The following is a 52,306-nucleotide window of genomic DNA, read 5'->3' as shown; positions in this document are numbered from 1 at the left end:
AAAAAGGATCGGTATGGTCAATCTGTAGGTCAAGTCTTATCAACAAATAGGTAGCACTGGCCAATAATAATACTGTGAGGGACATTTTAGTTGCAAATAGCACACGTACTTCTGTAATGGTCCTGATCTTCGTAAGATAATCTTTATGTTGAGTAAGATGTCTTAAACTTGTCACGGAGCTTCACCTTTTTGTTGTGTGACGCTAAAGTCGTCAAGACGATGTTTGGAAATTCGTTGAAATTTAAGTGTGGGGAGAATGTCTTCTTTCAAAAGTTGTGAGCCAACATTGCTGCAGACAACTCTTGAGAAAACATTTTAAAAGTTGTTATCCAACATTGCTGCAGACAACTCTTGAGAAAACATTTTAAAAGTTGTGAGCCAACATTGCTGCAGACAACTCTCGAGAAAACATTTTTAAAAGTTGTGAGCCAACATTGCTGCAGACAACTCTCGAGAAAACATTTTTAAAAGTTGTGAGCCAACATTGCTGCAGACAACTCTTGAGAAAACATTTTAAAAGTTGTGATCCAACATTGCTGCAGACAACTCTTGAGAAAACATTTTAAAAGTTGTGATCCAACATTGCTGCAGACAACTCTTGAGATAACATTTTAAAAGTTGTGAGCCAACATTGCTGCAGACAACTCTTGAGAAAACATTTTAAAAGTTGTGATCCAACATTGCTGCAGACAACTCTTGAGAAAACATTTTAAAAGTTGTGATCCAACATTGCTGCAAACAACTCTTGAGATAACATTTTAAAAGTTGTGATCCAACATTGCTGCAGACAACTCTTGAGAAAACATTTTAAAAGTTGTGATCCAACATTGCTGCAGACAACTCTTGAGAAAACATTTTAAAAGTTGTGATCCAACATTGCTGCAGACAACTCTTGAGATAACATTTTAAAAGTTGTGAGCCAACATTGCTGCAGACAACTCTTGAGAAAACATTTTAAAAGTTGTGATCCAACATTGCTGCAGACAACTCTTGAGAAAACATTTTTAAAAGTTGTGATCCAACATTGCTGCAGACAACTCTCGAGAAAACATTTTAAAAGTTGCTACTTGCAAGATGAAACAACGTCTTTATTTGAAATACTTTTGATTGATCCGAGATTGGGTGTCGGAGAAATAACGTGTTCAAACTTTTAGACACACAGAGGGAGTTGTTATCAACTTTGTAATGAAAACCCGAAATGAAACACAAAAGCTGGGTTACTGATCGGGAATATATGTTCTCATTGCATAGTATGTAGGTTCTTGGTTTGAAAAGGGCATGTGTCATATTCCTTCTGTATGCACCGCTAGACACACACTGTTGACACACAGGATCTGGGTCACATGACGTGGACGCATTTTAGGAGCATTTTAATTCTTTCTGCCATTGATTTCTCCTATTCTCTATTTTTAAAGATTAGATACATTTATACTGAACTCGAGAATGCTTGGAATCTACAGCAAAAGGTTGGCACTATGGTGTCTTGTGTTGATACACACTGGCTCAACAAAGTTAAGTATGTAAAGAATTAGTATTAATAATTATATTTTAGTACGTTTAATATATGTAGTAATTCACTTTCTTACTGTTACTATTATTATATTATTATTATTATTATTACTTATTACATTCTTCATATTCATAGGCATTCAATGAGCTAAGCTTAAAGAGCTAAGACTAACAGAGAGTCGGGCCTAACGGATGTAAAATTGAAGGTTAACCCAAGGAATTCTCTCATTTATTCCATGTGGAAGAAGTCCTTTCTTTTTCTTTTAGTTAGATGACCAAATGGCTAGAACATTGTTGCAATACTAATACAGAAATGGAACACTGCCTATTAATCTTGCTTATTTTTTTAAATGTATAAATTATGTGTATTGCGTACATACAGAATCCATTCTTCCTATAAAATATAATTTAAATTTAAAGATATTTCGTCACATGTCAGTAGCTCGCATAACAGAAAACACAACACATATATATATATATATATATATATATATATAAGTAAGGAAATAACAAAACCTTTTGCATAATCTTATGAAAAATATACAAAATAATACCCCCCCCCCAATCTTATTATTGTTTCTCTCTCCCTTTATTTTTACATTTGATAAATACTCTTAAAAAATAGTGCAAATAAGTTATTTTTAGGAACAATAAAATAAAAAAAAACAAAAACGGTTCGCTTTCGAAATTGTATAAGTTGTAAAATATCCTGAAGTGAGATTTTCAAATAGCTTTTTCTAGTTTTGAAATTGGACCAACTGACCAACTAAAAATAAGATTATGACCTATGGCTAAGCATAGGGCGAGCGAGATTAACGAACCTAATTGTCTGCTGAACAGAATAGTTTCACTAAAAGGTTCTTTAAAGCAGACTAATGTTTATTTTGTAATTAAATATTTCATTTTCCTCTCTTAAATAGTTTTTTTAAATAACTTCTATACAAAAAAGTTTTTGTTTATATTTCAGACTCACCAAACTCTTTATAAAAGTCTGATAGGATTGCCTTGAATAAGTTAGAGCGTCGCGAATTGCTATTTCACTGCGCGTTTTACACTGACTTGTATACTAACTGTCTTATCTTATAAAATACAGACGTTACTTTAAAAGAGAAGATGATTACTATGCGCTAATATTTTAAACGTTGTTTTCAGTACGCCATTTCACCGATGGGAGGGGTGGTGGTCTCGGCCCACAGTTTGAGAACTGCTGGATTAACAAGATGTTATTCTTTACGTTCTAGTTACGTCAACAACACTGCTGTTCAATCCTTTCAATAAAATGTGAGTCAGGTCAATCACCGATAACGATGAAAAAAGATCTCTTAGTAATTCTACATTTGGCTCCTTGCTGCTGAAATAAATAGCATCAAAAAAAGAAAGTACAATTATTCATGCATAATAAAGTTTACAAACAACTAACAAAAGTAATATTTAAATAACTGTAAATCTTATTCGCAGGTTGTGGCTATACTGTCCGTTGACTTGTTTATTTTCATGCAATCACATGTACAAAAAACTTTCCGAGATATAATTAAAACTCTTCAACGTAAAATTCGAGATGCGTTGATCTTTGTGTACATTGATTGTAGACAACATCACACACCATTAAAATCTCCTGCACACTTTTGATAAATGGCTGGCCTTCCTTATTCCTGTGAAATCACCAGACATCGCAGGGCTACAACCTCTCAACCCAACTCTTTGCAGATTTCTTCATGTCATTCCAGTATCCCCAGCCGTGCTGATGACCGACCTCTTGCTTGGCCTGCCCACCTTTCTCTTTCCTTGCTGATTCCAATCAAATGCCTGCTTTGCCTTGGATCTTGGTGTTCGCAGGCTTTGCCCTCTATCCAGCTTCTATTTCCTATGGGTAAAAATTTAATGTATAAATAAAATAACGTAGGCTCCATGACAGACATAAACACAAAGAGTTAAAAGGACAAAGTAATCGAATAAAGTTTTGAACAGATAGATCGTAATGTTCTTCTTGAATGTAGTGAAGCATGTTGTTTGTACAAGATCAATGGGGAGCGAGCCCTAAACCTTTGGACCTGGGGATGAAAAGCACACGAACCGTAACTTTTGAGGGAGAAACATGGCACAACGAGAAGCATTGGCTCCATGGAGCGTATGGCTAACCGATAACCTTAATTTCTAGTTCTACTTAACCATATTTGTTTATTAAGCTTCTGTTTTATTCACGTATTCCTAACATTCAATGCACAATGTTACTAAACTATTCCCTCATAGCTACCTGTTCTACCTATACCTGGCGATGCAAGGATGGTGACTGCATACCTCTGAGTGACCGGTGTGACGGTTTTAAAGATTGCAAGGATCACAGTGATGAAGCCGGTTGTGGTGAGTGAAATAATAGATAGACTGGACTTCACTAAGCTGGAGTGGACGAGACTAGGCTGGACAAGTTAGACTACACTACACTATATATGATTATACTAGACTAGACTAGACAGATATAGACACTCTATCTTTTTTTTAAACTAGAAAATACTGCATTCCTCATAATCTTCGGATTAGACTAGACTAGACAAGATTAGACTTGACTAGACTACAGTGCATTCAAACCTAAGTAAAACGTTAAGCATACTGAATATATCTAAAAATATTTTCTCTTAAAAAAAAAAGAATTCTCAAGCCAAGCTAACTATTACTTGGTATCAAAACATCGTCAGGGCTTGGGTTAACAATCAATCTGTTTGTAAATATACAATAACGAAAAATAATATTTTATATCTGTATTGTATTTTTGTTCGGTATTGTTGGAATTGTATTTCAGTACATTTGTTATCCTATATATTTATAATGTGAATATGACTGGTGTACTCTATCTCTCTCTGGATATATATATCTTGTGTCCTTTCACTTTTCACTAGTTTACAAACTCTCACGTGACTAAAAGAATTAAATCCTTGATACTCTCTAATCAACACAGAACCTACAACTCTTCTTTCCAGTTGTCGACTGCTCTGGTCTCTATTTCTATATTCTTTTACTTTCCAGTTGTCGACTGCTCTGGTCTCTATTTCTATATTCTTTTACTTTCCAGTTGTCGACTGCTCTGGTCTCTATTTATATATTCTTTCACTTCCTAGTTAGTTGCTCTTCCAGTACGTTTAGGTGTGCTAATGGCAGGTGTATATTGAACAAGTACAGGTGTGATGGCGGAAGTAATTGTGGCGACCAAAGTGACGAGGTTAATTGCAGTAAGTATGACGTCTAAGCTAACATTAAATTTGATTTAAGTAATAGGTCCGAGTGTCAATCGAAAACTAATTTTAATATAATATCAAATACATTTGTATACATCATAGACGTCTTATTTATTTATTCTGCTTTAAAATTATACATTGCTACTTTAAATTACTGCTAAGATTTTTTAAAAATATAGTTGTTTAGAAGTACTAATTGTCTGATTTGGCGTAAATATAATTTATATCGTGTGACTTCTTCTCTTACAGCTAAGTGTTCTGAACTGGCCTGGACTTGTAGGAGTGGTCAATGTATTGGCACCAACTGGAGATGTAACGGTTACATCGACTGCTTGGATGGAAGCGATGAAGAATATTGCTGTAAGTGTTAACAAAACATTTGGTTGGTCATTAGTTCAATAAATTTGGTTGGTCTCTACGTCAGGTCATTAGTTCAATAAATTTGGTTGGTCTCTACGTCAGGTCATTAGTTCAATAAATTTGGTTGGTCTCTATGTCAGGTCATTAGTTCAATAAATTTGGTTGGTCTCTACGTCAGGTCATTAGTTCAATAAATTTGGTTGGTCTTTACGTCAGGTCATTAGTTCAATAAATTTGGTTGGTCTCCACATCAGGTCATTAGTTCAATAAATTTGGTTGGTCTCTACGTCAGGTCATTAGTTCCATCAATTTGATTGGTCTCTACATCAGGTCATTAGTTCAATAAATTTGGTTGGTCTCTGCGTCAGGTCATTAGTTCAATAAATTTTGTTGGTCTCTATGTCAGGTCATTAGTTCAATAAATTCGGTTGGTCTACACATCCGGTCATTGGTTCAATAAATTTGGTTGGTCTCTGCGTCAGGTCATTAGTTCCATCAATTTGGTTGGTCTATACATCAGGTCATTAGTTCAATAAATTTGGTTGGTCTCTGCGTCAGGTCATTAGTTCAATAAATTTGGCTGGTCTCTACGTCAGGTCATTAGTTCAAAAAATTTAGTTGGTCTCTACATCAGGTCATTAGTTCAATAAATTTGGTTGGTCTCTACATCAGGTCATTAGTTCAATAAATTTGGTTGGTCTCTACGCCAGGTCATTAGTTCAATAAATTTGGTTGGTCTCTACATCAGGTCATTAGTTCAATAAATTTGGTTGGTCTCTACATCAGGTCATTAGTTCAATAAATTTGGTTGGTCTCTACATCAGGTCATTAGTTCAATAAATTTGGTTGGTCTCTACATCAGGTCATTAGTTCCATCAATTTGGTTGGTCTCTACATCAGGTCATTAGTTCAATACATTTGGTTGGTCTCTACGTCATGTCATTAGTTCAATAAATTTGGTTGGTCTCTATGTCAGGTCATTAGTTCAATAAATTTGTTTGGTCTCTACATCAGGTCATTAGATTTGTTTGGTCTCTGCGTCAGGTCAATAGTTCAATAAATTTGGTTGGTGGTCATTTGTTCATTGACTTTAGTTTTGTTTCCTGATGGCATCTATCAAATCGCTTAGTTCATTGAAGCATCTTTTTATTGCAAAGATTTTATAAAATCACTGTATCTGTCTGTCGAAAGGTTTGTACACGTTATTTCTCCCACACCCAAGATTGTATTAAGTCGAAATTTTGCATAATTATTTCATTTGCCTGACAAAACAAGAATGTTTGGTATTTTGAACAAGAGAACCCATACAACATCCTAAACACCATCCTGAACCAAACTCACCAACCACTAGCCAGATCCACTCCTGTTAAACCTAAATCTACTAAAATTAATACAACAGCCTCACTAAACAAACCTACTAAAGAAGTAATACCAAAATACCTTAAAACCTTAGTTATAAATTTTCAAAGCATTAGGAACAAAATAGCAAACTAAGAAATTTTATTAGAATGTGAGAAACCAGACATAATTGCAGGAACAGAAACTTGGCTACATCCTGAAATTTATAATGCAGAAATTTTCAATAGTAATTATGAAATTTTTAGAAAAGATAGGGCTGATAATCATGGAGGAGTTCTTTTAGCAATAAAAAACACTCTTATAGCAGAAGAAATTACCTTACCTAACTCAAAAAATGTAGAATCAACATTTTGTAAAATTAATACCACCTCAACATCCCTAATAATAGGCAGCATTTACAGACCACCAAATTCTAGTTTAGAATACATGCAGGAACTATGTAATCAGATTACTACACTTAAAGAGACAAATAAAAATGCAGTTTTTTGGATTATGGGTGATTTCAACCTACCTGATATAAATTGGAAAACACTAACCATAGATAAACACCAAAACTTTGAGAACATAAATGAGCTTTTCATAGAAATTTTACACAACCTAAGTTTAGATCAAATCATTAAAAAGCCAACTAGATTAAACAACACATTAGATCTCTTCTTAACCAACAGACCTGGATTAGTAGTTGATTATGAAATTATCCCTGGTCTATCAGACCATGAGATCATAAAAATACACAGTCAGATAAAAGTAGTAGCCAATACAAAACCCAAAAGAAAAATCTTACTCTGGAATAAATGTAACCTGACACAACTACACCAAGCTGCACTAAACTTTCAACAAACATTCTTATTAGAAAAAGGCATTAACCAACCAGTCGATGACCTCTGGAATTTCATTAAAAACCATCTTAAAAGCATTATAGAAAATCATATACCAACTAAATACACATCAAACAAAATAGATAAATGCTGGTTTAATAATAGACTAAAGAAGCTTTGTAAACAGAAGGTAAACCTATATAAAAAATTTAAAGAAACTAATGCAGAAAGAGTTTACAAAAAGTATATAAAAATTAAACACTTAACCCAAAAAGTAAGCAGACAGCTGCAGAGTGAATACATAAACAATGTAATATCTAAAGATAACAACAAAAACCTATGGTCATACATTAAGTCTAAGAAAATGGAAACAACAGGCATAGCGCCATTAAAAGATGAACATAACATAATACATAATGATAATGAAACTAAAGCAAACATCCTAAACAAATACTTTGCATCAGCATTCTCAGCCCCAGGAGACAAAGACATATTACTGAATTTGAACCAAGTAAACAACATAGAAGATATAGTAGTACAAGAAAATGGAATTCAAAAACTATTAGCCAACACCAAACCAAATAAAGCTTCTGGACCTGATGGTATTCCAGCTAGATTACTCAAAGAACTAAGCAATGAGCTAGCCCCAGTGTTCAAAATACTCTTTCAGGCTTCACTTAACCAGGGCAGAGTACCAAAGGACTGGAAAGAAGCTAATGTCACCCCCCTATTTAAAAAAGGAGAAAAATCTGACCCAGGAAACTACAGACCAGTATCACTTACCAGCATCACATGTAAAATCCTAGAACACATAATATGTAGCAACATCATAAACCACTTAGACAAACATAATGTCCTCACACCATACCAACATGGCTTTAGGAAATATAGATCATGTGAAACACAACTAATAGGACTAATTGATGATTTTTCAAAAGGTTTAGATAATAGTGAACAAATAGATGCTATCTTACTAGATTTTTCTAAGGCTTTTGACAAAGTACACCACCATAGTTTGCTTAAAAAATTAAAATATTTCGGCATTAATGGTTCACTGCATCAGTGGATTAAAGATTTTCTGATAGGGAGAGAACAAACTGTAATAATAAATGGCTCTAAATCAACACCGATAACAGTAAACTCAGGTGTACCACAAGGAACAGTATTGGGTCCACTACTATTTTTAATTTACATAAATGATTTACCAAATTGCATATAATCTTCAAATACAAAAACAAAATTTAATAAAATACTCTGAAAGACACAAAGATAAAGGCACATTCCTCGTCCCATATGCTAGGACAAATTTGTACAAACACTCCTTCTTCCCTAGTGCTATTAGAGCATGGAATGGGTTGCCTGAGCTAGCCAGGAAAACCAGTGACTTGGCTGAATTTAAGTCATTGGTTAATATGCATGACTAAATGCATGACGCGTTGGACGTAATCATCTTCTTTTTTGAAGTAACGTCTGTATTATATAAGATAAGATAAGATAAGAAAGAAATCTTACTTGACAAATGTGGTGGTATAAGTTGAATTAGTTCCCTTGAGGACTAATCTTGAGTGAACATTTCTTTCTTACATTTAAAAAACGATCATGTAGACATTCACCAAGATCCCCCCCCCCCCATTTTCTTTCCCCCCCCCCACCACCCCCCCACCCTTTCCCAACTGGTCCAGACAAGTGTCAGGATCACAGCGAATTGGGAAAGCTAAACAAAAACAATTGATACAAATATTTCTAATCTCAGAGATTTATTATGTCTATGTACAGAGGATACTAACATGACTGATCCAAACCAACTGATACAATAATTCACGTAATATAAGATTTGTTTGTTTTTTATAAAGTATTTTTTATTATTTATTTCTTTTACATTAAAAACTCGAGAAAAAAAACCCAGAAACTAAAGAGATCCTTGAATCATACTTTGAAACAAATACAGAAACACAAGCTAGAAATAAACTACTCAGAAATACACAAAAAGTACACAGAGTTCTAGCGTAAAATAAAATGAGTGTCTGCATCAATGTTGATTGGTATAAATAAAATACTTGTATAGTTAGCAAATAAGAAAAATAAAAAAAAAAAACAACCCTTTATTTTGTTTACAGCTTCCTGCAAGCCTGCAGCCTGGTTATGTAACAATGGGAAATGTATCAAGCATCAATACAGATGTAATGGAGACAACGATTGTGGTGATAAAGATGAAAGCGATGAAATAAACTGCAGTAAGATATGAGTTACATCCCTTGAAGTTATGACTTACATCTCTTGACGATATGACTTACATCTCTTGAAGATATGACTTACATCTTTTGACGATATGACTTACATCTCTTGACGATATGACTTACATCCCTTGAAGTTATGACTTACATCTCTTGACGATATGACTTACATCTCTTGACGATATGACTTACATCTCTTGACGACATGACTTACATCTCTTGACGATATGACTTACATCTCTTGACGATATGACTTACATCTCTTGACGATATTACTTACATGTCTTGACGATATTACTTACATGTCTTGACGATATGACCTACATCTCTTTAAGATATGACTTACATCTCTTGAAGATATGACTTACATCTCTTGAAGATATGACTTACATCTCTTGACGATATGACTTAAACCTCTTGAAGATATGACTTACATGTCTTGACGATATGACTTACATCTCTTGAAGATATGACTTACATGTCTTGACGATATGACTTACATGTCTTGACGATATGACTTACATCTCTTGAAGATATGACTTACATCTCTTGAAGATATGACTTACATGTCTTGACGATATGACTTGCATCTCTTGACGATACTACTGTGAAGAGCTTTCAGTTACTTTATTTTATTCTCTCTTCCATTGCCTGTCATTATCTGCCGTCCTACTTATTTGGTGAGTCACTCTATTTGGTCTATAATGCGCTAATTTTTTGCAATTCTAATTCAGAATTTTTTTTTTAAACTTTACAGTCCTTTAAAATTGTTCATTGGTAAATATGAGTTTGTTGTAGGGGAAGGGAATTGAAAAAAAACACACATTACTTTGTTAATATTTTTTAGTTTGCATTTATATTTTAGAATTATCTGAAGTTTATTATTTCTAGTTGGCCTATAGACTAATATTAATTTATGTACACTGTTAGCAGTTTTGAATAAAAGAACAGTTTCACATACAGTCCAAATATATATAACAAACTTCAGCAATATTTTTCAGTTTTCAAAATCTTCTGAGACCTTTTTCTCTAGAAAGTTAACGCACAATAAAGGATGTAACAAATTGCAATTTTCCCTGAATACTCTTCTAATTGATACTAATTATTAATTACTAATTTTATTCAAACATTTCTCAACTGATATCCATAACATGCTGGAAATTTCCACTCTCAGAGCCTCTTGGTGTATACAGCTATGATATCTTAAAACTACTCAGAAGAGGACAATCGGAATTTTTTAAAAGCAAGATGACAGTTCCAGTAGCTCTGCCAGTCATTGAGGGTTTTATGTTAGGAATTCTAAAAATAAATTTGAATGATATTCTAGAATGACTTTGATTACTGAAATATGTCTAAACATCTGGTTCTTACTTAGATTGACGGTTACGGCCAATAAGTTCTTGAAAACTGTTGAAATTATCATCGATTCCTCTAATTAAATAAAAAAGCTTAACTAGGTAACATCAAACATGTCGGCAGATTTGTCAAATGACTTACGAAAAGAGATTATTAATTAATTCACCAAAAAATCTTGCGTTTAGTTAAATTAAGTTATTGGAAAGTGTCTGCTTAACTGTTACTTAGAACGAACATGTTTTCTTAAAGACAGCATGAGACAATGCTTTGGGTAGTATTATATATATATATATATTGTTCTAAAGGTCTTGTTCTTCTGTTCTCCAGATGATTGTCAGCCAGGAGTGTGGCGGTGCATGACCAAGAAATGCATCAACAATGACGACAGGTGTAACGGGGACGACGACTGTGGTGATGATAGTGATGAACAGAACTGCAGTAAGTCACACACGTTCTTGTTGTAAAACTATTTCTATAATCCTCAACACAAATATTTGTTCATAGTTTTGAAAGAGTGTCACACGTTACATGCATACATCCATACAATACAGCAATCTAAATGAAAGGAAATGGTGAAGAATATATGTTGAGACCACGCACCCCTTGGTGGCCAATGCAGTTGGTATTACTGTCAAAAAAAGTTTTTTATCTTGAAGGTCGAGTAAATAGATGACAAGAGATTCATGGCTAGTTTCCTGGTCAAAATTAGCCCCTTTATATATGAGAGTAAAGAGTAATATCTATATATTCATCATTTCCTCGCATTGAAACATCATATATAAGAAACACAAAATAATGCTGCCATGCTAGACGTTTTCTAATCAAACAAGTGACTTGGCAGAAATTTATTCATTGGTTGATATGCATGACTAGATGCATGACGCGTAGGACGTAATCATCTTCTTTTTTGAAGTAACGTATGTATCATACAGGATAAGATCCAGATTGAGTGACGAAACCAAACCTATAAATGATTTAATTAGGCAATTCCTTTACGCTAACGATGCAGCTATTGTTGCTGAATATGAATCTGTAACCCAGCTTCAGTTACTAATTGCCAGATAGCTGCATGCCAGAAGTTTGGCTTTAAAAATTTATCGAAGCAAAACCAAAATACTAGTTTGAAACACAAGCACCACGCTACACGTGACCATTTATGAAAAACTTCTAGAAATAGTTGACCATTCGAGTTCATTTGAGTTACCTTTGTTCCATCACAAGACTACTGAACATCATTATCAAAGGCACAATACTTGGAACAATACTTTGCTGACTATCAATAACAAAGCCCTAGTTTACTGGACCTGTTTGATGAGCACTCTGCTATGTGGTAGTGAAACATGGTCAACCTATTCTTGGTAAAAAAGAAGCTTAATATCTTCCAGCTCCGATGTTGAAGGCAGATTCTTAAAATAAGTGTTAATACAAAATAACCCTCGAGGAAGCCCTTCAAAGAACAGGGTTTCAGTACATCCGCACTGTTATCAACGGTAGATGCCTTGTCTGGCTTAGACATGTTCACATAATGCTCAAGGTTGACGCCCAAAAGATATAATGTATGATTATCTAATACAAGGCAGTATAGCTACAGGTCTTCCATTCCTAAGATATTATGGTGTATGCAAGCACGACATGAAGCCCTTGATAGATCCACATGTAGGGCAAGAATAAAGGAAAGATACTTGTTCGCATATAGCGAACTCACTAGACGTAGGAATTCTGAACACCCTGGTGATTACAAATACCCAACCCGTGATCGCAGTTGTGTATCTAGAATTAGCCTCTTTAGTCACATGAAAAGTTGCAAAGGAAATAGATCACTTTAATAATGCTTGTCGTCGAGTCCGAAGATAAGTGAGGAATGCAGTATTTCCCGTGGCTACGCAGCCCCTGCTTTGACATACATATTTTGTCACATCCAGGGCAAGTATAACCATTGTTAGCCGGTAGTCGAATTAGATTTTCTTTTCGCCGTCTGCGTCTGTCCTCGGCAGCGAATTTTCTTTGGAGATCACTTTATGAGACGCACGATGTGAAATAAATTAAAATGTTGAAAATAACTTACAAGATCGTAACAGAGCAAACATTATAACATTGTGCTGTTGAAATCATTATAGTAGAACTTACTGATAATTTCATATAGATGTCATTTAGAGGAGTCAACTAGAAATGAATAAACACTTGTCTAAGAAATTTAAATTTCATTGTATTCTTGTAATGCCACTACTGACTAAATTTTACCATTAGTAGATAAAAGGACAATATTAAAAAGATTAAACTCATGTTTTGGCTTGCAATAACTTATTTGTACAAGTAACAAATCTCGTGAAACAAATACTGAGTGACTCTCTGACACTAAGCTCACTTTTTTCTCCCATTGAACACAGCGGTCTGTCAAGCGGGCTCGTGGCAATGTGACAACAGAAAATGCATCAAGAGTCGACACAAATGTGATGGTGATGACGATTGTGGAGATGAAAGTGATGAGCGGTATTGTGGTGAGGATGTTTTATATTTAATACAGCGGGCCTCAGTGTCACTGATGTCATCCACGTTTAATTCTGTTTGGGTTTTATTTTCATTTGACAACAGAGACTTGTAAAAGTACATCGTGGCTATGTAACACAGGTCTTAGATGCATCAACCACAATAAAAAATGTGACGGCTACAAGGACTGTCCAGATAACAGCGATGAAAACTGTAGTAAGTTTATTTGATTTCATATTTACTCTGAGCATTCTTCTGTTCAATTTCTTTCCCATACCAGAGCTGGACTTGTATATTTACCAAACTGTCCACACATTAGTGTATTCTAATATTTCTTTGTAATGGTCCTGATCTTTTAATATCACAATAAGCTAAATATGTACACAATTTTGTCATTCCCTGCAAAACGTATAAAATATAACAATCTCACTACATTTTTTTATTTTAATTCAGCTGTCTGCAATGCAGGAGTAGACCGCTGTGAGGATGGAACCTGTTTATCTAGAAACTTAAGATGCAATGGAGTAAAAGATTGTCTGGACAACAGTGACGAGGTGAACTGTGGTCAGTCATGGATGTATCTTCCAACTATATTTTTTGCCACTTTCTGGTCCTCTTCTTGGGGCTGTTGGCTAGAAATAAAGTCGACTTAACCAACAATTGAAATGCATGAATTAAGACGTTGTCTTCGATTAATGGATTAATGCTGAGTACAATAATTCAAGCGACCACGCAGAACTAGTAGCGACCAGTTGTCACGTCTGGTACAGATAAAGCTGTTGTCCGTGCATATTTTAGGCAAGGGATTTCTTTGGGTCTCAAATGTATATCTCAGGACCTTTGTGATAGCTTTCCAGTTATATCTTTCATGGACAATATGCCGCCAGTTGCTATATAGCGCTTTCGGCTGTGTGTGTGTGTGTGTGTGGGGGGGGGGGGTACTGGACTTCTTTTAAGTCGCCCTCCTTAAAGCTCGTCAAAAAGATCGACTTTGGCATGCAATCATACCCCATTCGGAACAGATGTCAGAGTAACCGTAAATGTCGATAAGTAAAAGATAACTCTTGACAGCCCACACCGGTGTCCTGCGGAACATGTTTCTTGTAAGGTAGTCTAGTCTAACATATCAAGAGCAGATTTGTATAGTGTTTTTTTTTATCATAGACAACTACATTTGATCAGTTTGCAAACGTTGTCACAGCATGCTTCTTATTTCTCACTTGGTCTGCATCCGTTTGTTCACAGCCTTATTTCAGAATGTCTATGACACAGAGCAGCGTGGCTTCACTTTGTATTCTTGCCATTTAGAGAGAAACAGCCAAAAGTTTTGAATTAGATGCAATGGTTACTGACTTTGTTAGCAAATAATGGTAGAATATTTATTGTTAAACAATGAACGTAGAATTTTGTTTCAGAACACCTCCATTTTTTCTTTTTGACTCCCGATAACCAAATAGAGCCCCCTTATTTTGCCCAGAGCCCCCCTACCACTCCTTTGGCTCCCAGCGCCCACTATTTTCATGACATCGCCCGTCCCGCGGGGGCGTTATCACTCCCGTTGAAGGTTTAAAGCAAAAGTATCTATAAGTTATGCTTTTTTTCTCTAGTAAACTTACCATCAATCAGCAGCTAACTTCTTTCTTTAAATTAAAACTTTTATTTTATATTCAGAATTTTTCAAGGTCTTGAATTCTATGATAAATGTCTGTACTAGCATCATTGTTTAACATCTAACACCTAATAGTTGTCTATTAAAAATATTAAATAGAATAGATTGAGCATCCGCGTTTGTTCAGCTGATAATTTTTTAAGGTTTAAATAAATAGGCGATACAAACAATAATCTTTATACTCGTGAAAATTGTTTAATCTGTTTCTTTCAATTTAATTGTTTTGATTGTGTAATAGCAGACGACACAAATCACATCCAGTATTTCCTGGGAGCTGCTGGTCTGTTACTACTGCTAGTGATTATCGTTACCTTGGGAATACTATGTAGAAATCGCAGAAAAGGTGAATTATTAGTACTTGTTAGTAAAAAACAACAACATTGAATAATATATTAAAATACTTAACAATAAAAATCAGTGTTGTCCTTATGTGTTTATAAAGATAGACTATACGACTACAAAATGCATTTCACATTGATGTCTGATGTCTTTGAATGATAATTCTTTTCTAATTGATTTGCTTGACTTTTTTTTAGCTGCCCCCGAAAGGGGAAATGACGCTATTAGTTTTGTGTGGAATGTCTGTACGTCCGTCCATCCCGTTTAGATCTCGCAAACTATAAAAGGTAGTGCAACTCCGACATCATAATATTTAAACCATTCAAAGTTCTGATGCAACGGCTACTTTTTTCTTTTCTAAAAGTGCAAAATCTAATTTTTGTATTCACTTATGCAAGCAGTTTTTCATAAAAATACACAACTTTTACAACTTTACCTTTACCTATCCCTTAGTCTGTTGGACCGTTGGGGCACCTGACATGATGTGTCGACCTTCTTTCTCCATTCTTCCCTTTTTTTTGCCTTGTTTAGGACCTCTCTCAATGGCAGGCCTGTCCATTCTTTAATGTTGTCCTCCCATCGCTTTTTCTGTCAGCCTCTTCCTCTTGCCCTGTTCCCTGAAGGGAGGTCTTTGCGAGCCCCGTAGATCTTGTAATGTGGCCAAAGGTTTTAAGCTTTTAACAACTATATACTATTAATTCTGTATAACATTAAATGCTCTTTAATAGAGAATGTACCTATCTACAATATTTTTTTACACATTTATGGTAATGGTTTTAGATTTTTTGTCAATTTTGTTTTACATTTCTTTTTTGTAAGTTAAATAAGTTCCGTCATACTAACTACTAAATTTAAACACAAAAAAATGTTTACTTTTTTTTAAAGAGAAAATATCTATTTAGTATGCATATAAGTTATAATTTATAACAACAATTAATAAGTAGTTTTTCATATTATCGCGTGAACTGCAGTGCCACTCTATGATGACAACACACTTAACTAAAGGAAATATTTTTTTTTACGGAAATGTTTTTTTCTTGAGGATTTGAATAAGAGATTGACCCTTTACAAAACAATTAGATCAATTAGATATTCATTATAAGACATCAGTTAGGTCAGGTTCACATCTAAATTCACATTCACTTTCACCTATCATTTGGTCTGCTGGACCACTGGGGCACAACACAAGATCTGCCAACCTTCTTTCTCCATTCTTCTCTGTCATTCGTCTTTGATAGAATTTCATTCTGATATTCTTTCTGAAAATATTGAAACCTGCCTTTTACCTGCCTGGGTGGACCACTTCGGAGGCCGATTTTGAGTTTGTAAACTGTCTTTGTAACTGTGTTTTATAATGATGTGATTGTTTTAAGATAATTTTTGAAGGACGTTATATAGGTTCTTGAATGTGTATAAATGTTAGGACTGATTGGTAAGTATCAAAACTATTTACGATTGCTCAATGAAGATGCGTGTATTCTGAAATTATATTTAAAAAAAAAACGGAATGCGTTTTATCTATTTGAAGCTTTGGTCATGTTTTTTTTTTTTTTTTAAATTTTCCTAATATTTGTAATTATAGAACTTTTTCTATGTCTATTAATTAGGTACCGGATACAAATACGCAGCAATGTGAGTATTCAATCACAGGCTCAATAAATTGACAGTATCTCTCTGCTCTCTCTCTCTCTTTTTCTATTCCATTGTGCGTCCCTTACAGTTTCTCTCTTTCTCTATTACTCTCATTCTGTCTTTCTCTCTCTCTTTCTTCTGTCTCTCTTTCTCTTTATCCTTCTCGTTCTCGCCCATAATCTCTCTTATTCTCTTTCTTTTTAAATCTTTCTCTCCATTTTCCTATTTTTCTCTTCCTCGCTCTTTCCCTCTCTCAATTTCTCTGTCTGTCTTTCTCTCTGGCTCTATTTCTGTATCTGTTTCTATCTATTTCTCTGTCTGTCTTTCTCTCTGGCTCTATTTCTGTACCTCTTTCTATCCATTTCTCTGTCTTTCTCTCTGGCTCTATTTCTGTATCTGTTTCTATCTATTTCTCTGTCTGTCTTTCTCTCTGGCTCTATTTCTCTGTCTGTCTTTCTCTCTGGCTCTATTTCTGTATCTGTTTCTATCTATTTCTCTGTCTGTCTTTCTCTCTGGCTCTATTTCTGTATCTGTTTCTATCTATTTCTCTGTCTGTCTTTCTCTCTGGCTCTATTTCTGTATCTGTTTCTATCTATTTCTCTGTCTGTCTTTCTCTCTGGCTCTATTTCTGTATCTGTTTCTATCTATTTCTCTGTCTGTCTTTCTCTCTCTCTGGCTCTATTTCTGTATCTGTTTCTATCACTGGCGGATCCAGAACTTTGGAGTGGGGGGGGGAGCGATTTTTTTCCAAATCTAACCCTAACGCCCAGTAAACCCTAACCCTATGCATAAACGTGCGTACAGCATATATATATATATATATATATATATATATATATATATATATTCGATATATGAGAATAAAATAAGACTGTTTCTCAATCTCCGACGCCCTAAAGCGTTTTCTTGCATTTTTCTCTGCAGAAACGCATCCTCCTGACATCTACAGCTCATTATTTACAAAGTTACAAAACTTACATATGTGTTTATATGTCATCGATTACTTCCCTAGAACCGGTCTATGAGGAAATTGATTATAACCAAGAAACAGTTCCAAAAGAATCTGTCAATGAGGCAGGAATACAGAACGAAAGTCATATACACAGTAATGAACATAACATCTTCATTATCTTGATATGTATAAGGCCACTAACTCCATCTTTTATTATCCTTGTTGTAAAGTATATCATAGTAATAGTCTGTATGTGTGTCACCTTTTTTAGTTACTATAATATATTTATTTATTTATCTCTGTATTTGATTTAAATGAGTGTAAAGGCGCAGTACACTAGAGTTGTTAAAAAATAACTAAATATTTGTTTACTATCATGTTTCCAAAACCATTCTCAGGGGGAAGAACCCACTTTCATGATTCACAGACGTTTGTCAAAGTGACATGCTTCGAATCTCCACGCTCGGAGAATGGATCTTCAAAACAATTTCAGCCTGATAGTTACATTCAGCTACACATGAATAATAAACTCTAATGAAAGGTAATATAAATATTAATGTTAGATCTAAAATATAACTAATTGAAGAGTTAAAAAAAATGCTGGCAACACTTGTCACCACCATTGCATGATTAGGGCTTCTCACCATAACAAAATAAAGGCAATGCAGTGTCGTAGCTAAGAAAGTTGGGGGGGGGGAGAATTTGAAGATCCCCGGGCCCCCACTTGTTGGGGGGGGGGGGCAAATGGTTGTCCGAAATTTGTTTGTAAATACATAAATTAATATATTTGATTGACAAATAGTGTCAACGGGTGTCTTCTTTTTCAACATTTATGGACAAAATTTATAACAAAGACTAAACCTAGATCTAGGTCTATCAGTACGTTGACTTTGTTGACATTTTAAAAAATATTTTTTTCCCACAGACGTCAAAGTTGTTTTTTAAAAGTTAGTTTTACATTTTAAAATGCATATCTTTAATAGATTTGTTGCCGATTTATTTTCCTTTTAAAAGAGATCAAACATGTGCTTGCAGCAAGAACAAAGAATATTTCTCTCTTTGTTACCACGAATAAAACTGTATGATATACAGCGAATTCCAGGTATCTTGTTACCTTTACTAATAATAGATTTAAATGGCGAGTATTTTAAGGTTACGCTATTTAACCTTGAAGAAACATTTACAGAATCGGGTATAACAGATCCAATAGTTATTCTTAATAATGCTAGAATTGTCCATTATTCGGGTTTGGCGTCTATAGTTTCAGAATTAAACTTCACACTCGAGTTATTACCCCTCTATTAATCTTTCCTCAATCCAATGGACACATGTTTTTCTAAATTAAAAAAACCACAAAACAACTGTTCTTATAGAGTGATAAAAGAGTGAATTACAAAGGTGGGAAAATGAAAAAAAAACAACAACTAAATGTATGTCTCTTCGTCAGAGGAAATTTCACGATCATGACCATATTTTTTATTTGTGAAATATAAAAAAATGTTATTCTTTCTATGGGAACTTTCCCCATGACCAGAGTGGGGCTACAAAACAGCGTGCCGCAGAGGTTAAACCTATGATAAAGCAGCCACAATGAGTGGCCGTCTGTCTGGCCTGCGGATACGTCTGTTAGACATAAATTCAAAGGCAACATTTCTGAACTGTGATAATCACTCTCTCAACCTGGCAGCTTTTCATTCTGCTGAGATAGATCTAACAATGGTCATCTTTTTTTTAACTGTACATGAATTGTTCAACTTTTTTTTTTCAAATTAACTTCAGAGATGGGCCAAACTGAGAGAAGATGAAGCCGCGAGTTTAAAAAAAAAAGAGTAATACAAGAGAAGAAGCTAAGTCGTCAGTTTCCTTGAATCTCGACAAACTCATCAAGCTGTTGGAGAAACTTTCTAATTCAAGAACTAAAAGAATGGACGATAGAAGCAGTACACAGAATCTTCTTCATGCAGTGGAAAATTACGAATTGATGGCTATCTGGAATTCTGGTCAAAGCTCCTGTGCCCAATTAATATAGTTCAGAAGAAACTACAAAAGTCTGGGAAGCTGCTGAAGAAATTAGTACCCTTTCATGCTTTCTGCAAAATAATGAAAAACTGACAAAAATCCAATCCATCAAAAAAAGCAAAAGAAGGTAGTGAATACTATGGATTCCCTGTAATCAAAACAACCAGAAGAAAGAAATGACTTGATGGGGAGTTGAATTCTAATGTAGGACTGTCAATAGAACTGCAATTCAAACGTGTTGCGACAGAAGTGCTGGACAGATTTCATATGGAGATGAAGGGCAGATTTCAAAGGCTGGAAAGAAAATGGACACGTTCAGGTTTCTTCTTGAACCAAGACACCTGTTGAATGATGACAAACTGTGTTACTTTTTCTGTTTGAATGATGAAATAAAGGTAAATCACTCGTTCAATGATGTCATTTGTACAAGAGCACTTTTCGTCAACAAACCAGTAATAAAATCACAAATAGACATATTGAGGAAGCAGGCTTCATATGGTAATGACATTGCAACCTCCTCCGAATACTGCTACCTCATGCCACTTCCAATGCGTCATGTGAGAGATTATTCTCAAAGATCAAGTTCATCAAAAACTATCTCAGGAGCACAATGACGCAAGAAAGGCTTATCACGGCTTTAGTGTCAGTGAAATCACAAATACTAGAAAAAATCGATGTAGATGATGTTATAGATGTCTTTGCTGCACAGGATGCACGACGTGAAGCGATATCAATGGAGATTTGTCACTTGTGCATTATTTAGCCGATAAACAGCGGTATTATTCATTAAAAGAGTCTTAATGATTATTTTTGGTTACTTTTACTGATGTACTGTACCAATTAGATTTTGGGCTTATATATTTTTGCGTACATTATCTGATGTCATGATTTCCAATATCAAAATGCAAGGGGCCCCCAAAGAGGTTAATCCCACCGGGCCCCCAAATCCTTAACTACGCCCCTGACATGATAAAAGCAGTTCCTGACATCAAAGCAAGTCTAAGCAGACAATGCACGAACACTAGCTTAACTGCTAAAGCAATGAGGTAACGTTGTGAAGTGAATATAAAGTTTGGTGTAACGTTCAGGACATTTTGAGGGAGATTTTATTTCATTTATTTTTGTATCTGCCTTGACAAAAGTGCAGTTTATTTGGTATCATCCTCAAAAGTTCTCACGAGGGCCCAAAATGGCCATGAGTTATGGGCTCAATCTCCATTGTTTTTTCGCCACAGGCTGTGGGCTTTAAATGTCGTGGGCCCGGGCTCATTGAGCTTCCTCGAGCCATGGATGCTACGCCACTGACAGAAACTACGGTTAACGAGTTAACAGCTAGTGCACGCGCGGTAGAGTCGTATCTCTTCATCAAATGTTAATTCTGAATAATTGAAGAATTACAATTTATTCAAGGCATATTTAGGACATCAAAGTTATTCTTTAAGTTCAAAACTATTAGATTACTACGTCAGATAAACATGCATAACTATATATTACTTTTTCTAATTTTGTGATTACAGTAATATCCCTTTGAGCATATTTTTGTTTTCTATTTTAAATCTACGATAATTGTAGAGCATGCTTTGTTACGGCTTAATAAAACAAAACTGTTTCTAATTGTTATTGTAGTCATTCAGCTAAAGTTATGTACTTAATAACATTTTAATATATTATTCATCTTTATTTTGACAGAGCAGCAAGTCTCGGTTTAACTAAATCCTTACTACAGACACTTATTTAACCACAGACTTCTTCTCAACTACCAAGGGACAAAGGGGTTCAGAATATAATGCAATTGTTAGCCGCCATGGCAGAAGGCGGGATCAGAACCGTGGTCTATCATAACGACAGCTCGGATCGCATACCACATGAAAAAGCAGCCAACCAGGATTAATACTTTTTGGCAGAAGTCAAGTGATACCTCTAATCCATGAATCTCAAAGCTTCCAGCTACCAGTATTACGTTGTTTTTCATGGCAGCAGACCAATTAACTTGCTTGATAATGTACTTTCCATTTCTACGTGTAACATGAAACTAATGATTCTCTTTCTTGCACCTAATTTTAATAAACATCACGGAACACAAAAGCGTATGTATTGTTTTTTTTTTTTTTTGAGAATTTTTTTTTTAGCTATGCAGAAATCTAAACATGGAAACAAAACCATTAAACCATTAAAAGTGTCTATACTAAGTTCTAGCCTGTCTGATTGTTATCAGGAGTAAGTTCCAGCCAGTCTGATTGTTGTCAGGAGTAAGTGCTAGTCAGATTGTTGATAAAACCCTAAGCTATTGGAGATATGCGGCCACTTGTAATGCAAATTATCCTATGCTCTTTCTTCAAAATGATAGAAAGTATCCATGTAACAATCTTTGAGGTCCCCCATTGAAGCAATCTGTCCTACTACAATCTGACCATTTATTGCTATCAAGAAAGTTTCTTGATTTTAGATTTAAACAAAGTGAATGTAGTCTTAACCATTTCCTAGTTTTATAAAATGTACAGGTCTTTATGTGTACCATAAATATTTTACTTTTTAGTGAGAACACACATCTTAAGAGAAAATAACAACACATCTCTACAGAAAAAAAAACAGCCCAACTTCAGTTAAACACACATAATAGTAATAATAAGGCTTGTCTTCGAGTCTGAAGATTGAGCAATGTAGTATTTCCAGTGGGATCGCAGCCCTAGCTGCGACCCAGCACAGATGAAACACATATATAGAGTGAAAAAAAAATCTTTAGCGAAAAGAAATGTGTGAAACACTCAAATTTTTATTGTCCTGGTGACTTCATTATAGGCCAAATAATTGATTCCAGCAATCTCTCTACTTGAGCTAGCGTGTCTAGAGAAACAAATACCTCACAATAGAGCCTAGTGCTGTGCGTATATGTGTGTGTATAGCTGTGACCCTGCCTAGCACAAGTGCTTGTGGTGCGTACGAGTGTACTGTTGGACAAAGACAGAAAGACGCTGGGATAGAAGAACAGTGTTTACATTGACATCAAGAGATTAGCAAGGGTTGGAGTTGTTCGGAACTATTAGCTGTCCTTTGTGCTGTCTGAAGATTGTAGTAGGAACCTGGAGCCTCCAGGTCAGTAAAGTATATCAATGTCTGTGTGACAGTTGATGATCTTAGTGATCTGGCGTATGATAATTTAATCATTGCCATATTTCTGTACCTGGGACGGCCTGTAAGTGTAGAAATATTTTATATTTTCTTTTACTAGATATATGTCACACTATGTGTAAATATGCTAGATATATTTTAATTTAGTTTTATTTTCTAGTTGGCAGTTGTTCCCAACATGCTGTATTAAAAATGGCGGCGCCCAGTTTAGCATGATATGAATATGTTGTTCATGTTCTAGATCTAATAGAATATATGATTTTGTATTTATAGTTTTGCATTTATGTATTGCAGGCTATTATTACTGCTGAATATAGATCTAACTGCTGAATATAGCTGCTGAAATACATGCTGCTGTATCTAATATTGCTGCTTTAAGCTGCTGCTGTAGATCTAGACTAGTATTATTTTGTTTCTGTAGAGTGTAGTGTTGCCTTAGACTTGGACGCCTTAGTGAGTTAGTCTTAGTGGTTTAGTCTGTTCTTAGTCTTAGTGAATACTAATAGTAATGTACTGAGACTAAGATGTTCTTGTTTTAGTTTTAGTGTTATGGGTTGGTTGTAGTAGTAGAATATTGTAGATCTAGACTAGTTTATTGTAGTGTGTTAGTGTAGATCTAGGTCTAGTGTAGTAGTTGTAGTGATTTAGTTAGATAGTTGGTTGGATCAGTTTGGGTTAGTATTAGTTGGTTGGATCAGTTTGGGTTAGATAGTTGGTTGGATCAGTTTGGGTTAGATAGTTGGTTGGATCAGTTTGGGTTAGATAGTTGGTTGGATCAGTTTGGGTTAGATAGTTGGTTGGATCAGTTTGGGTTAGATAGTTGGTTGGATCAGTTTGGGTTAGATAGTTGGTTGGATCAGTTTGGGTTAGATAGTTGGTTGGATCAGTTTGGGTTAGATAGTTGGTTGGATCAGTTTGGGTTAGATAGTTGGTTAGATCAGTTTGGGTTAGATAGTTGGTTGGATCAGTTTGGGTTAGATAGTTGGTTGGATCAGTTTGGGTTAGATAGTTGGTTGGATCAGTTTGGGTTAGATAGTTGGTTGGATCAGTTTGGGTTAGATAGTTGGTTGGATCAGTTTGGGTTAGTATTAGTTGGTTGGATCAGTTTGGGTTAGATAGTTGGTTGGATCAGTTTGGGTTAGATAGTTGGTTGGATCAGTTTGGGTTAGATAGTTGGTTGGATCAGTTTGGGTTAGATAGTTGGTTGGATCAGTTTGGGTTAGATAGTTGGTTGGATCAGTTTGGGTTAGATAGTTGGTTGGATCAGTTTGGGTTAGATAGTTGGTTGGATCACTTTGGGTTAGATAGTTGGTTGGATCAGTTTGGGTTAGTATTTGTTGGTTGGATTAGTTTGGGTTAGATAGTTGGTTGGATCAGTTTGGGTCAGATAGTTGGTTGGATCAGTTTGGGTTAGATAGTTGGTTGGATCAGTTTGGGTTAGATAGTTGGTTGGATCAGTTTGGGTTAGATAGTTGGTTGGATCAGTTTGGGTTAGATAGTTGGTTGGATCAGTTTGGGTTAGATAGTTGGTTGGATCAGTTTGGGTTAGATAGTTGGTTGGATCAGTTTGGGTTAGATAGTTGGTTGGATCAGTTTGGGTTAGATAGTTGGTTGGATCAGTTTGGGTTAGATAGTTGGTTGGATCAGTTTGGGTTAGATAGTTGGTTGGATCAGTTTGGGTTAGATAGTTGGTTGGATCACTTTGGGTTAGATAGTTGGTTGGATCAGTTTGGGTTAGTATTAGTTGGTTGGATTAGTTTGGGTTAGATAGTTGGTTGGATCAGTTTGGGTCAGATAGTTGGTTGGATCAGTTTGGGTTAGATAGTTGGTTGGATCAGTTTGGGTTAGATAGTTGGTTGGATCAGTTTGGGTTAGATAGTTGGTTGGATCAGTTTGGGTTAGATAGTTGGTTGGATCAGTTTGGGTTAGATAGTTGGTTGGATCAGTTTGGGTTAGATAGTTGGTTGGATCAGTTTGGGTTAGATAGTTGGTTGGATCAGTTTGGGTTAGATAGTTGGTTGGATCAGTTTGGGTTAGATAGTTGGTTGGATCAGTTTGGGTTAGATAGTTGGTTGGATCAGTTTGGGTTAGTATTAGTTGGTTGGATCAGTTTGGGTTAGATAGTTGGTTGGATCAGTTTGGGTTAGATAGTTGGTTGGATCAGTTTGGGTTAGATAGTTGGTTGGATCAGTTTGGGTTAGATAGTTGGTTGGATCAGTTTGGGTTAGATAGTTGGTTGGATCAGTTTGGGTTAGATAGTTGGTTGGATCAGTTTGGGTTAGTATTAGTTGGTTGGATCAGTTTGGGTTAGATAGTTGGTTGGATCAGTTTGGGTTAGATAGTTGGTTGGATCAGTTTGGGTTAGATAGTTGGTTGGATCAGTTTGGGTTAAATAGTTGGTTGGATCAGTTTGGGTTAGATAGTTGGTTGGATCAGTTTGGGTTAGATAGTTGGTTGGATCAGTTTGGGTTAGATAGTTGATTGGATCAGTTTGGGTTAGTATTAGTTGGTTGGATCAGTTTGGGTTAGATAGTTGGTTGGATCAGTTTGGGTTAGATAGTTGGTTGGATCAGTTTGGGTTAGATAGTTGGTTGGATCACTTTGGGTTAGATAGTTGGTTGGATCAGTTTGGGTTAGATAGTTGGTTGGATCAGTTTGGGTTCGATAGTTGGTTGGATCAGTTTGGGTTAGATAGTTGGTTGGATCAGTTTGGGTTAGATAGTTGGTTGGATCAGTTTGGGTTAGATAGTTGGTTGGATCAGTTTGGGTTAGATAGTTGGTTGGATCAGTTTGGGTTAGATAGTTGGTTGGATCAGTTTTGGTTAGATAGTTGGTTGGATCAGTTTGGGTTAGATAGTTGGTTGGATCAGTTTGGGTTAGATAGTTGGTTGGATCAGTTTGGGTTAGATAGTTGGTTGGATCAGTTTGGGTTAGTATTAGTTGGTTGGATCAGTTTGGGTTAGATAGTTGGTTGGATCAGTTTGGGTTAGATAGTTGGTTGGATCAGTTTGGGTTAGATAGTTGGTTGGATCAGTTTGGGTTAGATAGTTGGTTGGATCAGTTTGGGTTAGTATTAGTTGGTTGGATCAGTTTGGGTTAGATAGTTGGTTGGATCAGTTTGGGTTAGATAGTTGGTTGGATCAGTTTGGGTTAGATAGTTGGTTGGATCAGTTTGGGTTAGATAGTTGGTTGGATCAGTTTGGGTTAGATAGTTGGTTGGATCAGTTTGGGTTAGATAGTTGGTTGGATCAGTTTGGGCTAGATAGTTGGTTGGATCAGTTTGGGTTAGATAGTTGGTTGGATCAGTTTGGGTTAGATAGTTGGTTGGATCAGTTTAGGTTAGATAGTTGGTTGGATCAGTTTGGGTTAGTATTAGTTGGTTGGATCAGTTTGGGTTAGTATTAGTTGGTTGGATCAGTTTGGGTTAGATAGTTGGTTGGATCAGTTTGGGTTAGATAGTTGGTTGGATCAGTTTGGGTTAGTATTAGTTGGTTGGATCAGTTTGGGTTAGTATTAGTTGGTTGGATCAGTTTGGGTTAGATAGTTGGTTGGATCAGTTTGGGTTAGATAGTTGGTCGGATCAGTTTGGGTTAGTATTAGTTGGTCGGATCAGTTTGGGTTAGATAGTTGGTTGGATCAGTTTGGGTTAGATAGTTGGTTGGATCAGTTTGGGTTAGATAGTTGGTTGGATCAGTTTGGGTTAGTATTAGTTGGTTGGATCAGTTTGGGTTAGATAGTTGGTTGGATCAGTTTGGGTTAGATAGTTGGTTGGATCAGTTTGGGTTAGATAGTTGGTTGGATCAGTTTGGGTTAGATAGTTGGTTGGATCAGTTTGGGTTAGTATTAGTTGGTTGGATCAGTTTGGGTTAGATAGTTGGTTGGATCAGTTTGGGTTAGATAGTTGGTTGGATCAGTTTGGGTTAGATAGTTGGTTGGATCAGTTTGGGTTAGATAGTTGGTTGGATCAGTTTGGGTTAGTATTAGTTGGTTGGATCAGTTTGGGTTAGTATTAGTTGGTTGGATCAGTTTGGGTTAGATAGTTGGTTGGATCAGTTTGGGTTAGATAGTTGGTTGGATCAGTTTGGGTTAGTATTAGTTGGTTGGATCAGTTTGGGTTAGTATTAGTTGGTTGGATCAGTTTGGGTTAGATAGTTGGTTGGATCAGTTTGGGTTAGATAGTTGGTTGGATCAGTTTGGGTTAGTATTAGTTGGTCGGATCAGTTTGGGTTAGATAGTTGGTTGGATCAGTTTGGGTTAGATAGTTGGTTGGATCAGTTTGGGTTAGATAGTTGGTTGGATCAGTTTGGGTTAGTATTAGTTGGTTGGATCAGTTTGGGTTAGATAGTTGGTTGGATCAGTTTGGGTTAGATAGTTGGTTGGATCAGTTTGGGTTAGATAGTTGGTTGGATCAGTTTGGGTTAGATAGTTGGTTGGATCAGTTTGGGTTAGATAGTTGGTTGGATCAGTTTGGGTTAGATAGTTGGTTGGATCAGTTTGGGTTAGATAGTTGGTTGGATCACTTTGGGTTAGATAGTTGGTTGGATCAGTTTGGGTTAGTATTAGTTGGTTGGATTAGTTTGGGTTAGATAGTTGGTTGGATCAGTTTGGGTCAGATAGTTGGTTGGATCAGTTTGGGTTAGATAGTTGGTTGGATCAGTTTGGGTTAGATAGTTGGTTGGATCAGTTTGGGTTAGATAGTTGGTTGGATCAGTTTGGGTTAGATAGTTGGTTGGATCAGTTTGGGTTAGATAGTTGGTTGGATCAGTTTGGGTTAGATAGTTGGTTGGATCAGTTTGGGTTAGATAGTTGGTTGGATCAGTTTTGGTTAGATAGTTGGTTGGATCAGTTTGGGTTAGATAGTTGGTTGGATCAGTTTGGGTTAGATAGTTGGTTGGATCAGTTTGGGTTAGATAGTTGGTTGGATCAGTTTGGGTTAGTATTAGTTGGTTGGATCAGTTTGGGTTAGATAGTTGGTTGGATCAGTTTGGGTTAGATAGTTGGTTGGATCAGTTTGGGTTAGATAGTTGGTTGGATCAGTTTGGGTTAGATAGTTGGTTGGATCAGTTTGGGTTAGATAGTTGGTTGGATCAGTTTGGGTTAGATAGTTGATTGGATCAGTTTGGGTTAGTATTAGTTGGTTGGATCAGTTTGGGTTAGATAGTTGGTTGGATCAGTTTGGGTTAGATAGTTGGTTGGATCAGTTTGGGTTAGATAGTTGGTTGGATCACTTTGGGTTAGATAGTTGGTTGGATCAGTTTGGGTTAGATAGTTGGTTGGATCAGTTTGGGTTCGATAGTTGGTTGGATCAGTTTGGGTTAGATAGTTGGTTGGATCAGTTTGGGTTAGATAGTTGGTTGGATCAGTTTGGGTTAGATAGTTGGTTGGATCAGTTTGGGTTAGATAGTTGGTTGGATCAGTTTGGGTTAGATAGTTGGTTGGATCAGTTTTGGTTAGATAGTTGGTTGGATCAGTTTGGGTTAGATAGTTGGTTGGATCAGTTTGGGTTAGATAGTTGGTTGGATCAGTTTGGGTTAGATAGTTGGTTGGATCAGTTTGGGTTAGTATTAGTTGGTTGGATCAGTTTGGGTTAGATAGTTGGTTGGATCAGTTTGGGTTAGATAGTTGGTTGGATCAGTTTGGGTTAGATAGTTGGTTGGATCAGTTTGGGTTAGATAGTTGGTTGGATCAGTTTGGGTTAGTATTAGTTGGTTGGATCAGTTTGGGTTAGATAGTTGGTTGGATCAGTTTGGGTTAGATAGTTGGTTGGATCAGTTTGGGTTAGATAGTTGGTTGGATCAGTTTGGGTTAGATAGTTGGTTGGATCAGTTTGGGTTAGATAGTTGGTTGGATCAGTTTGGGTTAGATAGTTGGTTGGATCAGTTTGGGCTAGATAGTTGGTTGGATCAGTTTGGGTTAGATAGTTGGTTGGATCAGTTTGGGTTAGATAGTTGGTTGGATCAGTTTAGGTTAGATAGTTGGTTGGATCAGTTTGGGTTAGTATTAGTTGGTTGGATCAGTTTGGGTTAGTATTAGTTGGTTGGATCAGTTTGGGTTAGATAGTTGGTTGGATCAGTTTGGGTTAGATAGTTGGTTGGATCAGTTTGGGTTAGTATTAGTTGGTTGGATCAGTTTGGGTTAGTATTAGTTGGTTGGATCAGTTTGGGTTAGATAGTTGGTTGGATCAGTTTGGGTTAGATAGTTGGTCGGATCAGTTTGGGTTAGTATTAGTTGGTCGGATCAGTTTGGGTTAGATAGTTGGTTGGATCAGTTTGGGTTAGATAGTTGGTTGGATCAGTTTGGGTTAGATAGTTGGTTGGATCAGTTTGGGTTAGTATTAGTTGGTTGGATCAGTTTGGGTTAGATAGTTGGTTGGATCAGTTTGGGTTAGATAGTTGGTTGGATCAGTTTGGGTTAGATAGTTGGTTGGATCAGTTTGGGTTAGATAGTTGGTTGGATCAGTTTGGGTTAGATAGTTGGTTGGATCAGTTTGGGTTAGTATTAGTTGGTTGGATCAGTTTGGGTTAGATAGTTGGTTGGATCAGTTTGGGTTAGATAGTTGGTTGGATCAGTTTGGGTTAGATAGTTGGTTGGATCAGTTTGGGTTAGATAGTTGGTTGGATCAGTTTGGGTTAGATAGTTGGTTGGATCAGTTTGGGTTAGTATTAGTTGGTTGGATCAGTTTGGGTTAGATAGTTGGTTGGATCAGTTTGGGTTAGATAGTTGGTTGGATCAGTTTGGGTTAGATAGTTGGTTGGATCAGTTTGGGTTAGATAGTTGGTTGGATCAGTTTGTGTTAGATAGTTGGTTGGATCAGTTTGGGTTAGATAGTTGGTTGGATCAGTTTGGGTTAGTATTAGTTGGTTGGATCAGTTTGGGTTAGATAGTTGGTTGGATCAGTTTGGGTTAGATAGTTGGTTGGATCAGTTTGGGTTAGTATTAGTTGGTTGGATCAGTTTGGGTTAAATAGTTGGTTGGATCAGTTTGGGTTAGATAGTTGGTTGGATCAGTTTGGGTTAGATAGTTGGTTGGATCAGTTTGGGTTAGTATTAGTTGGTTGGATCAGTTTGGGTTAGATAGTTGGTTGGATCAGTTTGGGTTAGATAGTTGGTTGGATCAGTTTGGGTTAGATAGTTGGTTGGATCAGTTTGGGTTAGTATTAGTTGGTTGGATCAGTTTGGGTTAGATAGTTGGTTGGATCAGTTTGGGTTAGATAGTTGGTTGGATCAGTTTGGGTTAGATAGTTGGTTGGATCAGTTTGGGTTAGATAGTTGGTTGGATCAGTTTGGGTTAGTATTAGTTGGTTGGATCAGTTTGGGTTAGATAGTTGGTTGGATCAGTTTGGGTTAGATAGTTGGTTGGATCAGTTTGGGTTAGATAGTTGGTTGGATCAGTTTGGGTTAGATAGTTGGTTGGATCACTTTGGGTTAGATAGTTGGTTGGATCAGTTTGGGTTAGATAGTTGGTTGGATCAGTTTGGGTTCGATAGTTGGTTGGATCAGTTTGGGTTAGATAGTTGGTTGGATCAGTTTGGGTTAGATAGTTGGTTGGATCAGTTTGGGTTAGATAGTTGGTTGGATCAGTTTGGGTTAGATAGTTGGTTGGATCAGTTTGGGTTAGATAGTTGGTTGGATCAGTTTGGGTTAGATAGTTGGTTGGATCAGTTTGGGTTAGATAGTTGGTTGGATCAGTTTGGGTTAGATAGTTGGTTGGATCAGTTTGGGTTAGATAGTTGGTTGGATCAGTTTGGGTTAGTATTAGTTGGTTGGATCAGTTTGGGTTAGATAGTTGGTTGGATCAGTTTGGGTTAGATAGTTGGTTGGATCAGTTTGGGTTAGATAGTTGGTTGGATCAGTTTGGGTTAGATAGTTGGTTGGATCAGTTTGGGTTAGTATTAGTTGGTTGGATCAGTTTGGGTTAGATAGTTGGTTGGATCAGTTTGGGTTAGATAGTTGGTTGGATCAGTTTGGGTTAGATAGTTGGTTGGATCAGTTTGGGTTAGATAGTTGGTTGGATCAGTTTGGGTTAGATAGTTGGTTGGATCAGTTTGGGTTAGATAGTTGGTTGGATCAGTTTGGGCTAGATAGTTGGTTGGATCAGTTTGGGTTAGATAGTTGGTTGGATCAGTTTGGGTTAGATAGTTGGTTGGATCAGTTTAGGTTAGATAGTTGGTTGGATCAGTTTTGGTTAGTATTAGTTGGTTGGATCAGTTTGGGTTAGTATTAGTTGGTTGGATCAGTTTGGGTTAGATAGTTGGTTGGATCAGTTTGGGTTAGATAGTTGGTTGGATCAGTTTGGGTTAGTATTAGTTGGTTGGATCAGTTTGGGTTAGTATTAGTTGGTTGGATCAGTTTGGGTTAGATAGTTGGTTGGATCAGTTTGGGTTAGATAGTTGGTTGGATCAGTTTGGGTTAGTATTAGTTGGTCGGATCAGTTTGGGTTAGATAGTTGGTTGGATCAGTTTGGGTTAGATAGTTGGTTGGATCAGTTTGGGTTAGATAGTTGGTTGGATCAGTTTGGGTTAGTATTAGTTGGTTGGATCAGTTTGGGTTAGATAGTTGGTTGGATCAGTTTGGGTTAGATAGTTGGTTGGATCAGTTTGGGTTAGATAGTTGGTTGGATCAGTTTGGGTTAGATAGTTGGTTGGATCAGTTTGGGTTAGTATTAGTTGGTTGGATCAGTTTGGGTTAGATAGTTGGTTGGATCAGTTTGGGTTAGTATTAGTTGGTTGGATCAGTTTGGGTTAGATAGTTGGTTGGATCAGTTTAGGTTAGATAGTTGGTTGGATCAGTTTGGGTTAGTATTAGTTGGTTGGATCAGTTTGGGTTAGTATTAGTTGGTTGGATCAGTTTGGGTTAGATAGTTGGTTGGATCAGTTTGGGTTAGATAGTTGGTTGGATCAGTTTGGGTTAGTATTAGTTGGTTGGATCAGTTTGGGTTAGTATTAGTTGGTTGGATCAGTTTGGGTTAGATAGTTGGTTGGATCAGTTTGGGTTAGATAGTTGGTTGGATCAGTTTGGGTTAGTATTAGTTGGTCGGATCAGTTTGGGTTAGATAGTATGTTGGATCAGTTTGGGTTAGATAGTTGGTTGGATCAGTTTGGGTTAGATAGTTGGTTGGATCAGTTTGGGTTAGTATTAGTTGGTTGGATCAGTTTGGGTTAGTATTAGTTGGTTGGATCAGTTTGGGTTAGATAGTTGGTTGGATCAGTTTGGGTTAGATAGTTGGTTGGATCAGTTTGGGTTAGTATTAGTTGGTCGGATCAGTTTGGGTTAGATAGTATGTTGGATCAGTTTGGGTTAGATAGTTGGTTGGATCAGTTTGGGTTAGATAGTTGGTTGGATCAGTTTGGGTTAGTATTAGTTGGTTGGATCAGTTTGGGTTAGATAGTTGGTTGGATCAGTTTGGGTTAGATAGTTGGTTGGATCAGTTTGGGTTAGATAGTTGGTTGGATCAGTTTGGGTTAGATAGTTGGTTGGATCAGTTTGGGTTAGTATTAGTTGGTTGGATCAGTTTGGGTTAGATAGTTGGTTGGATCAGTTTGGGTTAGATAGTTGGTTGGATCAGTTTGGGTTAGATAGTTGGTTGGATCAGTTTGGGTTAGTATTAGTTGGTCGGATCAGTTTGGGTTAGATAGTATGTTGGATCAGTTTGGGTTAGATAGTTGGTTGGATCAGTTTGGGTTAGATAGTTGGTTGGATCAGTTTGGGTTAGTATTAGTTGGTTGGATCAGTTTGGGTTAGATAGTTGGTTGGATCAGTTTGGGTTAGATAGTTGGTTGGATCAGTTTGGGTTAGATAGTTGGTTGGATCAGTTTGGGTTAGATAGTTGGTTGGATCAGTTTGGGTTAGTATTAGTTGGTTGGATCAGTTTGGGTTAGATAGTTGGTTGGATCAGTTTGGGTTAGATAGTTGGTTGGATCAGTTTGGGTTAGATAGTTGGTTGGATCAGTTTGGGTTAGTATTAGTTGGTTGGATCAGTTTGGGTTAGTATTAGTTGGTTGGATCAGTTTGGGTTAGATAGTTGGTTGGATCAGTTTGGGTTAGATAGTTGGTTGGATCAGTTTGGGTTAGTATTAGTTGGTTGGATCAGTTTGGGTTAGTATTAGTTGGTTGGATCAGTTTGGGTTAGATAGTTGGTTGGATCAGTTTGGGTTAGATAGTTGGTTGGATCAGTTTGGGTTAGTATTAGTTGGTCGGATCAGTTTGGGTTAGATAGTTGGTTGGATCAGTTTGGGTTAGATAGTTGGTTGGATCAGTTTGGGTTAGATAGTTGGTTGGATCAGTTTGGGTTAGTATTAGTTGGTTGGATCAGTTTGGGTTAGATAGTTGGTTGGATCAGTTTGGGTTAGATAGTTGGTTGGATCAGTTTGGGTTAGATAGTTGGTTGGATCAGTTTGGGTTAGATAGTTGGTTGGATCAGTTTGGGTTAGATAGTTGGTTGGATCAGTTTGGGTTAGATAGTTGGTTGGATCAGTTTGGGTTAGATAGTTGGTTGGATCACTTTGGGTTAGATAGTTGGTTGGATCAGTTTGGGTTAGTATTAGTTGGTTGGATTAGTTTGGGTTAGATAGTTGGTTGGATCAGTTTGGGTCAGATAGTTGGTTGGATCAGTTTGGGTTAGATAGTTGGTTGGATCAGTTTGGGTTAGATAGTTGGTTGGATCAGTTTGGGTTAGATAGTTGGTTGGATCAGTTTGGGTTAGATAGTTGGTTGGATCAGTTTGGGTTAGATAGTTGGTTGGATCAGTTTGGGTTAGATAGTTGGTTGGATCAGTTTGGGTTAGATAGTTGGTTGGATCAGTTTGGGTTAGATAGTTGGTTGGATCAGTTTGGGTTAGATAGTTGGTTGGATCAGTTTGGGTTAGATAGTTGGTTGGATCAGTTTGGGTTAGATAGTTGGTTGGATCAGTTTGGGTTAGTATTAGTTGGTTGGATCAGTTTGGGTTAGATAGTTGGTTGGATCAGTTTGGGTTAGATAGTTGGTTGGATCAGTTTGGGTTAGATAGTTGGTTGGATCAGTTTGGGTTAGATAGTTGGTTGGATCAGTTTGGGTTAGATAGTTGGTTGGATCAGTTTGGGTTAGATAGTTGGTTGGATCAGTTTGGGTTAGTATTAGTTGGTTGGATCAGTTTGGGTTAGATAGTTGGTTGGATCAGTTTGGGTTAGATAGTTGGTTGGATCAGTTTGGGTTAAATAGTTGGTTGGATCAGTTTGGGTTAGATAGTTGGTTGGATCAGTTTGGGTTAGATAGTTGGTTGGATCAGTTTGGGTTAGTATTAGTTGGTTGGATCAGTTTGGGTTAGATAGTTGGTTGGATCAGTTTGGGTTAGATAGTTGGTTGGATCAGTTTGGGTTAGATAGTTGGTTGGATCAGTTTGGGTTAGTATTAGTTGGTTGGATCAGTTTGGGTTAGATAGTTGGTTGGATCAGTTTGGGTTAGATAGTTGGTTGGATCAGTTTGGGTTAGATAGTTGTTTGGATCAGTTTGGGTTAGATATTTGGTTGGATCAGTTTGGGTTAGTATTAGTTGGTTGGATCAGTTTGGGTTAGATAGTTGGTTGGATCAGTTTGGGTTAGATAGTTGGTTGGATCAGTTTGGGTTAGATAGTTGGTTGGATCAGTTTGGGTTAGATAGTTGGTTGGATCAGTTTGGGTTAGATAGTTGGTTGGATCAGTTTGGGTTAGATAGTTGGTTGGATCAGTTTGGGTTCGATAGTTGGTTGGATCAGTTTGGGTTAGATAGTTGGTTGGATCAGTTTGGGTTAGATAGTTGGTTGGATCAGTTTGGGTTAGATAGTTGGTTGGATCAGTTTGGGTTAGATAGTTGGTTGGATCAGTTTGGGTTAGATAGTTGGTTGGATCAGTTTGGGTTAGATAGTTGGTTGGATCAGTTTGGGTTAGATAGTTGGTTGGATCAGTTTGGGTTAGTATTAGTTGGTTGGATCAGTTTGGGTTAGATAGTTGGTTGGATCAGTTTGGGTTAGATAGTTGGTTGGATCAGTTTGGGTTAGATAGTTGGTTGGATCAGTTTGGGTTAGATAGTTGGTTGGATCAGTTTGGGTTAGTATTAGTTGGTTGGATCAGTTTGGGTTAGATAGTTGGTTGGATCAGTTTGGGTTAGATAGTTGGTTGGATCAGTTTGGGTTAGATAGTTGGTTGGATCAGTTTGGGTTAGATAGTTGGTTGGATCAGTTTGGGTTAGATAGTTGGTTGGATCAGTTTGGGTTAGATAGTTGGTTGAATCAGTTTGGGCTAGATAGTTGGTTGGATCAGTTTGGGTTAGATAGTTGGTTGGATCAGTTTGGGTTAGATAGTTGGTTGGATCAGTTTAGGTTAGATAGTTGGTTGGATCAGTTTTGGTTAGTATTAGTTGGTTGGATCAGTTTGGGTTAGTATTAGTTGGTTGGATCAGTTTGGGTTAGATAGTTGGTTGGATCAGTTTGGGTTAGATAGTTGGTTGGATCAGTTTGGGTTAGTATTAGTTGGTTGGATCAGTTTGGGTTAGTATTAGTTGGTTGGATCAGTTTGGGTTAGATAGTTGGTTGGATCAGTTTGGGTTAGATAGTTGGTTGGATCAGTTTGGGTTAGTATTAGTTGGTCGGATCAGTTTGGGTTAGATAGTTGGTTGGATCAGTTTGGGTTAGATAGTTGGTTGGATCAGTTTGGGTTAGATAGTTGGTTGGATCAGTTTGGGTTAGTATTAGTTGGTTGGATCAGTTTGGGTTAGATAGTTGGTTGGATCAGTTTGGGTTAGATAGTTGGTTGGATCAGTTTGGGTTAGATAGTTGGTTGGATCAGTTTGGGTTAGATAGTTGGTTGGATCAGTTTGGGTTAGTATTAGTTGGTTGGATCAGTTTGGGTTAGATAGTTGGTTGGATCAGTTTGGGTTAGATAGTTGGTTGGATCAGTTTGGGTTAGATAGTTGGTTGGATCAGTTTGGGTTAGATAGTTGGTTGGATCAGTTTGGGTTAGTATTAGTTGGTTGGATCAGTTTGGGTTAGTATTAGTTGGTTGGATCAGTTTGGGTTAGATAGTTGGTTGGATCAGTTTGGGTTAGATAGTTGGTTGGATCAGTTTGGGTTAGTATTAGTTGGTTGGATCAGTTTGGGTTAGTATTAGTTGGTTGGATCAGTTTGGGTTAGATAGTTGGTTGGATCAGTTTGGGTTAGATAGTTGGTTGGATCAGTTTGGGTTAGATAGTTGGTTGGATCAGTTTGGGTTAGATAGTTGGTTGGATCAGTTTGGGTTAGATAGTTGGTTGGATCAGTTTGGGTTAGATAGTTGGTTGGATCAGTTTGGGTTAGATAGTTGGTTGGATCAGTTTGGGTTAGATAGTTTGTTGGATCAGTTTGGGTTAGATAGTTGGTTGGATCACTTTGGGTTAGATAGTTGGTTGGATCAGTTTGGGTTAGATAGTTGGTTGAATCAGTTTGGGTTAGTATTAGTTGGTTGGATCAGTTTGGGTTAGATAGTTGGTTGGATCAGTTTGGGTTAGATAGTTGGTTGGATCAGTTTGGGTTAGTATTAGTTGGTTGGATCAGTTTGGGTTAGATAGTTGGTTGGATCAGTTTGGGTTAGATAGTTGGTTGGATCACTTTGGGTTAGATAGTTGGTTGGATCAGTTTGGGTTAGATAGTTGGTTGGATCAGTTTGGGTTAGATAGTTGGTTGGATCAGTTTGGGTTAGTATTAGTTGGTTGGATCAGTTTGGGTTAGATAGTTGGTTGGATCAGTTTGGGTTAGATAGTTGGTTGGATCAGTTTGGGTTAGATAGTTGGTTGGATCAGTTTGGGTTAGATAGTTGGTTGGATCAGTTTGGGTTAGATAGTTGGTTGGATCAGTTTGGGTTAGATAGTTGGTTGGATCAGTTTGGGTTAGATAGTTGGTTGGATCAGTTTGGGTTAGATAGTTGGTTGGATCAGTTTGGGTTAGATAGTTGGTTGGATCAGTTTGGGTTAGTATTAGTTGGTTGGATCAGTTTGGGTTAGATAGTTGGTTGGATCAGTTTGGGTTAGATAGTTGGTTGGATCAGTTTGGGTTAGATAGTTGGTTGGATCAGTTTGGGTTAGTATTAGTTGGTTGGATCAGTTTGGGTTAGATAGTTGGTTGGATCAGTTTGGGTTAGATAGTTGGTTGGATCAGTTTGGGTTAGATAGTTGGTTGGATCAGTTTGGGTTAGTATTAGTTGGTTGGATCAGTTTGGGTTAGATAGTTGGTTGGATCAGTTTGGGTTAGATAGTTGGTTGGATCAGTTTGGGTTAGATAGTTGGTTGGATCAGTTTGGGTTAGATAGTTGGTTGGATCAGTTTGGGTTAGTATTAGTTGTTTAGTTTTAGTGTACCCATTATATTTTATTATTGATTTATTTTTTGTAAATGTAAATAAAGTTTCTTTTTGTTTTATTTATCCTAAACTAAAGTTTGTTTCTTGCTTTAGTTAGTTAGTTTAGTCTAGTTGTCTGGTTACTTTGGTGACTCTATCCCCTTGGTCGTAGACTAAGGTGTCACAGATTGAGCCCACCCAGTAGCGCTAACATCTGCCTACTGTATAAAATTTAATGTTGAGCACAGAATAGGTCTCACTCCAGAGCCTCCTGACCTGCTCACATATATAAACATAAAAAAAACAACAACAACAGAAATCATGTTCCAGAAGTCACCCAATAAAACCTCCTCAGCCCCAAAGTTCCCCATAAATAGAGATCCCCTTAACGTGGTAGACCGCTTCACATATGTAGGAAGCATGGTATCGAATGATGCATCGTTTCAAGGGAAGTTGATAACCGTGCCTTTGGACGCATCCAGGAGTAAGTTGACGGAATAAATCGCTCCGCCTGACTACAAAAATCAGTGTCTACTAAGCAGTGGTTTTCTCAACCCTACTGTGTCGATCTTAGACATGGGTATTATACAGAAAACAACTAAGACGTCTTGAACGCTTTCACTAAAGATGTTTTCACTCAATCATGGACAAACGCTGGAAAGACCGCACTACAAACAGCGATGTTCTAGCGAACATCGGTATGGACAGTATAGAGGAACTCCTTATAGTCCGACAGTTACGCTAAAAAAAAAAGCACTATCCCGTATGGGGGGGGGGGACAAACGTTAGCAAAAGGCAGTCTTTTAAATAAGATGTAACAGAGATGTCCCACAGAAAGACCAGCTTAGGCACCAACTTGCTTTAACTGACAAAAAATAGGGAATGTGACTGCAGGCGGCTTCAGAAAGAGACAGCTGGAGATTTTTTATAAAGACCGCGGGATACACAAAAGAAAATCAATTGCCAAGGACTGACCTAGACGGCGAGAAGAGAATCTAAATCGACCACCGACATTATAATGGTTATGTTTGCGTTCGGTGTGGCAAACTATGTAGGTCGCAGCTGGTGCTGCGCAACCACGTAAAATACTGCAGTCCTCCTAAATTATTTGATTCGAAAGTAAGGTATAAAGGCATCAAGGAAACCTGCTTCCAGATACCCCATTCCCCCACCAAAGAGATTGAATTGTAGCGCTCTGTAAATGCTACAGGCATGAAAGTTGCACTAATATAAAAGTTATTCAATTATTAGAATGCAATTCATAAATATTCAACACTTTTTATTTTGTATGTTAATAATGCACAGACTCTTACAAACTCTTAGTAGATTAATTTATTATGGAACGATGGAAGAAAAAAAATGAATTAAAATATGCAGAGGTATGTTTGGTTATTGTGTTTTGTGAGTTTTATTAATTGTTTACACATTAATGCGGAGAGCAGTGTTGGTGACTTTTACTTAATTAACTAAGCTAATAAAGCCTACAATAAGATGATGTGCAAATGTTTAGTTAGATATATTGATTCATTAAAAGTTGTTTATGTTTTGCAAAGAACTGTTATAGTGTACTGCTGTAAGTTTAGTGACGTTTTTTTTTCGTTTGACGTCATGGAAAATTTTCATTCCTAAAACATTCTAGCCAAAATTAATTTTTCGTTAATGGGACATTTTCAAACCGATATAACGGTCGAAGACGAGTTTTCCCGATGTGGCCAATGAGTTGAGAATTTTTTTTCTCATTTATATACATTGGCCTACACCTTGAAATTTTCAAGAAAATCGTTATAGCCGTTTTCGAAATAAAATGTATATCTATATATAAGATTCTAATTTCATGTTAGCTCTGTTCTATTGTGTTAAATTCAAATTGTGTGTAAATGTATAAAGTGTTTGTAGGAAGATGTTTAAGTTTAACGGTTCAGAAATATTAACATGCATCTTTTAAGTTACCATTCAGTGAAACAATAACAAACATATAACAAGATGCAATAATTATAAATACCCAACGTGAGATAAATGTAACAAGTCAAATTATTTCACATCAACTAGGGAGTTTGTCTGTTGTGTGTAGGTAGCTAGCTGTAAGTATGAACTTAAAGCATTCTGTATGCCTTTATTAATATTACCTCTCGTCATATAACGTCACATGTTAAGTGCCATTTAATGTCGATATTGTTTAAGAATACACAATTCTTTGGTATATTGTCTGTAAAGTCAAGACATAATTACCTACACATTGATTTTTTAAAAATTAAAATATAGGTCTCAATCACTAAAGCTAACACGCAGTCAGTCATTGACTAAGCTCAGCAATTCTTTTTTATCATGTCACGAGTCTGAAGTTTCACCCTGAGACGACCTTGGTTACGTGAAAAAGGGGGGGGGGGTAGGATATAATTTTTAAAGTCTAAGCCGTCGTTAACTAAATATTGTCATGCGCCGCTGGGGGTGATGTAAACAAAATCAAATTCTTAAAATAAGTTAGTTTTGGTTACGTTAGGTCTATGGGTTTCTATCGACACCGTAGACCAGTGATGCTCAATCTAATTCTACCTACGGGCCATTTTAATTTCTTACACTCGTGTCGCGGGCCACATGAACGAAAAGATGAAAAAAAAAAAAAAATATTAAATCAAATTTACCTGAATATGAAACTATTTGATTAGAAACCCATGGATTTAGAATTGATACTTACGTTAAGGAATAAGTTATCTGAAGCTTTTTTTTTTCAAGCGCAAAAATATGGCTTAATTTCTGTTCTTTAAATAAGAGCAACATTGTAGCAAGCTCTACCACCGACTCATTTTCTTGTCGCTTTTTGGTCAATATTCCTATCGATCCTCCAAACTGTGGGTGTAGTTTAACAATCTTTTATTGGCGGCTCAAACCAAGACTGTCGTCATGTTGGTTTCATACTGACGTTTATATGTTGTTCTTATTTTTTAAATAGCCAGACTTTCTTTACACATCAAATATGTTGGCTTATTATCAAGCTCCACACAAAAAAAGCTAAGATCCGTTCTCTTTTTCTGGTAGATTCTCAGTTCATAAACACACTAATGTTAAAGGTCATTATACCAATCAATTAAAGAAAAATTTAGGGCCCTAACGTAGGTAAATATAAATAAGTCAACCTTTTTTTTTGGAAATGGGGGGGGGGTGCCTACTCTTGTGCCAACATTTCGGCGGGCCGGATGGAACAACGTCGCGGGCCGTATTTTAGGGATCACTGCCGTAGACCATCGAGCATTACAGGTTGAGAATCAGGACACACAGGTGACGTACACTAAAGTAAAGGATTAATTTATAATGATTAATGGCAAAAAAATATTAACTGTAATAAAAGGTACAAATGATAATGATAACAATGTTGGGGAGAACAATGATAGATTCTAAAGTAATACGTTTACGAATAAAGATAAGTGAACTAATCAACCAACCCAATGACAGCTGAGAGTACAAAGATAAGTGAACTAATCAACCACCCGGATGACGGCTGAGAGTACAAAGATAAGTGAACTAATCAGCCACCCCAATGACGGCTGAGAGTACAAAGATAAGTTAACTTATCAACCACCCCAATGACGGCTGAGAGTACAAAGATAAGTTAACTTATCAACCACCCCAATGACGGCTGAGAGTACAAAGATAAGTGAACTTATCAACCACCCCAATGACGGCTGAGAGTACAAAGATAAGTGAACTTATCAACCACCCCCATGACGGCTGAGAGTACAAAAATGAGTGAATGAGTGTCTTAACGTTCATAACTCTTAGCTCTAATGTTCATGCGTTTAGTTGTTGTCCTCTCAAATGCCTGTCTTGGTGCTGTAGACTGGTCTAGTCCGTTAGTGTGAAAACTCCAGTTATGATTAGAATGGCCCGGTCTCTGTTGTAAGTCCGAGAAGTGTGACGGGTTTAAATCAAACGATGTGACGAGGCAGGCTGAGGATGAGATTCCTTCCTCTAGCCACGAAGTTAAGAATGGATTCAGTCGTAGGAATGCCTAAGTCATTTAGATGCAATAACAGGAATGCGAAAGGATAAAAAAAAACAGAAATTCCTATGAAGGGGAAAAGAGAAAAAAAAGTAACTCTGGAAAAACAGGAACAGTATCAGGAACCAGAAGATGTCTCCAGCAGCAATCAGACTGAAATTAAAAAAAAACCGCCGAGTTTAATACATTCATTATACAAAAGCGCTTTGCGTTCTCCTCGAGCAAAGTCATCAATCAGAGAATCAGATAAGTTTGTTTGACAATTACAAATAATGCAGGTCAATAAGATCAGACCAATGCGTATACAAAGGAAATGATAATGATGCAGCAAGTGGGATAAACATAAACAATGTATAGACGACGTCATTATTTACATACGGCTAATGGCCAAGAACACTGGAATGAAAGTCGAACAAAATAAGTGAAGAAATAATATTGGAGAGGAAAGAATGTGTGATCATATTCTAAGCGCAGCAGAGTCATTGCGTTAAAAAGGCCAAGGCAAGAGATTAGAGAAGTAAACTATAATGTACAAATATATAAAAGATTGCGTCAATGGTAAATTGAGCAACGTAGAAGTAATAAAGTCAACATGTCGTGGACATAAGTTAAAGCAATAAATAAATATGCTCACTGTCCTCGTTTAATGTTATCGAAAAGGCCTTGGCTATGTTTTATCACGCTCACATCTGCAATACTTTAAGTTTCAATATCACTGCCTGGTATGGCAATCTGAGCATTAAAAATAAAAATAAACTTTATAGAATCCTAAATGCTGCTGGAAAAATCATTGGCAAAAAAACAAAGCCATTTGGGCAGTTGTTTGATACAAACATCTATAAAAAAGCTAACAAGATCCTCGAAATAAAGAATCACCCTCTGTGTCAGGATTTTGAAATTTTACAATCATTAAAGAGATACAAGACACTGATAGCAAAGACAAACAGACACAAACACTCTTTTGTTCCCCTGGCAATCAAACCATTAAATAAGAACAATCTGGTATAAACTTTGTCACATGTAAATTATGAGTGAGTCTGGTATGAATGTACACTTTAGTTTCTTATAGTTATAATGTTTTTTTGTTTGGTGTAATGCACAAATTGTAAGACAAATTTCCTTATGGACAATAAAGATGATGATTATTATTATTATTTTATAGTTGTTGAAAAATCAAATAAAGTAGGTAATTATAAACTATATATATATATATCACAGCGCAACAAACAAACAAAAAAAAGGATTTTTTTAATGGGGGGAGCTGACCGCACTGGGTGACACCCATCGTAGTGACGCCACTGCTTGTAATCACAACAAATTTCCATAAGGATCAATAAAGCAGTCTTAGTCTTAGATCTAAGTCTAGTTCTCAAGTCAAATTTACATTTATTCATGTCTTACTTAGAAAAATTATAACGGTTGAACTAGAGTTTTTTTTTCTATGTCCAATTCTTTTCTAAGTGATATATATCAACTGTTGCATTTGTATAAAAATCAGATTAGATCAGCGTCCTAAAGGTTCCTTTGAATAGCTTGAAAAAAGGTATTGTAAAAAAAAAAAATCAATGAATCTAAGAGGTGTAGTATTTCCGCTGTTACGCAGGGTTTTTTTGGGCGATCGAAGCTTCCCTAATACCTCAAGGGTGGCATCTGTTGTTGCTGTGTTCAGCTTATTGACTTGTTAGCTAGCAAAAAGTTGTACCTTGCAAATTCCAGCAGTCGCAGACCTCGTTCGTTAATTGTGGGGTTACTGTATCTTCCACATGTGCCTTTACAGGCTTGGTAGGAGTCACTTCCTACCTTGGCATTCCAGCCTCCTTGTACATGGATGTCCTTTTTGTGGACTTTGTTGACCACTTCCTGTAATTGTTCATAAAACTTTTCATAAAACTTTTCTACTGCCTCGTCATTTTAGGTTAAAGTAGGGGCATTGGCTTATATGATGGTGATGTTGAAGGGTGATACCTTTAACTGTGTAGAAATAAGTCGACTTGATACGTGGGCCACAACATAGCTAATGCAGTTCCTGTGTACTAGAAACCCGACTTCTTCTTCGTGAGTCTCTTGAAATCCGCTGTATACAGTTTATGGCCCTCTTCGGTCGTCGTTTCATCAATCGCTTTTGCTGCACATTTCAGAGAGTCCAATGATGTTGAAATGGAGTCTGTTCAGCTCGAGTGTGAGCTCTTCAACTTTTCCTTCCTCTCTTAGTGATCTCACATTCCATGTTCCTAGGGTGTTTTTATTTCTGGCATTTCTTCTATTTTTGTATGGACCAGTAATACTCACCTCCGCCTTGGACTGTGACGGCAGGCGCGGCCCTTGCTAACCAAGGCGGTGGCCGAGCCTGTATGGATTTATTTACGGTCATGATCTAGCGTTGTTGCCAGTCGTTGAATTGTAGCACCTAATTACTGGTAAACAACTAAACCGTTGTAGGCGTAATATATCCTAACTAATAATACATAACGTCAATTAACTGGTAAACAAAACTAAATAGAAATTTTATAAACAAAATCGACTTGTGATAAATTAAAATAAAAATTGTAGACTTTAGTAATAATATTTTTTTAACAAAATCTAACTCACTACAATAACACAACCTTTCAGTCTCACGTTCTGAAGTTGTCTCCTAATTAAGACCAAATGACGACAATGCCAGCTATGTTGCATCATTTACAACCAATCGTTAAAATCTTCCCACCATAGAAACGCACAAACACACACTCCTTAACAGCTAGATACATGTATGGCGGCGCTTATCCCTCTCCATGTCTGACCACAGCCATTGGCTCTGAACATGTGGCCGTGGTAGTCCATCTTGAGAATTTTCCGCCCTGGCCGGTGGTCATATTCGAGAAGGCCTTTCCGCCAGTGGTTCAATGTTATCACCACTCTTTAACATGATTTAGTCCGCCAGCTAAAGTGGTTTGTTAGGGAATGGCGCTAGCAGCCACATGTGACAGAACTAGGGGTTAAAGGGGACCACCCAAGGGTGCAGCTGCCGGACCATCAAAGGTAATACCCCTCTCAGAGCCCATTATTTGGATATACAAATCTGTGACAAGAGTCGTGAGCTTAAAGGGAAAAATGTGTCCGACCGAAAATATTCTCAAATAGAAAAGTGTCAATGTACGGATTAGTAGGGAAATAAAAGATGTGAAGAAGTGGATAGAGAATAAGTGTCAAGAAATCGAGAAGGGGCTGACAAGAAATGACAATAAAACGCATATCAACTGGTTAAGGACCTCACAGCCTTAAAGCATGGAAGAGCTATCACAATACAAGACAAAAACAATAGATGTCTGATAGGAAAAAGATGTGAAAAGAAGACGGACTAGTTATTGTTAAGAGATATACAGCTTTGAAATTTTAGGAGATCCCGAGTTACTAAAAGTCCCTGTAGTAAATAACATCGAGAACTATCCAATTCTCTGTGCGGAAGTATCATCAGCTGTGAAACCACTGAAAAGGAGAAAATTAACCTGAGTGGACAACATTCCTAGTGAACTTCTAAAGGCGGAAGGATTAACATTGATAAGCGCACTTTAAAAAAAATTGCAGCAAGATCTAGCAATCAGGAGAATGGCCTAATCCTGGACTCAATCACTTATTACAGGCTAAAAATCAATGACAATTTTATATCAGAAGATCAAGTGGGTTATACACAAGGTCGCAGAACAAATCCTAAACCTACATGATTAATACAGACTGTTGTGATTGTTGTGAACTCCTTACTGGGATTATACTTAACACAGAACTTAATTATACCCACAACTATTGGATTGAGATTTAAAAATTACGACAGCTCTATTTTAAAATGCGGTGATTCCCAGAACAGGTTATTAAGAATATCTAGAGTATAGAGAACGTATTAATTAATTACAAGCGTCGTAGTTGAACAATTGCTGAAACTTTTCAAAGACATTAGATCTAATTATTTAGCGCGTAACAGGCCTAGGGGACTATTTCTTGGAGAGATATTGTCGACGTAAAATAAAAAAAAGTAAGATGCAATTATATGTTGTTTATCAAATTAATTTTAACAAATGAATTGCTGTCGTTCAATATAACAAAATGTCTCAAAACCAAAGTGTTAGATGTTATCTTTGATATTCTAGAGCCTTTTATTATTATAATAATTTTGATGACATTATAGTTATTTTTAGAAAAAAAGGCTTTCATTAAAATATTTTTTTTTGTACTGAAAATATTTCATATTACTTAAAGTGAACGAGTATCGTAATTATAAGCGAGCAATTAAAATATAACTAAATGACAGAGACATAATCTGAGTAATGAAGATACGGACACAAGCAACATAGATACTTTACAGCCTTAAACAAGTTCGTTCAATATTGGCAAAAGAACAATGTGTGAATCTATAGAGAAATGACTAGAATCTTTCTGTTTTTAACTTACCATGGAATCTGGAAACAGAACCCTAGCTTCCTCTGAGCAGCGGCACGTCTACAATCAGAGAACGGGCCAATAATAAATGACGACAAAAGGGCAGACGCATTAAACACATTTTTAGCTGGTGTCTCTAAAGCAAGCAAGAAATCTCGTTGGTTCTAGACGGCTTCAGAATGGCTAAAGAAAAACGAAGTTTTGGCTAACAGCGAGGCTTAGACCAATACTTTCATTGCGGCTTTCACTTTATAAGAGTAAGCAACGACGCTGAAAATCCTGGGGCAACGAAAGCTATGCAACTTGCTCAATCATTCCTAAACAAAAGAAGAATTTCCAAAGGTCTGGAGAGTGGCCTGTTACTAAAGAAAAGAAAAGCGACTGATAGCCCGGAAAGCTATTGTCCGATACCCCTAACATCGTGTGTTGGGAAGATAGCTGAAGAGGTTATCAACAGATAGCTCATATGGTACTTGAAGCGATGTTGTTTAGACGAAAAGACAAACCGACACTGGCAATATTTTAGGATCTAAAACAGGCTTACGGCAGAGCCTGGAGACAGGGATTGCTGTTACAATTAATGAGCCTGGGAGTATGCTCAAACTTTTACTGATGGCCAAGAGACTTCCTGACCGACAGGCCTGTTCAGGCACGGTACAGATCTAGTATGCCACTCAAAAGAAGCGTGATCGAGAGGCTAAGTGCGCTTGAACTTGGCTTGGCTTGGCTACTTATGAAGGGGGCTCGAGGTTCAACACCCGACTCGGGCAGAGTTGTGTTTACTGAGCGCCTGAAGGCAGCACGGAAAACCAACTCCTAGACACACCCCCCCCCCCACTGTTCCACAACTGAGATTGGACCAAATCGCTCTGAGCATGCTATAAGCATGAAAGTAGCGCTATATAAAGCCATAATTTAAAAGAAAGCCCGTTACTGCCATGTATGTTCTTTCCCGTCTACATAAAAGATCTAACAAAACAATTGAAATGCTGATCTCTGCTTTTTTATACGAATTACTTATCTGTCAGACCAGGAGATCCGCTGCAGCTCCCATGGTGGAAATTCAAAGTGACTGTCACGGTACACCCGACTGTAGGAAATGAAAATGAACTGATTGAAGAGGGTCCAGACCTTGTTCACTATAGGAAAAGATACCTACCAGGAAGTCATGAACCTGAAAATCAATGAAAACACGCTCCTATCACACTTAGGCACTTAGGAGTTACTCTGGACGCTAAGCTATTTATAACTAACAAAAAAAGAGTATGGCCACGACGAGATGAGGCAACAAGGGAAACGTGCTAACAACGCTTTTTATAAGTTCGGTGAGGTAACATATCGAGTACGTCTCTTGGAAAAAGTCTACGCTTTTCGAACGTCTCTAGCAAGCCTCGATTCTTATCAGAGCCAATATGGCTAATCTATGGTACATTTCAACATCGCCAATAGCTGAAGGTGAAATCATGGCGAATATACCACCCTCTGGTGATGCGAGAAAACGAGCCGTTATGTTTACGTACGAAAAATACAAACGGATGGAAGACGGCTGCCTAACAGATAAACGATAAATGAGTGGGTAGGAGTAGGCTCAAAAAGACATCCTTTATACAGACAGCAGTAGTTTTCTTCTCGAGAGCTCGGCTCTGAAAGAGTTGCTCTTGCTCTTACGGGGGCTTTCCACCAGGCAACAGTTCCCGAGCTACTGGGCGAGCAGAAAACATTAATCAAACAAACGTAACCAAGAAATGTACACCAAACCTATTAACCAGCACTGCGATAGAAACCCTTGCCTAGTACCCGAAAGATTCCATCAAGGTTTACTCGGACGGTGCCACAAATGATGTCCAAGGCAAAGCGACTTCGGGCTACTCGCATTTCCCGGTGCAAACGAAATCGACAAATGGGTATGCACATGTGCAGACGGAAAATAATATGTTGCTGAAATGGTAGAGATCAGAAACTCTCTAGAACACATAGAGTAACTCATTAGGGAATTATATGTTGAATTATCCACACCAACATTCCACCTTAACAGAAAGTCTGATTATCCAAATCTAAACATTTCTCTCCTTATCAGTTTGTATTTCGAAATATTTTATAGGCTCTATGACATTTTTTGGATTGTACCTTTTTTTTTTACTGTTTTATACAAATTGCAATGCTCACATAATACTTTGGGCGTACCCCCCCCCCCTTTATTTTTGTTTACACTTTCAATAAAACTCCCCCCTTATTTCAGTAATCCCCTTTTTGTCATATATTCAGCCTCATCAGGTTTGTACTCGCTGAGGATATCGCAGCAATCACCACATTTCTTCTCATGGGAGCTACTTTCGTAAGGCTTGCTATTAGAGTCACAGGAAGCACCATCTTCACTAGCATGGCCATCGTAGATGCGTATTTCGTAGCACGGGGTTTCTACCACCTCGTTCAAAGCGTTCAGCTCGGGGCTCGTTACTTCTTTGACTGAAGTGTACATCTGTTCTACTCTGGGACAGGTCTCTTTCTGTAAGTCACCCTTCAACACCTTTTGAAAGTCAGCCAACATCTGTTGTTGAAAGGTGACCAACAGCTGCACTACATCGGGTTCTAATTCGAACAGGTAGGTGTCCGGATCTTCACCTTCTTCAGTTAGTTCTTCTCTAAGGCGTGCTTGCAAGGTTTCCTTCTTTCCGATTGCCTTCAGCCCTCGATCAGGGAGTTCTCGGCTCAGTTCTTTCAATTTCAGTTCGTTCAGCAGTTTCAGACAAGCCATAGTAGATCCGATCCCACTTCGACAACAGTGTTACGTATCTCTCCTACTATCCAGGCTCTCTTCTCACTGCACCACACGACACAACGAACCTGAAGAACCTCACAACTCAGGGCTCCAAAGTATCAGTCAGTTTAATTTCAAATACATCGCAATTGGCAACAACATTAACACTGTCTTTACAAAAACTTAGTCTTGCTCCGCCTGACTTCACACACCGTGCTGGTTCTCGCCTTGTCCTGGTCACATTGCGAGGTAACGTGAAGTGATTCTGACGCACTCGCACTTATATAGTGTCTCTACTGGCCTCGAACCTTCTTGACCACTCCAGTTGATCACTTTCGCCGTGACTTGCGTGCGTAATACTTACGCCACTGGTCCTGGCCGAACTAGCGTGTACTGTCACTGGTCTCGGTTGACCGCTCGTCCTGCGCTGGACTGTGGCGATTTGGGTAGGGTAAAAACACACAGCACTACCCCCATCTGTGTCACCACCAGGTTTACAACACTATGATACATTAAATTGGAATGAAAATCTTTAAAATATCATCACACACACCTGCCAATTCGATATCACTTTCCTCTAAGCCAACATTTTCGCTCCTTTCAGCCCCCCCCCCCCCATTTTAAAAACTTGAATGCTAATTGTCAAGGCCCGCGCTACAACGCTACCCTCCTAACTATATACATTTGCACGTGAATGCCATTACCAATATTACTTGTTCCCTGACCCCAACAGACACCAATTACCAATATTACTTGTTCCCTGACCCCCACAGACACCAATTACCAATATTACTTGTTCTCTGACCCCCACAGACACCAATTACCAATATTACTTGTTCCCTGAGCCCCACAGACACCAATTACCAATATTACTTGTTCCCTAACCCCCACAGACACCATTTACCAATATTACTTGTTCCCTGACCTCCACAGACACAAATTGTCTAAAAATAGTTCTCCATAAAATTGTTCCTTTTAATAAAAATATTTCAAAGGCTCTCTAATGCTTTTCACCAGCCCTAAAAAAATAATTTTACATATAATCACACACTTTTCTTTGGCTTTTTAATTCCATATTAAAATATTTTATAAACACTGTTTCTTTTGGTCGGATCTATTTTTATCGTTATCACTCCGGAAACATACCGCTGTTTCATCCATGAATTCTAGTATCAATTTATTTACTTCCACCCTCAACACACAAAAAAAAAAAAAAACAATTTTTAAAATTCCTACACACAATAACGAGTATTTAAAAAATGTCGGCTTCATATTACTAAAAATCGTAGCTTCAACTTTTTATTTTAGAGAATATTAAAGAAAAGAACTGCTGCCGCCACGCCCTCCCACCCCCACATGCGTTATTAAATGATGTACAGTAAATACTTGTTTCAGGAAAATTAAAAAAAAAAAACACTAACATTTGAGCAAACTATTTATTGTACACGTTGGTAAGTTTATCCGAGCGGCCCGTGCATCCTAACGGTCGATCAAAATAAAAATGCAAACGCTGCCGAAACTGTCAATAACTTTACTATTGAATTAGTTCTCGTCTCGATGGACAAGCCGGCGATGAACGCTTAACTGGTAGTTCTGATATACTTCTTTACGTTGCGGCTCTTGAATCGTTTCAGGATGTAGACAAAACAGGTTGAACTGAGCATTAGTATTGCTTGAAAAGTGAGACGTTAATGAAGAAACTAACGAATTAAGATACGGAATGTAAAGCCGTGTTCTGTAAATCCAAACATGTGTTTTTTGCTCGGTGCCAGCAGTCTCGCCTTCGACAAGGTGCCATCCCCGAAGATTTCCTCAGCAAGGTCAAGTTGGTTTTTTATTATGTCATGTGACTACTGCTGATGTGCTGTTGAGCGGCCACTTACGCTAAGAAGGACAGGCTGCAACATCACAGAAACTGGTTTAAGAACAGATGAATAATTGACAACAATTAAATCAGAAACACGCGAGAAGCAGGAACTGATTACAAATATTCAGTTTGTCTGGTTTCACTTACAACTGTTATTTTAAAATACGCCAAACAATCAAAGATCTTCTCAAAGTTGAGACTTAAAGCGCGAATGAATTCTTATTTCTCAGTCCATCGTGTCTCACACAAAAGAGGTAAATTTAGCACCAACGCTCTTGCTTGGGACTGTTATGAAAGAAAAAGATAATCTTCTTGATGACACCAAAGCATTAACGTATATCTAATTCTAAAACGTCATTCAGGTCAATGATAACAAGTTTAAGTCTGTGGGACATGCAACGGACAAAGGCTGCTTTTGGATATTTTTCACGAATCCTTGCCTGAACACAGTTTTGAGTGCTACTCATCACTGGCAGCCATTGTAGTCTTGACCGAGTAGTTTGTCAATGTGAAAAATGTACATAATGTATTTACTAACAATGACGTTAGACACAGGCAGTGCGTCTCTCTAAACAACATTGACAAAAACAATGAATTCTTCTCGAGTACAATCACATCAACAAATCCAACGCTCAAAACACATCAGTGCCTGAGATATCTGCATTTTCATTACCGAAATACCAAGAAAACGCAGTTACTTCATGCTGCTGCTGCTCGTATACTTTGGTTTCTTCCTGCTGCCAGTGCACCGTTAATACTAAAAACGTTTTGACTATGATGGCATGGGAAGAACTTTCTTAATCTTTTCTATCGTAAACTGATGGACGTGTTTCACCTGCTATTTTATCGAGCACTAACAATGACTGCAACTCCGCAAGATGTAAATACATTGACCAAGATGACAGCCCTTTTCACTCTTGTTCAAAGAAACTTTTACATATATCAAATCGAAAGACAGCTGGCAAGTATTTTTCCTCCAAGACAAAAACAAAACAACAACAACAAAATAACTTTTATCCTATTCTAGGCCTTTACTAAATATATTGATAACTTTTTATGCAAATGAAAACAAATCGTCACGACTAACGTGCTATAGAATATTGAATTGAAAGCCTAAAATAAAGCGCACATGGTCGGACATGAACTACACATTGGTCTATTCTAGTTGATTACAATAATAGCTCTTACTTATTAACTTTATTTCAGTGGAAGCACTACATGTTAAGTTGCTTCCTAGCAGAAATCAATTGGTTTGAAGTTGTAAAAAACTGGCTAAAATTTGGCTTCTCAGAATTCAGAGGGGTGCACAGTCGTGGTCATCACTTCCTGCTAAGCCTGAGGCTGTCTACATCAACTGTACCTCAGTCACCAGTAGAAGCACTACTTGTTCAGTTGCTACTTAGATTTTAATTGATCTGATGGTGCAAAAAATGGCTAGAATTTGGCTACTCAGAATCGAGAGGGATGCAAGTGCACCCCCATGCACTCCCCTGCGGACGCCCATGAACATCACGAAGATAAACCATACACTGATTCAACCATGTGTTACATTTTGAAAACAGCTAAAGAAGGTAACAAGTAAATAATAAGGAAGCATATCAAGGGAGATAACAATTTAATAAAAATAATGTTATCAGGGGAGCTAACAAAATATTAATTTTTTAGCGTTAGGTATAAGCTCACTAGTGATGTAATTACAAACATTATATAAATGGTAGGATGAAAAGAAGAGGAGATCACTGAATGGGATACTTTTATTGGGGTACTATTATTATTTAGTTATTATTCCACCAAGAAAATAGTAAATTATTAAGAGAAACTAAAACTAAAACAGATACATGCCACTTTCGTACGGGTACTGC

At 37.2% G+C, this 52,306-nt stretch overlaps 1 protein-coding gene and 1 long non-coding RNA gene across 5 annotated transcripts; both read left to right on the top strand.

Moving 5' to 3' along the window:
• The first annotated feature begins 1,114 nt into the window (after nt 1-1,114).
• Nucleotides 1,115-17,542, top strand: LOC106061522 (very low-density lipoprotein receptor-like). 4 transcript variants are annotated; one of them, XM_056045263.1, is made up of 11 exons: nt 1,116-1,516; nt 3,760-3,870; nt 4,623-4,733; nt 4,989-5,099; nt 9,394-9,510; nt 11,194-11,304; nt 13,254-13,364; nt 13,459-13,569; nt 13,807-13,917; nt 15,261-15,365; nt 16,969-17,542. In XM_056045263.1, the coding sequence occupies exons 1-11, from the start codon at nt 1,444-1,446 to the stop codon at nt 16,995-16,997; spliced, it is 1,101 nt and encodes a 366-aa protein (XP_055901238.1). In that variant the 5' UTR covers nt 1,116-1,443; the 3' UTR covers nt 16,998-17,542. The 4 variants fall into 4 exon arrangements, with proteins under 4 accessions (XP_055901237.1, XP_055901236.1, XP_055901238.1 ...); XM_056045262.1 differs by having other exon boundaries at nt 1,115-1,516; nt 15,264-17,542; XM_056045261.1 differs by having other exon boundaries at nt 1,115-1,516; nt 15,261-17,542.
• A 413-nt stretch (nt 17,543-17,955) lies between these two features.
• Nucleotides 17,956-22,059, top strand: LOC129928507 (uncharacterized). Its single transcript, XR_008780015.1, has 3 exons — nt 17,956-18,098; nt 18,344-18,486; nt 18,960-22,059. It is a non-coding gene; the product is annotated as an uncharacterized LOC129928507 (long non-coding RNA).
• Nucleotides 22,060-52,306: the final 30,247 nt, after the last annotated feature.

Source organism: Biomphalaria glabrata, chromosome 10, assembly GCF_947242115.1.
Source record: "Biomphalaria glabrata chromosome 10, xgBioGlab47.1, whole genome shotgun sequence".
Lineage (NCBI taxonomy): Eukaryota > Metazoa > Mollusca > Gastropoda > Planorbidae > Biomphalaria > Biomphalaria glabrata.
The sequence above is the reverse complement of the archived record's forward strand: the minus strand, read 5'-3'. Positions and strand labels throughout refer to the sequence as shown.

What these genes read in the sequence shown, in the direction of transcription:
- LOC106061522 (XM_056045261.1), top strand. Translation starts at nt 1,444, where the DNA reads ATGCTTGGAATCTACAGCAAAAGGTTGGCACTATGGTGTCTTGTGTTG. An exon ending in AAGTGACGAGGTTAATTGCA is followed by an intron (nt 4,734 to 4,988) that starts GTAAGTATGACG and finishes CTTCTCTTACAG; the next exon opens with CTAAGTGTTCTGAACTGGCC. An exon ending in TAGTGATGAACAGAACTGCA is followed by an intron (nt 11,305 to 13,253) that starts GTAAGTCACACA and finishes CATTGAACACAG; the next exon opens with CGGTCTGTCAAGCGGGCTCG.